Raw genomic sequence first — 72,089 nt, forward strand, 5'->3', positions numbered from 1 at the left:
TTTTTCTAAACTGAAATGTCTTATCCTCTCAAAAAGATTCCTTGGTCAACCACTTGCATATTCAATAATGAATTTTGATTGGTCTTCATTGTACAATCTATCCCTTTTAAGAGAGATTTCTTCTTCTCTTCTTCTTACTTCTGAAAAGGGATTAAGAGACTGAGAGTCTCTTATTGTAGAGGATTCTTGAACACAAGGGAAGGGTTGTCCCTGTGTGGTTCAGACTTTGTAAAAGGAGTTTTACAAAGAGAGTGGAAAATCTCAAGTGGGTTTCTTGAGGATTGGACGTAGGCGCGGGAAGTGGCCGAACCAGTATAAATCAAGTTTGCATTCCTCTCTTCCTTTAAACTTCTTTTATTGCTATTTATCTTTTGCTTTAAAGAAGTTTATTTTGATTTGTCTTTTGAGTAATTCATGTTAAGGGTGCATTGTTAATCCAAAAAGAAAGAGTGATAGTTCAATTGGGGAATAGTCTTTGCATCTTAATTCAACCCCCCTTTTTCTTAAGGTAACTGAGGCCATTTGTCCAACATCCTATTCTTGACAACTCGCTTCTCTAAGAAGACAAACTTTCTGGAATGATAAAATGAAGTCACATGAACGTCTATATTTTTACTTGAAAACACAGTCAATCAAATGCCTTTTTATTTTTTTTTATTTTGAAACTTATTTTTTTATTTTGAAACTTATTTGTTTTGAACTTTACTCGTTGTTTTACGGCACCCCCACCAACGTGCAAGACGAGTAATCTCTGATTGAACAGTCTTGGAAGTCAACACTCAGGAGCGCAGGTCGCTTGAGCAAATAGACCAATGGCTTGCACCCACATTCCGGTGAAAGTTGAATAAGCAAACATGCGTTTGTGAGAGGATGAGGGACAAGGATGTCCATTTTATCCATATCATTTAGCATTGTAACTGTGGTTTATAATAATGGCATAAACTTGAAAATCCTGATGAGTCATAACAACAGCTTCCAGAATTGCCCCATGTATGGTGTTGCTTGTCAATGTTATGATTCAACAAGCGATTCTCCTCAAATTTCAGCCAGCCCGTATCAATTAGACTTCACACTTTATGCTTCGGGGTCATACAATGCTCAATGGAATGCCCCAGGGCTCCTCCATGATAAGCACACGTTGCGTTCGAGTCGTATCCTCAGAAAAATGGAGGTTGAGGAACCTTGGTTGGGGTTATGGCTACCATTGAATTATTGAGTGGATATGGGATCAAGTTTAGCATATGACAACGGAATTTGGGGTGAACCCTACAGGCTTTTTGCTGCAAAATTCCTTTTTGTTGGTGTTTTTTTGGTTTGTGCTAAAGGTGGTCTTCGTCATTGGAAGTGCGGTAGACAGGCTTTGTGGTTGATTTAAGGATGGCCTTTGTGGATAACTGGGTGGTGGGTAAGGAGGAGGTTTGTTATTGACTGAGTAATGACATTGTTGGGTTTGGTGGGAAACTTGGCCGTATAGGAATGGCAGTCACAGCATGGGTTTCTCCCTCTTTCTCACCCTCTTCATTTGCCCCAGTTTTCTCAGTCGTCCTAGTAGGATGATCAAATTTGCCTCTTTTCGGACCCACATCGATCCTTTCACTGGCGAAGACCAAATCCGCAAAGCTTTGAGGGTGCGTAGCCCACCATCTTTTCATAGTAGAGTATCGATAATGTGTCTACCATCACGATCATCGTCTCCCTTTCCATCATTGGGGGTACCACCTGGGCCGCCAGATCCCTCCACCTTTTGGGCGTGTTCTTTGAAAGATCCGTCCCCCTTTTTGCAAATGTTCTGTAGTTGCATCCTATCCGGAACCATATCAAAATTGTACTAATACTGCCTAACAAAGGCAACCATTAGGTCCTTCCAAGAATGGACTCGGGAAGATTCCAAGTTAGTGTACCAGGTAACAGCTACCCCAGTAAGACTTTCTTGGAAGGAATGTATTAGCAATTCCTCATCTTTTGCGTATTCCCCCATCTTCTGAAAATACATCTTTAGATGGTTCTTGGGACAAGTAGTCCCCTTGTACTTGTCAAGGTCCAGCACCTTGAACTTGGGAGGGGTGATGATATTGGGTTCTAGGAACAACTCTTTTAGGTTAGCAAAGGCATAATCTTCACCTCCTTCAATGGCCCTGAGCCTTTCCTCTAGATGATCCAACTTTCCCATTTCTGCCATAGCATGAGGGTTTTTACTTGTCGTGGAATGCAAGAGGTGTAGTTGTGGGTGATACTAAGGGCCTTCCAAAGGGTTTTGTAGGGGTATACCACCAACTGCTTGCCCTTCCGTGGCATATCCGAGGCAAGGCTCGAAGTCGGCTAGATTGTGGTGGGGAATTTCATGTGTCCCCCCCACGGTTTAAGAGACATGTGCATGATCAGTTTGGGGTTGTTGGCTCTCAATGGGTATGGGAGTGGAGTTATTGACATTCTTATTGGGAGTGTACGCCACTTTGGGTGGCGTATAGTTGAGAGGCAAGCCATATGGCGGGAAGGCGTGCTCGTTTTGAATTTGTACATTATGGGGGCTGCCCGTACTTCCCAAATCTTTGCCTACCATATCTGAGGTTGGATGATTCATTTGGTTGATGCCGGATGGGGACATCAGGTTCACCTTAGCAACAACGCTGGTAGCGGCAATTGCAACCGCATTGGCTTCCATTATCTTCTTCACGCTCATCATGGCCTCCATCATTGTGGCCATTTTCTCTTTAATGGCCTCCATGTCGGCCTTCATCTTCTCTTGTATCTCCTCTACTTCACCCATTACTCTAGCTCTAGCACTAGTTCGGTGAGGACGCCGTAAAGCATGTTTTTTTTTTTTTGATAACAATGATTAAGTTCATTTTATTTTATTTTATTTTATTTTTCAAGGAAAGAATGCAATGAGCAATGCAACCAATGAAAAGCATGGATGTATGCGAATGATGTACAGTTAAAGATTGCGAATTTTTACGCAGGATATGGGGTTGAATCAATTTAGATTTTCAACATGGTCCATGACATCTTTGTCAAGGTGAAACTAGAAGTAACAAGGACATCAACAATCCTAAATATGTTTGGCAGTAGACGAAGCAGTGATGTGACTCGATTCATCTTTTGCCCCAATTTTGCAAGACGGTTACTTCCATATTTTGACTTGATGAACCTTTTTATAAAAGCATGAGCTTGGTTCAACCCTATAATCCAAGGAATGGCAATTCTGATCGCCAATACTTCAACAACATCTCATAGGGATGAATGACTCGGGCATACTTTAAGCTATGCATGGAAAATGTAATTATGAAATTGAGATGCCCGAAGAAACACCATTTCCTAGTTAACCATGCATTAGGTACCATGTTCAATTATTTTGTTTTGTTGTTGTGTGTTTTTTTTTTTTTTAGAAATGGGTTTATGATCCCAACATGGTTGGCTCATGGTGCCTAACACATGCAACTAAGAATGTAGTGTGAAGTTTCACGCTTCCCCTTTTTTGTTTTTGTAGAGGAAAACACAAGGATGAGCAAACATGAAAACAAATGGTATGCAATTTTGCAGATCAAAAAGTTTGTTGAACGCATATGCATGATGATGCCATGACTCATGCAAAATGTGAGGCTGGAATATGATAACGGACAAATGCAGGAATGATATGTTCATTATGATGTTATGAAGAGATGCTTATGCGATGCATGATATGAATGCATTTTACGGACACGAGAGCCCGGAAAATTATCTCTTCTTACTTGCGCATTTGGGGGCGTAGTGCCCCATGTGTACAATTAAGAAGCTGATATGGACCTTCCGGCTTCCCGTGACAAAGGACGAGACCAACATACAATGCATGCTAGAGATAAAATGTGGGAGTGACTTGATTTGCACTGATTTTTGGAGTAAAAACGTGGGATAAACTCATTTTTTTCAAAAAGTTATAACTAGTCAAGATCTGAGCGACAATACAAACTTCCTAGCGGTTTCTAATCATATGGTCCATTAAGTCTATCATATGCTGAAAATAGCTGAGAAGTCCGTGGATCTCCTCGGGGGCGGAGTAGGTGTCTGCCACTGCTTTGGCCTTGGCTAGCAATGGGGGAAGTTCTTGACTCCTGTTCAAAGTAAGAGCAAATCGGTCCGTCCACATTGTTGCCTCTTGGTGCAATGAATCAATTACCCTTTCCCTTGCTTCCCTTTCTGCTGATATCTTGGCGTACTCATCCTCTAGCCTTTGCTCGTGAGTCGCCGCTAGATTTAGCTTCTCTTTGCACTTATCGATGATGGCCCACATATTCCCTTCAGTCTCGCTTAACTGTTGGGACAAATTTCTTTTCGACCTAAGGCAAACCTTTAGCTCGTCCTTCAAGATCATGCCTTTGACCCGTGATGATTCCTTTCACCTCTTCGGAGCTTGAGCTCACTATTGCTGCCCTATAAAGCCCCTCAAAACTTTGCTTTGGTCGTGTTCTTCCTTTCGGGCCTTCTTGGTTTCTCGTTCCAAAGCTTCAGCTGTGGCCATATTGACGTCCCTTAGTTCATCATACTCTTTTCAGACTTTGATGGCTATGGACTTGAACTTCTCTTCGACTACCCGGGCTCTTTCAAGCTCTGCCTTTAGGGCTTGTACCTCATCACTTTCTTCCGAAGCTTTAACCTCATCGTCTCTCACAGTCTTTAGATTTGGGAGCCAATCCAATCCTTGTGTTTGGACTCTCAGCCACTTATGATAGCCGCCGATGATCCCATTACTGCTTCCCCTAAGCTCTCTGTCCTTTCTTCACGCCGCATCCCATGCCTTGCGAACTCCTTGGAGTACCCTCGCGTTTGTGGTCACTGAAACCCCATGCGATGAAAGGCGTGATGCTTTCGTCTGATGGCACTTATCTCATGGGGTAGCCAAGCTGTCTTATGGCGAGGACGGGATTATAATTAATACAACCCCTTGTTCCCATCAAGAGAACATTTGGACATCCTTCGCATGAAGATAGAATCCTGATTCTTCCTTCCTTCTAGCGAGGGAACCAATTAACAGACGCCCCTCCATGCTAGCCAAGAGTTGGTCCCAATTCGCCTTTCCTTTTTCGACGCACGAGCGGTGACCTTGTAGCGGATAGACGGGCCTACCTTCTTGGAGAAAAGGGTGTGAAACCAGCCACACATAGAGAGCCAGTGCACAACAAAAAATTCTTGCGTCGCTCTTTTCACATCCCCGGTCGAACGTGTCATACATGGCCAAAATGGCGACGACCGGGCTTTCCTTGCCATGATGAAAGGCGAGGAAAGCGTCAATCACTGCTAGGTCCACTAACCCTTCCATATTCGGAAAGAGGACAACTCCAAAGATCAAAAGCGCCAAGATGTCAATAAAAGAAAGCCCATTCGCCTTGATTTTCCAAGGCCTTTGCCCTTTCCTCCAAACACTTCCTTGATACTCCGACTACCCCATTCCTATTTTGCTTTACCTGGTTCAACTCTTGTGCTGAGATTTTCACTACCTTGGCAACTCTTGTCGTGGAGGGATAGAACCCAGAGAAAAGATATGGCTTCCTTCCTCCCAGTGGGCATCCCATGATTTCTTTAAACTCTTTCACAGTCGGCACTAGCTGGAAGTCCTCGAATGTGAAGCACCTTAGGGGCTGGTCATAATACTGGGAAAGGTATGCAATCGGTTCCATGGAGACTTCTACCCTAGCTAGGTCCCAAATCTTACCATAGGCTTTGCGGAAGGCTTGCTGTTGAAGTTGACCCATTAATTGCCCCAACTCTCGTAAACTAGTGACCTCTAAGCTCTTGATTTTGACTTGATAGAACCTCTTTTTAAGCGAAGGCTTTTGACTTGATCCCATGTTTTACTAAAGTGAAATAAAATCTAGTCCGAATCAAAACTCCGACATCTATCATGGGTGGAATGGATGAATGCATGAAAAAATGCATATGACACAGATGCAATTTACGAATACGGGAGCCCGAGAAATTGTTTCCTTCTTGGATACAACGTTTGGGCAGCATGGCACCCAACGTATGTTTTTTAAGAAGGCGACACGGACCCTCCGTCGGTTTGCTAAAGTGAGGGGATCAAAGACGAAACCCACGCATGATGCATATGCGAAAGGCACAACACGGGGATGTACATAGTACGACAATATTCACAAACAAATATAAGCAAAAGGGTATATGATACTTATGCATGGCAGTGTGAAAAATGGCACGCAGCGTGTTTGCTCCGTGCCCCTATTTAAGGGACCTATAAGGGAGAGAGCTAACTAGGCTTTTAGTGATAACCCCCAAGGTAGTCATATCTCTCTTGATGGTTTCTAGAGGTATCATCCCCTTCGAAGAACATACTGCAGCAGTAGGGACTACAAGCAACAATATGTTTTCAAAGAGAAAAACTCTAGATGAGGGTTCACTGTAATCAAGCAAGTCGGAGACCTAGCATGATCACGGATTCACCTCCACTCCTTATGTTCCCACGAACCCGGGTATAGGGCCCTTTTTCAACTCACCGTGTGTGCAAATAGTGTTAGTGTTTGTGTGCATCAAATGAATAAATATTTACCTCATGCATACAAAAAAAATGCACTAAAAGCATCAAAGAGTTATATATACAAGAACATAATAAGGGGAAGCCAACAAAGGAGTAAGTCATGGCAAAATTTGCACAAGATTAAATGGCCTAACTCTCTAAAAACAGTCCCCAGTGGAGTCGCCAACTGTCGCAACCTACCCTTCGGCGGGAGGGCGACGCGTGACTCGCGGGATGCGTGTTCCACGAAAGGAATACGCGCGGAGTCGCCACCAACTTTTATTTGAGGAAAACGTCGGAAAAACCGGAAAAGACGCGATCTACGAACTTTTAAGTGAAAGGTTCGGGAGTTGTATTTACGCGCGGGGAAGGTATTAGCACCCCACACGTCCGTCACAAGGGACGGCAGCCTTTAATCGAATGTGCAAACATGACTTTGATTTTTACGTTCCCTTTTATGTCCTTATATCCTTTATACCCTTTTTATATTTTTTTCTCTTTTTGTGGTCGACAAGGGTGTTTCCCTTTGCTCCTACGTATTCCTCAATTGGGATGAGAAAATCAGACCTACGTAGTTCTTTCGGAACAAAGTGTTTGGTTAAGTTGTTTTTGTCTTTTTTTGCAAAATATGTTTTTATTGAACAAAAGGTCATTTAAGGTGTTGGACCATTAAACGGTCTTTTGATTTTGAAAGGAGAGAAACGTTAAGGCGTTGGACCATTAACGATCTCTTGTTTTTGAAAGGAGAGAAACGTTAAGGCATTGGACCATTAACGACCTCTTGTTTTTGAAAGGAGAGAAACGTTAAGGCATTGGACCATTAACGATCTCTTGGGGTGGTCGATAAAAGCAGGGCTTTTGCTCCTACGTATCCTCAATTGCGATGAGGAAATCAGACCTACGTAGTTCTTGCAAAAGCGGTAAAGTCACATGTTGATTTTATGCTTTTGAACGGTCCATGTTAACCGATAAAAGCAAAGAGGACCGTTTAAGGCGCTGGACCTTAAAACGGTTTTTAGTGATTTTTCGGAAAAAAACTTGATTTGTGAGTTGATTTTAGTCTTAGTTTCACTTTGGTTTATTAATCAATTCATTCAAGGAAACTTCCAAAGAAAAACGTCCGATTGATTTTTTTTATTATTTTATTCAAAGATATTTTGATTATTTTATTATTATTTTTCAAGATATTTTGATTATTTTATTATTATTTTACTTTTTTTGGTTTAACCGAGGTTATAGCGTGAACGATCGGTTAGATTTCGTTTTAACAGTGATTAAACGAGATTACAACACAAATGATCGGTTGAAATTCATTTTATCATTTATTAGACGAGAAAACGGCATAAATAAATGGTTAAAGCACGTTAAAAACTGAAGAAAAGAAAACTGAAAGTAAACGAAATTAAAGTGAAAGTACACAAAACAAGAAATGAATTGAAAGTCTCGGATTCGAAAACTTACCCGTTGAAGAACGAAGAACGAACGAAGAACGGATGAAGAACGGTGAAGAACGACGAAGAATGATGAAGAATTTCCACAGAATCGCTTACGGAAGCATTACGGAAGTACTTCGACTTGATTTTTCTTCACGAAAACGTGTTTTTTGCCCAAAATAGCCGAAATGCATAGCCAAAGGGGTCTTGAACATTTTGAAACAGCTCCCCCCTCCCCTATTTATAGAAAAAAAGGGAGGTGCTTGCCGCCCAAAGACTTAATGAAGAAGATTTCTAAGCGCACCCGAATTACTAAGTTCACCCCCCTTTTCGTATTTTACGGAAAAGTTACGGAAGCCTTACGGAACTGTTTTCGAATTTGATTTTCATCTTTTTTCTCTTCCCTTTCACCAATGTTAAGTGGAATATGCTTACCCAAGGTTTTCGGAAATTTTACGGAAGTAATACGGAAGCCGCGGAAGCCCCGAAAACCATTTTTCAAAAATGTGGAGGAGCTTGCCGCCCAGTTGCTTCCTCCTTAAGCATCCCAACTTCCAAAATGTTCTGGAAGGGCCTAGATTTGAATTGCTATTTACACCCCTATCTTGATAAGTTCACCCCCTTACCTTTTTTGGTGATTCTTTTTTCGTAAAGTTACGGAAACTTACGAATCTCGTAGCGATACTTGTTTTCTTTCCGTAATGTTACGGAACCTTGCGGATTACATAATCATCCCCTTTTTGACTTACGGAATGTTACGGAATCTCACTTAATTATGCAACGATGCTTCCATTTGATTTCCGGTGTGTCACGGAAACTTACGGATTGTGCATCAATATTTTTTGGTTTTCCGGCATGTCCTGGAATTTCACAAATTGCCTAATGATGGGTGCCAAGCACCTCACAAGGACCAAAGAAAGGTCGCATGTCATCAAGCAAAGGTCCCCGGACGAAATTAGGGTATGACACTTCTCATGTACTCAATTGTAATAAAGAGATTGTTTGTCTCTTAGCTTGTGAGAATCTTGAACACAAGGGTGAGGGATCCCAAGGTGTGTGTTCAAAGACTGTAAAGGATTTACGGAGATAGTGGAAAATCTCAAGTGGATTACTTGAGGACTGGATGTAGGTGTTCAGCTTCTGGCAAATGCACCGGATCGCACAAGTAGTATAAAATGGTAAGAACCGAGTATCGAACACTCGGGGAACTTGTGTTATTTGGTAAGCTATTTCAACAAATAGGTGTCTGGTGTGTAAAGGTAAGTGTGAATATGAACAGGTGTATAAACTATCTGTGCAAAAAGAAAGAAAATCATACAAGAAAAATTATGTGTAAAAACAAGTAGAGAACACGTTGGCCTTCCTAATAGGTGTCTGATGCTAAAAAGATATTCTCTATCTAACAATGCCCATGTGTTCTTATGGTGTCTCCTGAAATACTAAACCCCGATTCCTCATGATAGTTTAGCCTAATCCTGATCAAGCATCGTTCGCAGATTCCTCTTGTAAGACTAAACTCAACCAGGACTGCATTAAGACACACATACACAACTAAATTATCGCACCCCGATTCCTCATGAAAGCACGACAACTCAACCCTGTACTATCAAGGACTTTAGAGTCAGACCATTTTCCACTGTTGAATGATCCTAACAAAGCATGCATCTACGTGATCAAGGTAAAGACATAATGGAATGAAAAACAGATAGCGCAGAGAACACACAAAACATCATTAAATAGATAGAAATATATTTACATCAGGTACCTACAGGGAAGATCCAACAAAGGATTTAGCTTTCCATACCAGGAAGTCTTCCTAACAACAAAGAGAAGAACAAGATGAAAGATTGCAAAAATACAAGTGGTGAGGATGTCGCCTTCACCTTTAGGATCTCACAATCACTCATAAACTCATCTCAAGCTCTCAAACTAGCTCCTACTTCAAGCTCTGGTCTCTGCAGTTCTTCACACAACAAAATCTCTCAAAACTCTCTGGAACTTGGACCTTTCTCTCTCTAGAAACCCTAGACATGCAAAGCTCTGAATCCCATTCCAAACTCCCTCTCTAAAATCTGATTTCAGGCTTAAATAGGTGGCCTTGTTCGTGCTCGTGCGCTTAGCACACTTATGGACCGCTTAGCACACATTAGTGATTTTTGGCTTAGTGCGCCTTTCTCACTTAGCGGATGAACTGAAGCGGTGCACTTAGTGAGATGAAGTAGATGCTGAGTAAATGAGTCTTTGTTGGCATCCTTTGTAGATGCAAGCATCATCAAAGTGGTACTTCCTAACTGGGCGTAACACTTGAATGATGTCGCGGTGCACAATTTTGTCACTTCCATCATAACTAGAGGTGTAGGCTTTCTGAGTGTTCGTCCATAAGATTTGATTCCAGAAAGTCATACATTGTAAGCATCAAGATCACGAACCAGCTTCTTCCTATTGAACAATGAACTCCAATTTCTAGGGTAGTTGACCAATTCCATCTTCATCTGCCTTGAAGAAGGCATCTCTTCATTGTAGTACAACTTAAAGCATCCCATATAGGTAGTCATGGACACCCCTTGTCAGCAACAATCTTAACATTAGTGGCCCTTGAGATGTGCAATCCAGGTGGGTAGGCAGTGACTTGATCTTTCACATACATTTATGCATGGAGGTTGCCAATAGAGGTGAGATCTTTTTGAGATAGGTGGAGATTTTTTGAATGCACTGGTAAAAGCTTTGTGAATGGTGTCCAGAGATGCAACTTTTTTTATATTCGCTCTTTGGAGGTTCCACTTCTTGTGACGGTTCCTTTTTGTGCTTTTCAAACAGATACCTAGGGATACTATTTTGTGTGCTCTTCTTGTCCTTGCATGAAAAATCTTTCATCATACTCATTCCAAATTCTGTTTGCATTAGCTTAGAAAAATCTTCACAAAAATTTCATTAGTAGAACCAAAAATGATGTCGTCCACATATACTTGTACTAATAAAAACTGAGAATCGTAGTTTTTGGTCAACCTTTCCTCGCTCAAAGCCATTTTTCAGGAGAAAAGAACTTAGCTTTTCATACCAAGCTTTAGGAGCTTGCTTAAGTCCATATAAGGCTTTGTTGAGTTTAAAAACATATTGAGCAAAAGTTTCACTTTCAAATCTAGGAGGTTGTTCAACATAAACTTCCTCATGGATTAAACCATTAAGGTATGCGTTTTTTTCATCCATTTGATATAGCCTCATATTGTTATAAGTTGCAAATGAAAGTAAAATGCGTATTGACTCTAGAGGAGCTACAAGTGCATAAGTTTCTTTGTAATCTATACCTTCTTGTATTGAGTAAACTTTAGCTACTAACCTTTTCTTGTTCCTTACAACCTTACCATTTTCATCCAATTTTTTGTGGAAAACCCATTTAGATCAAACAACTTTCTTTCCTTTTGGCAATTCAACTAACTTCCAAACATCATTCTTCTGAAACTGATCAAGTTCCTCTTGCATGGCCTTAATCTAGTAATCATCTTGTATTGCATCATCAATGTGTTTGGGTTCTATTTCATTGTGCCCTTGTGTTCTGAGTGATGCTCTTGCTTGAACACGATTTGTTGGGTCTCTAATGATTTGACTTTCTATATGATTTCTTCTCATGATGCATATAGTGGTTTCTCTTACCTCTTCTTGTTGAATGGACACTTTTATCTCTAGATTTTGTCTAGACGAGCTAGTTTCTATTGAGTCATCGTCCAGTCTTAGATCTACAAAAGACTCGTCTAGCTTTGATAAATCTTTCTCAGGCTTGTTTTCATCAAATATCACATGAATAGATTCTTTAACTACCAAGGTGATGTGCCATTATTTCCTCCTATTTCTTAACCCTTTTTGCACCATTTTAAGTACTGATTATTCTTAATTGTCAAATTAATTAGGCAGTTTTATTATTTAGGCTCATTCAGCTAATTTGATGTTTTTAATCTAATTTCAGGAATTAATGAAGCATTGGGCTTAAATCCATAATTGGGCTTGGACTTAAAGAGGGCAGACTATTTTATTCTACAAAATTAGATCTTATCTTATCTTATCTTATCTAGATATTATTTAGATTTGATCTAATCTAGATATTATTTCATCTAGATCTTATCTTATGTTATCTATATTTGATTTTATTTTATGGGCTTGGATTTAAAACAGATTTGTAAGCTTTGGGGCTGAAAAACTATATAACAACACCAAGGTTCTAGTTTAGGCTCTCTCTCTCTCTTCTCTCTCTCCTGTTTTCGCTTTTAGTTTTAGGCTTTTCTTTGAGACATTTTTTCGTTTTGCAATTCCAGTAGCAATAAAATTCCGTTCTTCAATTTATAAGTGTGTTCTCTATTGATTAATGGAAGGCTAAGTCTCCAGCGTTGTTTTCTCTTGAGGATCAAGCACAGTTCTCTTTGAGGTTCTATTATTACTATTAAATTCTGTTCAGTTTTTCCTCTTCACTAATTATTCTGTATTTGTTGCTATTAATCCATGCATGCTTAGTGCTTGATTAATTGTCTCTACGCTTAACTATGTTCATGCTTAATGATCGTTTATGATTAATTATGTATGTGTTGCTTAATCACATAATGAATGCCTTATGTTAAATTTCGCTTAGTAATTTAATTTAGGGTTGGATTAAGTGGTTGAACTAATAAAGGATAAACTCTCGTAACCTAGGATAAGAGACTTGCTTGTGAATCAAGGGGAAGCAATGTGTTTTAATTCTGATATTTTCTAAGTCAATTTTACTCGTTGTTTAATTTACAAAAACAAATAACCCCCCCCCCCCCCAATTCGTTACTATTTTCCTATTATCTGTTATGAACATTTGGTTTATCATTGCTCGTTGGGAAACGACCTAGGATCACTTCCTAGTTACTACATTTTAATGTTTATTTGATTCGGATACGGCCTCGATCACAAGGTTCTTGAGTTGTAAACTTTAAAGAAGTTTCAGAGTATCCAAGAAATGTTTCATTATCACTTCTCAAGTCAAACTTTCCCAAGTTATCTTTTATGTTGAGAATGAAGCATTTGCATCCAAATGGATGAAGCTATGATATGTTGGGTTTTCGTCCCTTGCATAATTCATAAGGAGAGTTTCTAAGGATAGGTCTTACGAAATTTTTGTTTTGAAGACAACATGTCGTATTCACTGCTTTAGCCCAAAAGTGCTTAGGGGTCAAATTATCATTGAGCATGGTCCTGGCCATCTTTTATAGAGATCTATTTTTTCTTTCAACTACCCTATTTTGTTTAGGTGTTCTTGGTGTTGAAAAAATGTGAAGGATTCCATTTTTTTCACAGAACAGTTGAAATTTGTCGTTTTCAAATTTTCCTCCATGATAACTTCTAATTGAAGTAATGCATACTCCTTTTTCATTTTGAACACGTTTACAGAATTTAAAAGAAGATATCAAAAGACTTATCCTTGTGGTGGAACATGACCCATGTCCATCTAGAGTAATCATCCACTATGGCAAGTCCATACCTCTTTCCACTAATGGACACAGTTATGGTTGGATCAAACAGATCAAGATGTAGCTGCAAGGGTCCAGAGGTGGAAACAATGTTTTTACTAGAAAAAAGAGTTTTTAATTTGTCTTCCCTTTTGACATGCCTCACAAAGTAAATCATCCTTATATAACATACTTGGAAGACCTCTTACAAGGTTGTTTTTCTATAGTTTGGATATTAACCTCTAATTTGCATGTCCAAGTTTTTTATTCTATAGCTAGTGGTTTTCTTTAACATATAGTAAGCATGACACCTTTTGATATGAGAGTTTTCCTAGTCTGATCTAGTAGATTTTTCCTTTTCTCTTGGCAGAGAATATGGGGGACCCATCTTTACATAGAACAACACACTCATCTTTGTTGAAAGAGACATCATATCCACTGCCACATGATTTACTTATACTTAGTACATTGGGCTTAAGACCTTCAACAAACAGAACATTATCAATAGAGGGATAGGGGTGAATACCTATCTTACATACTCAGGTTATTCTCCCTTTTTTATTCCCTTCGAAAGTAATTGTTGCCACCCTTGGCTATACAAGTATTTTTAATACCACATTTGGCACTATCTTATACTCCCCTTAAATCTAAGAAGTTCAAGTATTGCTTAACAGTAAGTCACTCTTAACTTTCACAAATAGTAGTTTAAATGAATACAAGTATTCAATAACACTCAATGAGTGAATAAACAATAAAGCTCAAATACAAGATAACTTAGCTTAGCAAAGGATAAATAAATGAAAGCCTTAAATCAGTCGTCCAAATGTTTCAAGAAAGTATTGCTTTAGAGATATTCTTATTTTCTCATTATCTTGATTCATCATTTCTTTTTTAGTAGAGATTTTTTTTATAGGCTTCGGAGAATGATCCGTTATGGGATCAATGTTGATTCCTTGAAAAACCATTGTCTCACACTAAGAGATAAAGCTATGTATCATGCTCTGATTTGCAAGGAAATGAGCGATAGCACAAACAACACCACCTGCTCCTTGTCCTCGACGAAAGCGAGCTTAGAGGAATATTCTATGAATACCTTCTATTCTCTTATATTTTTTCCTTGCCTTAATTTCAAATGTTAGCAATTCAAAATAACATGAGGCAACATAAATTTGCATAAGATAGAACATGTTTACTTCCCTTTTTTGGCTATCACAAACTTATTCGTTAATGTTGATCATTTCAAAAGAATGTGTTAGTCTCTTACTAGTTGGACACGAGAGTTAACAAAATGCAGTGTATAACTCTTATTACCATAATGTGTGGATGCTCTTTTGTTTTAGCACGTTAGATACTAGTTTAAACAATTAACAGAGCATTTTATCTTGGAGTGTGGATGATACATGTAAAATATAGTTAAATCCTTTAACATGTTGATCTTGTCCACTTGTCAAAAAGTCATTAGAACATCAATAATTTATACTTATTGTTATTCATCAAAATCCAAGATAAGTGACAAGAGTGGTCGTCCAAACCTAACATTATCAAATGCAATATCATCCTCATCGACTTCTTAGGTTTTTCTTTTCTTGGTCTTATTCTCATTGATGTTTTTCTTCATTTGAAAATGAATATCGGCTGACACTTTTGTGCATTGTTCAACTTGTCCTTTTTCTCCAGTCAAGTGAGCCTTTAATATATTAATTCCACCTCCTTTAATAACTTTATTACAATATAAAAACATATAAAAAATTGTCACTTTCTACAGCAAGTTGTTTGCAATGTGCCTAAGCCGGATCAGTTTCCCCCGATGCTTTGAACCTTGAGTTGATGCTTATTGTGATGATGGTTGTTCGAGTTCAAGATTCACTTGTAGAAATGAACTTGTTATGTTACTTACAATGTACAACTTTACTAACAAAAACACAGTAAGTAGAGCATAGATGATAGAACTTTCATTTTTGTTTTACACATTACTATTATACAAAAGTTTAGAACCACTAGCAATTTGAAATTGAAAAATTATCTTAAAATCAATTCATAAATTCAAACTATTCAATATCAACTATCAAGAAGAATAGAAACACTTCAACACCATGGATTCTAAAAGGGTAGTAACATACATAATTAATTACAATTCAAAGTGCACCAAACAGAAGTGTTCAACAAAGGAATTTGAACAGAGAACATAAGCATTCAACAAGGGGTTCGAGCAGAGCACCAAAGGGTTCAACATAAGGTGTGAACATAACCTATTTTTAGAGGCCAAGAAGGGTGCGAATCTGGAGGTTTAGTGTGTTTCCTATGATGAAGGTTTCTATGATGAGGTTCACTTGTTGCGGTAAGGGGTGATGATGCTACTGAGGTGTCGTGCGGCGAGGGCAGGGGCACTGCTAGGGCCGGGTACCACATGTGAGCTGCTAAGTAAGGTCAAGCCTCGCGAGAGACAACCTCAAATTAGGGAAATTTTAAAATTTCCCCCATTTACCAAACGATGTCGTTTAGGCATCTAGGAAAAAATGACTCACCTGGGTGGGTCACTGGTTTAAGATTGAGTTAGACCGGGTCATATTGGTTCACATGCAACAGTTAGGTGCCAGATTCCTAGGCTAACGAGTTAACCCTATCAATCTGAGCCGAGTTGAATAATTCGTAAACAACCCTAACTCCATGGGCATCACCCTCCCCTCTCTTGTATATCACTCTAATGCAATTGCTTTATCCACTCCTATATTTTACTTAAAATACTTCTCTTTTAAATATTCTTCTAAAAAACACCTAAGAAATCCACTCTTTTTTATCGAATATACTTCCTTTTAACAAAAAAATAGCATAATACCCTATGCCTTGCACAAGTGTTTAGTTTACAATTTATGATTTTCTTATATTATTATATTTTGTATAATATATTTATCAATTTTTTTTAAAACAATTATATAAGATAATTATGAAATTCACACACACACACATTCAAATAGTTTTACATTATAAGTGTCTTATTCTACAAAAAAAATGCATATGAGATTGTGCATAGGGATGACAATGGATGAGATGAGCACATGTAATAGCCACTAGTTATCCATCCCACTAGATAAATACTCGTCATGTGCCCGCTCATTATCCACATGGTACTCGTTAAGCGGATACCTATGGATTTTTTTAATATCCGGGGATATACATGGGTACCCATGGATATTTTTGCAAAAATAAAAAATAGTTTAAAAATATTTAGATTAACTAAGTTTTTAGTCCTTAAGCTTTTTAAAAATTGGTTTTAGACCCTTAACTTTTGTTTGGCTGATCAAGGTCCCTCTACTTTTTTCTGTTAAGGTTTTGAGTCCTTAAACTTTTGTTTGATTGGTCAAGGTCCCTCAATTTTTTTCCATTAAAGTTTTTAGTCATTAAACTTTTTGAAATTAGATTTTTAGTCCTTGAAATCTCATTAAATAAATAAAATAATGGATTCACATTTTGTTCGGGGACTAAAAACTAAAATTTCTAAAAGTTTAGGGACGTTGTTGGTCAAACAAAAGTTTGGGAGCTAAAAACCTTAATGAACAAAAGTTAAGGGACATTGACCAGTGAAAAAAAAAGTTTAGGGACTAAAAACCAAATTTTGAGAAAATTTAAGGACTAAAAACTTATATTTCAGTGGAGTACTTTGCTTTTATTTCCATTTAGTGTATTTTATAGTTTTACTAGTTCATTAAGTTTGTTCACTACTTTAGTGGATATTTATTATTACTTAGTGGATATTAATAACTACATAGTGCATCTTTTCTACAAAAGACACCATGTACTCAAATTCCAAATCAATTGAATGAAGTTTATTCATATTGCTTATTGAAATTGTTTATAATTCTTATATAAGTAAGGTTTTTTTTTTTTTTACTTAGTGGAGAATTATTTGAATTCTTATCACTCTCAATTTGTTCTTTTCTAGAGTGTGGGGAATTCAAATTGGTTACTTTAGGATATGGCATTTGTACGTATCAACCTAGAGTTGGTCAGATTCTACTCTTTTCCTAATTTCTATTTTTTGGGCACATCATAATTTTGGTATCAGAGCCTAGTTCATAGCCTGAGTGTAAACACTTGGAGAGAGACCTACCCTGGTGAGAGAGTGAAACCTCATTTTTCAAACACTAGTTAGAGAAATTCCTAAACCTTACTTTGAAACAAGCTCAAATTTTGGGGAATCAACGTAGCCATGAGGAGATTATAGAGAATGCCTTGATCGTTTGATTGCAACAATTGAAAGGCTTGTTGTTCAAAACCAAAATAGTGGTAATAGAAGAGATATTGATGCTGAAGAAGAGGAGAGGCCACCAAATCATAGGAGACAACAAAATTCAACAAGTAACATTAAGATGAGGATTCCAAAATTCAAAGGCACTAGTTCACTAAAGGAGTATTTGGAGTGGGTGCAGCGTTTTGAGAAAGTATTTGAATGTAATGAGTATTCTGAAGAAAAAAAATGTCAACTTGTTGTTCTTAAGTTCACTAATTATGCAAACTTATGGTGGGAGAATTTGAAAGCACAATGTTGAAGGGAGGGAGGAAAAGAAATAAGAAGTTGGAGAATAAGAAGAAGACAAAAGGGAGGCAATATCCATTGGTTTGCACAAAGGGATAGAGAAAGTAGTTGATTCCAATCCACCTAAGAGAAGTAGGGATATCAAATGCTTCAAATGTCTTGTTTATGGACACATTGCATCAGAATGTCAAAATCAGAGATTAATGATTATAAAGGTGGCACAAGGTGAGGTATAGAGTGAAGATAAGGCATTTGAAGAAGAAGAAGAAGATGAGCATATAGAAGAATAGAATGTGGAGTATGTTGATGAAGGGGAAATGCTCATAATTAGACATGTATTGAACTTACAAGCAAAAATGGAGGTTGAATAGAGGGAGAATATATTCCACACTAGGTGCACAATTAGGAATAAGTTGTGTGGTGTGATTATTGATGGGAGGAGTTGTACTATTGTAGCTTCCACTACTTTAGTGGAAAAACTAAACTTGCCCACAACTAAACATCCCCATCCATACAAAATACAATGGCTGAATGATGTAAGAGAAGTAAAAGTTACTAAACAGGTGATGGTTCCATATTCCATTGGAAAAATCCTACAAGGATGAAGTTCTATATGATGTAGTCCTAATGAATGTAAGCCATATGCTATTGTGAAAGTCGTTGCAGTATGATAGGAAAGTTGCATATGCTTTTGAGAAATATGGCTAAAATATTACCTTAGCACCTCTTAGTCCTCAACAAGTGCAAAAGGATAAATTGTTGGCCAAAAAAGAGAAGTCTAGCTTACTTGCAACTAGGGGAGAAGTTACAAAAGCAATATTTAGTTCATATCTTGTCTTGTTGTTGTTGATAAAGAAAATGGAGCCTAATATAGTGGGATCACTACCCCACAAATTTAGTCACTTTTGAGGGAGTATGAAGATGTTTGTTTGGAAGAATTTCCAAAGGGGTTACCACCAATTAGAGGGAGTGAGCACCAAACTAATCCTATCCTAGGGGTTGCTTTACCAAACAAACTAGCTTATAGAATGAATCCGGAGGAAGCAAAGGAGATAAAGAGACAAGTAAATAAATTACTTGAAAGGGGCCATGAGCAGGAGTCTATTAGTCCTTATTCTATACCAGCCTTGTTGGTGCCAAAGAATGATGGATCCATGCACATGTGTGTGGACAGTAGGGCTATCAACAAGATCACAATCAAATACCAATATCCAATTCCAAGATAATGACATGCTGGATGAATTGTATGGTTCTAAGGTGTTTTCAAAATTTTGTTTAAGAAATGGTTATAATCAAATTAGAATGAAAGAAAGAGATGAGTGGAAGACAACTTTCAATACCAAGCATGGCTTATATGAATGGCTTGTCATGCCATTTGGGCTATCTAATGCTCCAAGCACTTTCAAGAGGCTAATGAATCATGTGTTGTGCAAGTATCTTAGTGAGTTTGTTTTATTTTGATGATATCTTAATTTACAACAAGAGCCATAATGAGCATGTAGATCATTTGAGTAAGGTTTTTCAAGTGATGCAAGAAGAAAACTATTTGTGTGTGTGTGTATATATATATATATATATATATATATCAAGAAATGTCAATTCTATCAAGATCGAGTTGTCTTTCTTGGTTTTGTTATTTCATAGCAAGGAGTTGATCCTCCGTAGGGGGTAGCAACACTCATAAGGCAATTCAAAAACATTAAAGGCTATTCGACAAGCAATAGCAAGTTTATCCTAACACTCAAAACATTTAACAATTTAAAAAAGTAGGAAAGATTATATTCTTCACATAATCATAATTGAAACTTCCTCTAGTATCAGAAGTCATTCCTCTACTTCAATCATTGTGAGTTGCCATGAAAAGTTGACAAATTGTTCCTACGAAATTTGAGTAACTTCGCATATTAGGGATTTGGGGGTGGTACCCCTCTAGCGACAACTCCCTCAATTTCCCATATGACAGATAATCTCCATTTGCTTTTGCATAACTTTGACCACTCAGTCCAAAACTATAGCAAGCACCTCACTCATCATTGCCCTCCTCTTATTAGCTTTAATGAATTTGCACACCACTTCTCGGATATTGGGTTGATCAAGTCCAATACCTAAGAGATTAGTATGCACACCACCCCTCAAATATTAGTTTGATCAGTCCCAATATCGAAGAGATTAGTATTTTACATTCATAGTTCTAACAATCAGGTCTATGCACCCATATTTGTTTTTTTTTAAAAAAAAAAAAACAAACCCACTACCACAGTTTTATTTAGGATCAACTAGGCTCTAATACCATAAATGTATTATCCTTCGTTAAAATAACAACCTGTAATAAAAATAAACTTTAAAACATTCATATATAAGATTTTAGAAATTTCAATGGTTCAAAATACTTCAAATATAGTAAATAAATGAGTGCTTACATAAATAAAAAAATTATCCTCAAATATGGATTCTACGAAGTTTAACTAATAATGAACTAAGTCTTCAATTCTCCTTTGTCTCAAAAACTTCTTCGTCTCAAAAACTTCTTCTTCGAACTTTGAAAACAACACTTTTAATGAAATAATAGTCCCAATGAATAAAACAAGTTCTAAAAGAGTTTTCAAATAGTATTGTTCTTAGCTGGCATAATAATAGGAAAAATCCAACCATGGTATCTTCAAACTTAAATTAAAAATAATATATACATACTTATGAAAAAACCACAAATTATTCACACAACAAAATAACACTCTAGTAAATAAACACCAATTGTTTGCATATGACTAGAATCACTAGACTCAACACTTTGGTTCCCAGAATTGGTGTGGATCTCAGATTTTTCAAAAGGGTTTATGAGCTCATATCCATGCAATGGTGTCCCACTGCCTCCCTCATCATAGATGGAGGTTTCTATAATTCTCTTCCCCATCCCAGATGGAGGTATTTATCATATATTTCTTTCTCATCCCAGATGGAAGTATCTATCATCTTATTCTCATAATAGGAAGTACATCATTATCCATTTTTAGAAGGTAATAATCAACTCACACATAATTGTAAAATATAATTCCATATGACTACCAAATAATTCATTAATTACATGCACTCAATAATAATTCACAAACTCATACCTCAACATTATAACATCATGAAAATCAATTAGTAATTATCAATATAAAGTAAAGAACACCTATAGACACACATAATCCACAATCAAGTTATAAAATAGAAAATCTACAAAACAAAAGAAAACCCACAAACAAAAACTCCTTATCCTCAATGTGATTCAATTCACATGCTTATATAAAAGGCTATTTGATTACATTCATGCATCCCTTTATATAATAATAATAATAAGAATAATAATAATAATAGTAGTAGTAGTAGTAATATTAATAATATACATGGAAGTTTATTATCACCAAATCACGAATCACCCCATGTTATTTATTTTGCACACAAGATTACAAGCAATATCACCAAAATTTGGGGACAATCACAACAGCACTAAATACTATATTTAACATGATAACTCAATTGTTCAAAAATTATATGACCAACATACATGAACATTCAAATGTAATTCAATCTTAATATTTATAATATCTTTGATCTAATAATTTCCTATCAAGAACCCAAAAGTCATACTTTTCAATAAATATAACATGGATGGTTTGAAAAGATAAATGTTTTACTCACCTCTGAAAGCATAGTTGTTAGAGATAAGGGGAGCAACATGAGCAACATGAAGACTAAAGCTTGAAGCTTGGAAGAAAGCTTGAAAATGTTTTGTCTTTTACATGCCTAACTCCTTTGAGTGGCATTTGTATTGGTTGTTATATTGAATGTTGTATCTTAGTCCATATCATGTCTCTTGTGCATCATGCATCATCATGAGTAAGTGAAAATAAAAATTTCTAAGTTAGAAAAGTTTCTTCAGAAGGAAAAACTCTCTGTTTTAATCGATTACAACTGTATCGTAATCGATTACACAAGTTGTGTTAAGCTTGCAGAGTTATGTCTCGTATCAATTTGATTGATTATAGCCTTATCATAATCGATTACACAATTGTTTTTGAGACAATAACTGATTCATTCAGGAATCTCTACTTTAATCAATTACCATGTGATATAATCGATTACTTCTTTTCCTGTAAGTGTTTCAAAAGTGAACAAGAACACTTTAATCGATTACTTTGAGTATCTAATTGATTGCATTGTTCTTGAGCTATTTCCAGGTTTTGGGAAGAACACTTTAATCGATTAAAAAGATAATTTAATCGATTACTTCATTGAATTAATCTATTACATTGTAGATTTAATCGATTATAGGCGGTTATAACTATTTTCTCTATAAATAGCCACCTTGTGTTCTCTCTTATAACAATTTTTTATGAGTTGGAAAAACAACGAAATAAGCTTCTAAATGAGCTAAGATCACGTGTTGTCATTAGTTAAAGAAAGAAGAGAATAAAAGTACTTAGAAAAGTAACTCACACCTTCAATTTTTTTTATTGTGAAGATCTTTTGTGATAAGTGAGTTTTGTCACTTTCTTGAGTTCAAGAAGAACACCTCTTCAGTCAAGCAAGGTTTTGTGAAAAGGATTGATCAACTTGTGTCTATCTTTACTCTTGGTTTTCGTGTATGGTTTTACACATCTTTTTGTTTGTGCATGAATCACTAAAGGCATGCTAGAATATGTGTTTCTAGTTTGAGCTAAGGGTAGGTTTCTCTTAGGTTCTTATTCATAGAGGACCCTAGTGTTAGGTGCCTAAGTCTCTTTTTTTGGATGGGAACTGTAAATTTGTAAGGATTCTATATGCATAGTGGAAATCTAGTTCGAGTTTTGAATAGATAATTAGATTAGTTTCTCTAGTGATAGAGAGTGAATCAGTATAAAAAGATTGTGTACTTCTTCTCTTGATCTGATCTTTATCTCTCATTCTAGTCTTAATTAGTTTTGTAAAAGGTTTAAGAATATATCTTTGTGAAAGAAAGAACATTAATGAAGGATCTTGTGTAAATGGTGGATTGATTCAGTATGGATTGAGTTCTATGAAAGTTTTGTAATACGATTCGTACAAAAGAAGTTTTAACTCTAGTTCCTCTTGGTTTGTGAGTACCATACATGAACATTCAAATGCAATTTAATCTTAATATTTAGAATGTCTTCGATCTAATAATTTCCTATCAAGAACCCAAAAGTCATACTTTTCAAGAAATATAAAATGGAAGGTTTGAAAAAATAAATGTTTTACTCACCTCTAAAAGCATAGTAGTTTGCGTTCTTCACTTATTTCTTTCTCTTCCTTTTTCTCAATCCTACATGTTCTACTAATTTCTATTTTTTTTATTTCCTGATAGAGACTATCTATACAATTATAAGAGAAGAGAATTGTTTATCCTTATATAATTACAAGAGATATACTTAATAGATTTGGCTAATCAAATCTTTCTTTATCTTTTTCTAATCTATTATCTAGATTTATCTAATTCTTAACATTATCTAATATTTTATTTTCTTTCAAGATATATTAGGATAAAACATGATAAAATTTAAATAGTTCTTAAGGATCACCAATTCAAATATAACAAACATTTTATCCAAATTAGATATATAATATTATATTATTATTATAATAATTATTTTCACAATAATAATCTTTTAATCCTTTCAGTATTATATAGAATTGTCACATTTTCTTTTATAATATAATTCCATCAGTCCTACTTATAAGATCTTTTTTAGAAATTTGTTTGTTTTTTATTATAAGACTCTTTTTTAATTTCTAGATGTATCAATATTTTTCCCCTTATATGTTCTTACTTAATTACTCTCTCTCAAAATATTAATAAGAAACAATTAGGTGGATAGAGATATAAGAAAAGAGAAATTTTGGAATGATAATAATTAATTGACAGATTTAACATGATTAACTAAATTAATTACTTTTGTTAATAAGCGCGAATGAGTTGAAAGAATCTTATAATTGAATACATAGAAAGTAAATAATCTCAACAATTATATATCAACCACCTAATGTTTTTTAGAATAAAATAATTATTTAACTCAATCAATTTAAATAAAGTATTTAAAACAATCATATAATTTTTACACACACATATATATATATATATATATCATAATCATTTTAATTCAAATAAATTTTTATACCAAATCTAATAACAATAATTATATTAGAAATTTATGATGTTACATAAACACGTTTCTATATAAAAAAAATTGATACAGAAAATGCTATCACCGTTATATATTATTATAGATTTTTTTTGGTACATTAGACTTCTTTAAAATGAATTATAAATTATGGAATTAAATAAAAAAATGAATATGAATTTTTTTTGTTATTGTTATAAAAAAAGCTATCGTGGTTATTATTATTTTCATATTAATGTCATAAAAATAATAAATGGAAAAAGACTTCTTTAGAATGAATTATAAAATATGGAATTAAATAATAAATATCAAATATGAAAAATATATATAGAAATAATTTAATTTCAAATGAAAATAATCATAGTGCAATTAAATATGAAATTAAAATAATTTGAATTATTATTTGTCATTCTCCATAGGTTAAACATAAATTTATGTATGATGAGACAGCAAGATATAATCATATTGCATTTATTTTTTATCAATAAAAAACTATATTGCATTTATTTTTTATCAATAAAAAACTGCATTGTTATTGTTATTGTTACTATTATTTGCCATATAATTTGTAAGAAATATTCAATTTAATCAATACGCTAATCATAGTAATTAATGCTAAAAATATAATCTTTTATTACTTAAAGTAATATACAAAGTTGTAACAAAAATTTCTAATCAAGTAATTTGACACATGTAATTAATGTGTTGAAGTTAATGTTGAACCCTTAGAGTAATATAATAGTTGATAAAAGAAATTTTTGACCTCTTTTTTTTCTGATGAATAGAAGAGTTAAGATAAAAAAATCTTAAACAAAATATTTTAATAATATTTTATTTTGAATAATAATCCTTATTTTAATATGCTAATAAGATATGGAAGATTAAAATTAAAATGCTTTAATTAAAAAAATAGAAGGACTAAAATTAATATTTTATTTTTTAAATTGAGAGACAAAATGTCACAAATAAAAAATGAGATAACTAAAATTTCTTATTTGAAAATATATATGGGAAAAAAAATTAAGGTGATATAATATTTCTTTCCTAAAATGTTGATGTGATAATGGTAAATATCTATATCTTAGAATGATCTATCTTTTTTGAGATTAAAATTTTATCCATACTTTTATATAAATCTAGTTTTCATTTTATTTTTTATATTAATTATTTTTGGTGTATATTTTAGTTGGATGATTTAACAAATTTTAGTATATTTTATAATTATTTATAAATAATTCTACAAAAATCCTTCCTTTTATTTTAAGGGAAAAATTAAGAGAAAAAATATTAATAGATTAAGTATATTTTATTATATTATTTAAATAGAATTTAAAGGATATTATAATGGTATAACAATAAATAATAAGCTGAGTTATCATAGTATTTTTAATGAATGTTATATAATTTATGAAATTACTTTTTAAAATATGATTTTAATTTTTGTGGTGTTTTATGATTATGATTGTGTTTTATAAAAGGCCTTTGAAGGAGTTTCAATTTAATTATCATAATATTTTTAATCAATACCATTTATTTATCAAATTTTTTGTATTAATTAAAGTGGTGGTAAAAGGTACAAGTATGAGCATTTACATACACACGAGAAATAATATGGGTATTAAAGTTACTACCGAATAGGTATATTGGTCTAGATACAGGAAAATTTAAGATTGTGGAATATATATTATAAAATTTTATCCAGACCTTATTTATTGTTATTCTTATTGGGATATATATCATGCTCGACAAGCATTACTTGGATTTAAGTTTTAATTTAAAAATATTAGTTAAAAATGTCATTTCACAATAATTGTTTTTTATTATAACTAGCAACTCTTACTTTAAATTAATTAAAATATTATTTCACAATAATGATTTAAATTATTATGTTACTTAACATATTGTATTTTAAAAATCATAATCTAACATTTATATAATCAACTGTATATTTATAATGCACAAAAATAGTTAATAATTAAAATTTATATTTTAATTATAAATAATTACTAATATAAATTTAGAAAATATTTTATAAAAAAATCATAAATAATATTTACCGGTGCCCTGGGTAGAAATGTAAAATCCAAATTAAGGTGAACTGGTGGTCCAGAACTCAAACTGGACCACTGGACCACCCTATAAAAACCCCGCGTGACGAGGATTACACGAGAAAACACTAAAACGGTACACCCACAACCTCGTTTCATTCTTCAACAACACAATACAATACAACACAGAAGATCGTTCCCTCTTCGTAGTTACTCCGATTTCTTCAATTTCTTACTTAACTCTAAACAATCGACAAAACGTGACACGGTGAAAAGATCGTAGTTTTGCACCCTCCACTGTTTCACTGTAAGTTACGCCATGTTTGTTTTTTGTTTTTGTTTTTTCCCAGCACAGGTTTTTTTTTTTTTTTTTTTGAAGAACGCAAATAAGTACTTATTCAGATCTTTGCCTTGCACTTTCTGCACTTTACCAACCACCGTCTCTCTGTGGGGAAGCCTTTGTTTATATTCGTGTGTGTGTTTGAGAGAGAGAGAGAGAGAGTTTTATTCAAGTTTTCTTATTACTTAGTCAATGATTTTTCTCACGGTCTCTTGAGATTTTGGAATTGGGATTTGAAAAAAATTGTCTTTTCTCTCTAATTTTATGTTTTTAAAGGACACGAGATTGTTTATGTCTTTTAGTAGAGGCAGAGTGTGAGTGCATCTTAGAAGATGATGAGAAATGAGTTTGGGGAGCTATAGATGTTAAGGTCCATATTTGAACATAATGACTATGGAGTTTGTGGATTGGTAATTGGTGGTAATACAAGCCTAAAAGGTGAAATGTGGCAGATTTTGAAGAACGTGTTGTTGGATAGTTTCTGATAGAGCCAATCCAAGAAATTTAATTATTAAGTTGGGCTTGGTTATTGTATGAAGTTGAAGTTTAGGGTTTTGATAATTTCCTATTCTAGTGGAATTTTATCGTAGATATGCAGAGGGATAAAATGATAAGAGTTAAGATAGTTCTAGGGGAAGAAGATTAACCGAAGAACTAGGATGAACAGGAAACCTTGAAAGAGAAAAGGTTTCGAGAAGTTTTATTGAATTAGATCAAAGATACAGAGAAGAATGTTTACAAGTAATGGAATGAATGCATCAGGAGAACGAATTGACTATATAAAGTTGTTACTAACAACCAATCCTAACAGCTTTTTCTCAACAGAAAATGGTACTAACTAACTAATCCAAGGCTCCCTCAGTGACAGACACGTGTCCTTCAGCAACTGCATGACACGTGGATCATTCAGTTTTGCTCCATATCATAGAACAGCTTTGCTCCATTGATGTTTTCTCTTTTTCTTTAATTTTTAACTCTTTCTCTGTTATGGAAGATCCCTTATCATTCAATTTCCTTGTATGCTATCTTTGTTTTAATGAATTTATTTATTCTTTTTATAAAAATGTATACAGGACTGTAACTATGGACTGCATGAATACTTTTATAGACACTGTTTTCCAAACTTCTTTTAACTAAGTGATGATCTACAAGTGGTTTTTCCGGGATAATCATGTCATATGTTTTTTAAAAGGAAAGAGTATTGACATTATCCACTTGGCACAAATATACTTCGACGATTTCTAAGTTTATCCACCTTACCTTTACCTGTATCATTTCAATGTCAACTCCATGAATGTGCAAACACAGACAGAGTGATCTCTGCCCTTTTCATTTACTTTTAAGCAATAGTAAGATACTGAATCAAACATTTTGAATTGGATAAATCCACATGCATGAAAAGTATTAAATTAGATCTACCTGTTTGATCCCCATAATTAGGCTGCTACAAATCTACAAAAGTGAGTAATATAGGTATATGGTTATAAGGCTTGCAGAATATGTTGCTATTTTGCTGGACATATGAATCCAGAATCAATTATGGCTTCAAGTGTTTCAAATAATAGTGTCCTTTTTGTAGCATTAGCTCAAAAAGAATCATAACCTAAGTAGGTTGAAATAGAAGAAATGAGTCATTCCCTTCCAGTTCATAGATGTTAATCATGAATGACTGAGCTGGCAAATACAGGGTTTCTAATCTATAGATTCTTAGGTAGAAAATTAATATAACAGTTGCATGATCTAGTCTAACCTTGATGTGAGCCCATGACTACACATTAGTAACCCTGCTTCAACTGGACAAGTAGGATGCCAACCCAGGGCTTAGCTGACAGCGTTTATGTTGGAATAATTTGCTCACTGACTAGTTAATAACACAATCAACTCCTGGTTTTTCAAAGTTGAGGCAGGATTATGAATAGAATTAAAAGCTTGTAAGCTGAAACATATCAAGAAAGTTTTCCCCAAAACTTTGAAGAGAGAGAAAATAAAAAACACAAAACATTAATATAGCATTGCTTCTTCTTAGATAACATAAACCAATGAAAACAACTTGCTTTGCTGTCCTTTTGACGGTGTGGTTCTTTGGATTAAAAAGCTTAATTTTATTTGTTTCTTTCTTACTTTTGATATATCGTAGAAACCTTGTTTACCTGCATGCATTGGCAGTTCATGTTAATCTTTTATTTGCTTGTAAAAAATTCTGTGGTCTTTTTGTCATCCCCATAGGGAAATGGAGTGATGGATGGGCTGTGATAAGAGTTGATATTGGATAAACTATTTGTATACAGTAGTTTCAGCTATTTAATCTTGCCGTCATGCTGTGGCACAATTGTTATCTAGTGCTTGTTTGGATGACTTATTTTATAGAAATAGTCATTTTTTTAATCATTTCCATCTTCTTGAGAGAGTTTTTGAGAAACAGAGTGATTATTTTCCCAAAATAATCCAAATTCCTAGCCAACTCATATTATGTATGAATTTGACTCAATTTCCTTAAAATGCAATTCATTTCACTGTTCCCCGCTTCCCTTTCTAATTTGCATTGGTCCTTCAAAGCAAGCTATCACTCAGATTCTGTTTCCTGTGGTCTAGCTGAAAGTAAATTTCTCAAAAGCCTGGAGAAACTTCAGTTGTATGTTTCTAAACTTGATAAAATAAACATGAAATATATCTACAGTGAGGCTTATTCTCTATTTTCTCTGAACATGTTGACACACTTTTGGGGAATTGATAATGCATCTGCTAATTCAAAAGCACTGAATATTTATATATCAAATACCATGAATTTTTGAATTTGTTTATCTTAATGACTCAAGGGCAGACTTTTATGGATTCTGTGGTAGTGGATTCAGACAAGGGAAATGAAGCAGAACATAGCTGTCTAGAAGAAAGTATAAGTATATTTGGCGGAGTTGAAGTTCAAGAGCCATATGTGGGCATGGAATTTGGTTCTGAAGAAGATGCTAGGAAGTTTTATGTTGATTATGCCAGACGGGTAGGATTTGTTGTACGCATAATGCAAAGGCGACGCTCTGGAATCGATGGGAGGACTCTTGCTCGCCGACTTGGATGTAACAAACAAGGATTCTCACCAAATAACAAGGGAATATTAGGACCAGAGAAAAAGCCAAGACCTAGCGCCCGAGAAGGTTGCAAGGCAACAATTTTGGTGAAGTTTGAAAAATCAGGAAAGTGGATTGTCACAAGATTTGTAAAGGATCACAACCATCCTCTAATTGCTACAGCTAATGGGTTCAGCACAGCGGTGAGTTTTCTTCTTGTTTAAATAATGCTGCATAGTTCATTGTGCATTATGTATAAACTTATTTCATACAAGTTGTAAGTGATAATAGTCGTTTCTTTTTTACTTTTTGGGATCTGCTTTGCTGGCAAGTCTGTGAATTGTGCATATAAGACCTGTGGTTTTATCTGCTGATAACATTAATTACAGAATATAAACATTAATATATATATTTGTTAATATCTGTCATAACCCAAGACATCACTGATTTGTTAGATTCTGTTTATTTGGAATTTGCATAACTAGAGTCTCAGCAAATGTTTTGCAGAATTGCTAAATTCTATAAATATTGTTTTGTAGTAGAAATTACTAAATGAAAGTATGAGACAAAGAAGAATAACATTTATTGGAGGTATTTTTTTCCTAATAACTTTTGTTCATAAGCGCCGCTGATTTTATATTACGTAATAAGCATGGAGTATTTTGAAATTCTTATTAATAGTCAGATTTAGGGAATATTTAGTCAATTTTTTCTTATAATGCATTAGAAAGAGCAGGTAGTATCTATTGTAGTAAAAATGGTAGAATGTTGCCTTAAGTGGTTTGGGCATGTGTAAGACTTGTAAAAACACTAATAAGGAGAGTAGAGAAGATGCTAGATAGAGGGTAGTCCTATCACTGGAGGTAGAGGGAGATTGTCAAAAACTATTGGTGAAAGTGAAACCGTAAAGAAGGATTTAGAGGTTAATGGTCTAGTTGTCTACAAACATGATTTACTATAGAACATTATGGGTCATTTGATCCATAAGCATACAGCTAATGCCTGACCCCACCCAATGGGAAAAGGCTTGGTTTTTGTAATCAAATTAGGGAGTGATATTATTCTAGTTTTCTGTTCTTCCAAAATCTAAAGTAATTTACACGCTGCTTGAAAAGGAAATTAGGTTTGAATAACAATTGTTGTTTTAGTGACCAAATCTTTTAATTAATAATTTAAGATGCGATGTTTAAGTCTGAGGCTTGAAATCATGATTGAGTTGGCAGTGGAAGAATCAGAGATTAACCCGTCCAAATTTTGGGGTAGCAACGGTGCTGGCCCTTCCTAATTTATGATTAAATTTCTTATTTCAATGGAGACATAAAATTTAGAAGAAAAAAGAGAAAAGTACATTTTGTGCCTGCCCTAACTGAAGCCCTGTAGTGTGGCCCCACAAGGATTTTCCCCAAAGATCAGCAGTGGAAATCTTACCAATGTTGTGCTTCCACCTAGCAAATTAAGCTTTTGTGTTGAATCAGTTCTTGATATGGTTATAGCCTTCTTGTCCAAGTAATTAGACATTTGGACGTTTAATTTAGGTTGCATTGGTTCTTGACTGTTACCAATTGATTCCTAGGAAACCTACAAAAGCAATAGGTTGTTGTTCTTGAACTTTAGTGCTGTCTTACCTTTCCGCTCTTCTATAACATTTTTCTTTTTCCTTCTCCAGATCATATATTTGAGTGTTGTTCCTTTTCTCTCTTAAAATTCCGTATGTTAAGTGTAAGGGATGCACTAGTGAGAAGAGTAGATTGTATGGTTTTTAGCCCGGTGAAGAAGAGAGGGAGGCCAAGAAGGATATTGGAGAAACTGATCAAGATGGATCTCATGGTAAATAAAATTTCTAAATCTCTAGTCTTTAACCAAGCGAATGACATTGGCAACATGTGATCCCCCATGTAGACAACCTCACCTAGATAACAGATTTTTCTTCAATCCTTTCTTGAGTTCTTACTTCTTACCCTAACTTGAGTTGGGTCTTACCGATGACTTTGCCTATAAGTTAGTTGTGAGTAAGAAAACTGTTGTTCTCAGTTGAAGCTAGGCTGCCAGTAGCATGTGAGCTAAGATAATTTTAGAAAGGTCTCGTTCCTTTCTATGTTGTCAATAGCGGCCGTAGCGGCGGAGTGGAGCAGAGCGGCACCCATCCGCGACGGACACGTGTGTAGCGGTGCGGTTTCGGGTCGCGGCCGCTATCGCGGCGGAGCGGTTTTTCGTGCCGCTACTCGAAGCAGTGGAAATTCCAAAAATACCCTCACTTAATGAGGGTAAGTGAGGGTATTTTTGGTTTTTGGTTTGTCTTCTAAAACCTGTTGTTTCTCGATTTATCGGGGCTCCATTGTTGCGCTGGAAAACATTGCGAAAACCCTAGCACTGCCGTTGCTGCTCTGCGTTCCGTCCACCGTCCGTTCCGGCGCCGTTGCTGCGTTCCGGCCACCGTCCGTTCCGGCGCCGTTGCTGCTCTGCGTTCCGGCCACCGTACGTTCCTAGTGTTGTCGTTGCTGCTCTGCTCCATTGTTCTGCACTTTTGCTTACTCCTGCACCTGCGACACCTATTCTGTTCCGTTCCTCCATTCTGTTTTGACTTCGGTTCTGCTTCCGTTCCTCCGTTCTGTTCTGACTTCGGTTCTGCACTTCTGCTTACTCCTGCACCATGGCATCCTCTGATCAACAAAAGAATATCAATTTAGAGGGGTCTTCAACTGGAATGTTCAAGCCTATGGGTGATAAGGTAGATGTCTTTTGGAAATGGAACAGCTTAAAGGATAAAAATAACAGGAAGAGTGTGACGTGATTTTTGTCACAAAACGTCTACTGGAGGAATTTCTAGAGCAAGAAGACATCAACTTCAAATAAAAGGAGATGTGGGTTCTTGTAAGAAAGTACTGGAGGATGTTAAATTAGAAATGATTTTTGTTTATGAGAAGAAAATAGCTGAAACTGCAGCATACATGGAGGCAACGCAAGAAGAAGACGACGAAGAGGAAGATGGGATCCAAGAGATTGCAAGACTTAAAAGTGGAAAAAGGCCTCCAGCAACATCAAATGAAGCCTCCTCAACTGCTTCCAAGAAGAGGACCACAAATAAAAAAGGCCCTCTTGATTTTTTGTTCTCCAAAGAACCTGAAGAAAGTATCAAATTTGGAAAAACCATGAGACAAACAAGTGTAAATGAATCTTATAACAAGGCATCAAGAGACAGGGCAGTTCAGTACATTGCTCGTTTCTTTTTTAGGAATGGAATAGCATTCAATGTTGCTAAATCAAAAAGTTTCAAGTTGATGATTCAGGCAATTGGAATCTATGGTCCTCATTTAAAGCCTCCAAGCTATCATGAATTGAGAGTTCCACTCCTTAAAAAAGAGTTGGAATACATGAAGGGCTTATTGAGGGGTCATGAGGAGAAGGGAATCAAATATGGATGTTCAATTATGTAAGATGGTTGGACAGATAGGAAGAATAGAACTTTGATTAACTTTTTGGTAAATTGTTCATTGGGAACGCAGTTTGTGAGGAGTGTGGATGCTTCTGAATACATGAAGACTGGTCAGAAGATCTTTGATCTTTTGGATAGCTTTGTTGAGGAGATTGGAGAAAAGAATGTTATTCAAGTGGTGACGGACAATCGAAGTAATTATGTGTTGGCGGCAGTGTTATCAAATGGCGGCAATGGCGGCGCTATGGCGGTTTTGCATGGTGAAAGTTTGAAAAAACGCCACCGAATAGCGGTGGCGTGGCGGGTTTACAATGGCGGCCGCCATAGCCATGGTGGTCATGGTGGTATAGCGGAAATAGCGGGTTTTTTTGTTTTTTTTTTTTTTGCGCGGTAGGAGTTGGGCTGACCCGACCCAACCTTACTCGTTATGTTATTCAAAAGTGCAACGGGGAAACGCAGCACAGAACGCAGCACGCGACCAGGAGCGACATCCCGCACCCAGCAGTCACCGTGCACTCAGCAGCGACGACCCCGTGGCCCGCACGCACGACCCAGCAGCGACGAGCACCGGCAGATGACCCCGTGAAGGCGACGCCGCACCGACCCCGCACCTCGCACCCTCACGAAGGTGAATGTCGCGGCGCAACTTCAGTGTGGTGCGCTTCTTTATATTTATTTATTTTTGTTGTTTGACACCCGTTTTTGATGTCTACAACTTTTTTTTTTGTTTTTCTATTTGACACCCTCTTTTTATTTTTGACCGTCCCATTTTTATTTTTTTTTCTATTTGACACCATTTTTTTTTTCTGTTCAGTCCTCTTTTAAATGGCTGAACCATCCGCCATGACATCTGCTATTTTCCGCTATGCCATCTGTCATATTTTTATGGCGGATTTTTGGCTTTCGGCCATGAACCACCATCTGCCATTAACAACATTGGTTGGCGGGTGAGAATTCAATCATGCTTAATGAAGTTTTTTATTTTATAATTATAACTTTTAATTGTTACACTACTCATACAATTTTATTGATTTTGGTCTTTTTAGGTAAAATTTTACAAGTCACGAGACCAAAAATATTTTGGACTCCATGTGCTGCACATTGTCTTGACTTGATGCTAGAAGATATTGGAAAGATCCCAAAAGTAAAAAGGGTTATACAAAGAGGCATCAAGCTTGTAGGCTACATTTACAACCATACATTCGCTTTGAACACCATGAGGAAATTCACACAAAAAACTGAATTGGTGAGACACGGAGTTACAAGATTTGCTACCACTTTCTTAACTTTGCAAAGATTGCATAAGCCAAAGGCCAATCTTTGAAGGACTTCGGATGAATGGTTGAAGTCTAAGGCAGCTAAAGAGCCCAAGGGGAAGAAAGCAGCTGATGTTGTTCTTATGCCATCATTTTGGAATGATGCTGTCTACACTTTAAAGGCTATGGGGCCTCTTGTAAGTGTGTTGAGGTTGGTGGATAATGAAAAAAAGAAAAACTGCAATGGGTTTCATTTATGAAGCAATGGATAGGGCCAAAGAGGCAATTCAAAGAGCTTTCAATAACAATGAAGGGAAGTATAAGGATATCCTTGCAATCATTGATAAAAGATGGGATTGTCAACTTCACCACCCTTTGCATGCAACGGGTTATTATCTAAATCCGAAGTTTTTTTACACCAATCCAAACATTGACAATGATAATGAAGTGGTGGATGACCTCTACAAATGTATTGATAGGCTTAGTGAAGATGATGATTTTGTAGTTGAAGTTCACAAACAATTACTACTGGAGAGAGGTTTGGTATGACTGTAGCAATGAAATCAATGACTGAAAGTTCTAAGTTTGACTTGTAGTTCATCGGGATGTGAGCGTAATTGGAGTACTTTTGAGCATGTAAGTAATTAACATTCATATTTTTTAAATTATGAAACATTAGAAGCTGAAATTGAAACTAAGTAACTAGCATTTATGTTTTTTAAATTATTATAGATTCACTCAAAGAAGAGAAGTAGGCTTGAGCACCAAAAGCTTCAAGACTTGGTTTATGTTAAGTATAACCAAGCTCTTCTAGATCGCTTTGAGTGTCATGATGATATTGATCCTATTGCTTTAAATGATATTGATAATAGCAATGAGTGGTTATTGGGAGAATTGGAAGGAGAAGAAGCTGGTAATGATTTGGTTTTTGATGATGATGATGATTTGAATTGGTTAGATGTTGCTGAGGCAACTGGGACTGGTGAACCTTTACAAAACACAAGGAGTCAAACACAGATAAACAAGGCAGCAGCTGCACCTGCACCTACAAATGAAAAAGGAAAATAAGTGGTGGAAGTGGAAGAAGAGAATGGAGATGAGGGGGAAGAAGAGTACAATTCTAATGCTAGTGAGAGTGATGGATTTCAAGAACATAATGACTTGGATCTTGAAGAGGATGAAGATTCTGATTAGTAATTTAGTATTAAGAAACTTGCATTTGTCTATTTGAATTTTAATGTCTACTTGTCTATTATTATAGTTACTTTAGGCTTTAGCTTAGAAGGATTAAGGCTTTAAGCCTTTTATTTGCTTGACTTTCTACTTTATGTTTTGTAACTTTTGTTTAAGTAATTATGTTTTCAGTTATTTTTTTATTTTTTGAACTTATATATATATATATACATATTATTAATTATTTAACATATATAAAAAAACATTAGAATAGTAGTCATCCCGCTATCCGCTATCCGCTATCCCACTATCCCACTTTTGGGGTCGGCCGCTCCGCTCCGCTACGCCTGTATTGACAACTATGGTTCCTTTTGTTTTTATTGAGTTGAAAGATCATGTTTTTGTATGTGCAAATAATGCTTATATTTGTTCTTGGTGTTACATGTGCAAAGAGGCAGAGATTTCTTGTCTTTCTAGTGAACAGAAAATAATAATAATAATGAAAGGTAAATAGTCAAATATGAAAGTTCACAAATCCAAACTGTAGCTCTACTCCAAATTTCCCTATATAAAATGCCGAGGATTGAATAATTCAATTGGGAAGTGACGGATGTAATTATGAAGTTATAGGTAGCTTTTGATGCTTTATTACATTACATAGTACATACAGTTCTCTATGTATTTGGGTAAAAAAGACATGAGCATATGAACTCAACTTTTTGTTCTCTCTGTAATTAATTCTTGTGAAGAGGAAACTTTTGTGACTTTTTGTTTCTCTGTGGGTTTCTCTTTTAGTATTATTTTCTATGTTCTGTTCCAATTCTACTATGTCTTTGTATCATTACCGTTTCAAAGTATATTTTTTTTCCTCTGCTTGTAGGGTGATAAAGATAAGAAAATTGTAGAACTTACTATGGAGTTAGAGCGCCAAGATCAATTGTGTGCTGCATATCGAGAAAAACTGCTCAGCTTCATAAGCAATGTTGAGGAAGAAACAGAGGAACTGTCCACAAAAATTCAACTCATTATTGAAAATGTAAGGAGAGCTGAGTCAGACATGAAAAAATGTTCACAGAACAGAAAGCCTTGGTGCTTAACCTGAGTGAATAAATGAAATGAGTATAGTAAATAATTTCACTACATATAGTGCTCCTTTACACAGTGAAATCTGTTCTTTGCATCTCCATTTTCCTAAAAGTACCATACTACTGTTAGTTATGCAAGGATTATTGAGGGAAGGAGACCGTAAGTCCCCAAACTTTTGCAGAGGAAATGGAGTACTAGCTACCTACTTATCACTGGATCCTTAAAAAGGTTCAAAACTTTCCTACCCTAGTGTAGTTACTGTATTATCACTGATATCCTTAAAAAAGGGTTCAAAACTTTCCAACCATGGTTAGTGACTGTATATTTTGCTAGACAACAATCTCTTTCCTTGGAGGTTTCTCCGGAATCAAAAGATTCAGTTCCAAGTCGTTTTTGGGTCTTGTCGGATTTACTACTCAAATTACAATAAACTTTGCTACCTTTACTATCAAGCCTATAATTTTTAAGCCTATAATGTTTTCGGTTTAATTATGTTTTTAGTTTCTTGAATTAAATAATATTTTTTTACTCCAAATAAAAATTTGTATTTAGTCTCTCAAATTGAAAAAAATGTTGTTTTTAATCCCTTTTCTCAAATTGGACTAAATAAAATATTTTTGAATTTAAGGGACTAAAATAATTTTTTTTTATTTGGGGACTAAAAATACTCTTAGAGCATCTACAATGAGAGTTGTTTAATGTGTTATTTAAAATTGGAGAGTTACTTATATAAGTAATTATTAGTCATGAGTTGCTTAATTTTTTATTAAATACATGAGAGATGTAACCACCTTAGATGTCACAAAGACTTTGACACAAAAAGATTCACATTTACTCCTTATAAAATTTTTGAATTAGTTTAATTATTAAAAATACATATAAATTTTTTCTGAGCACAAGCATGTGATATAAACATTATTCATAAAAGGTCCTCAAGACATAAAACATAAAAGTATTGTGTCCCAAGGCACTACATCATCAAAACATCATAAACATCACAAATTTAATATCATATCTAAATCCTAAGTTGGTCCCCATTAAGACAAAACATAAGTGACTGAGGGTCATCGGATCTCGTCCCTAAGCCCACCACCTAATCCACCTTAACCCTGAGTGACATGATCCTCAGAAGTTACATCATAATTTGCTCTCATATTAAATGACACAATCATCACAGTTCAACGAAAAAAAAATGCAAGAATAAGTTCATTTTAAAAGAGATATCATATAATTGAAAACAAGACAAGATCACCATCTCAAAAGATGCATATACAAAATTCTTCACATTTGTGATAACAATGTAGTTATACAACTCATCAAGTATAAGTTCACTTTTATGAAGTTTTAAAAAATGTCAATGGAGGAAAATGAAAATGAACTCAAAGAGAGGAAGAGGGGGAGATTACCTCACCTAGGGATAGTCAACAAACATTAAAAGGAAGAGAAATGAGCCTCCTTTTTTGCACAACACCAAAGCTCAAGGTTTCCCCAATGGTGGGTTTCTTGGAGAGGAAGAAGAAAGTGAAATGAGAATGTCGATGCTTTGTTTCAGCTTTGAAATACAAATAGTTGAGTCTATGACTCTTCTACTTCTTTCTATTTGCACCCTACTACTTCCTAAACTCACTCATCATGTTCCTACCACTCAAGGCCCATTCATCTCAACCCAAACACTTTAGAACTTGCTATTCGCACCTAAAATAAGGTTTTTGCATTTGTAAATATAAACATACATACATACAAGCATCACACACCATCATCTCATAATAATTAGTTATTTATAAACACTTAAATTAAATTTAGTTCCTTTTGTAATTTAATTAAATCACTTGTAAAAACAAATACGAAAACATAATGTTACAATACTCCCTAACAAGAAAATTTTTGTCCTAAAAAATTCACTTAACAGGGAATAGATTTGGATATTGCTCACACATCTTATCCTTAAGCTCCCACATCGTACTTCCCATAGTGTCTCTCCACACCACATTGACCAAATTGATGGTCTTGCCTCTAAGCTTTTTTATCCTGTTGCAACCTACCCTACGATGGGAGTGCAAGGCAAAAAGCCAAATAGATAGGCCAAAGCCTTCGTCTCCAAGGGAGAAAATGAGTGGAGTCGCCACCAACGTTTATTTGAGAAAAACGTTAGAAAAACCAAAAAAAGGTATGCAGATATTGAAAATAAGGGTTTAGGAGTTGTTTACGCATGGGGAAGGTATTAGCACCCCACGCGCCCGTCACAAGGGACGACAACCTTTAATCGAGTGTGCAAAACATGATTTCAAAATTGTGTATTTCCCCTTTTTATATTTGTTATTTTTTTTGGGGTCGACAAGGATTTTGCCCTTGCTCCTACATATCCTTAGGTGCGATGAGGAATTCAGACCTACGTAGTTCTTTAAGTTTGAATGCTTGTGTGTTAAATTGATTTTTTATGTTTTTGAAAGATTCATTTTAATTGCGAACAAAAAGTCGTTTAAGGTATTGGACCTTGAAACGATGTTTTAAACTTTGAAAAGCGGAGAGAATCATTTAGACATTGAACCTTGAAATGATCTTTTAAATTTGAAAAGCGGAGAGAGTCATTAAGGCGTTGGACCTTGAAACGATCTCAAGTGATATTTGATAAAAAGAAGAAGTTATGAGTTGGTTTTATCTTGGTTTTGTTTATTAACTTTCAATCTCATTTAAAGATAATTTTACAAGACTAGTGATCGATTAAGATTGAATTTTACAAAGAAAGGTGAGATCGCTGATGATAGATGGAGAAGATGAATGTGCACATAATAACAAAGAGGGACCCCTAAGGGCACATAGATCACATTCAAACCCAAAAATAAAACTAACCGACGGTCGCATGAAGAACACAAAACAAGAAACTAAGTAAGGAATGATTGCGGTCGCGATTTGGTAGCGCCTCGGCCTTGTTTCCTCTTCTTTCTCTCTTCTCTCAATCCTCTTCACTTCTGAACCTTGGAACCTCTCCTCAGCCTCCCAAGCACGCATATTTATGGGAAAATGGGCACTTGGGACCATGGCAGCTCGCCCAGGCGAGCCAAGACTTACACCTGAAGTAATTGGCTCGCCCAGGCGAGCTGGTTCCTTCAGGCTGAAGTCTTTTGAGGGCTCAGGTGAGCCAGAGGCTAGCCTGGGCGAGCTAGGATCCAGAAAACTTAGAAAAAAGATCCTTTTGCCCCTCCTTTTGGTATTTTTTGCATTCCTGATCGAAACACTGAATGGTTCCTTGCTTTGCATTGTAATTACCGTTCAACACCGTAAGTCAACTAGCAAGGATCAAAAGATCAACGAACGATAGTCCTCGAATGAAATTAAGGTATGACAGATTCTTTGATCCTCTATCCTTGCAAGAGTCTCTTAGGTCGTATCTCCATGCACTTGCATCGTGTCTGGTTCTAAGACATGTGTAGGGTCAGAAATATACTTCTTCAACTATGAAACATGAAACACATTGTGTAGGTTGGCTAAGAAAGGTGACAAAGCCATTTTATAGGCCACAATAACTACACGCCTGAGAATCTAATGAGGTCCAAGGAACTTAGGGTAAGCTTCTTAGACTTGATCACCCTTCCTACACCCGTTGTAGGTGTAACCTCCAAGAACACATGATCACCCATTTCTAACTCTAGCGGTCTCCATCGCTTATCCATATAAGACTTCTACCTACTTTGTCATGCTTGCATCCTTTCTTGAATTAGCTTGATCTTCTCTATAGTTTGTTGTAAGGACTCTAGCCCCACAACCATGTTCACACCATCTTGATACCAACAAAGAGATGTCCTACACCTCCTATCTAGCATGATTGTTGTAGGTGAATTCCACAACAGGTAGAACCTCTTCCCCACTCCCAAGGTGATCAAAGACACAAGCCCTCAACAAATCCTCTAATGATTGGATCTTCCTCTTGGACTGCACATCCGTTGATCGAGGCCGTACCCGAATCAAATAAAAATTAAAAATGTAGTATCTAGGAAGTGATCCTAGGTCGTCTCCCAACGAGCAATGGTCAATCAAACATTCATAACAAATAGTAATAAAATAGTAACGAATTGGGGGGAGTAGTTTGTTTTTTGTAAATTAAATAGCAAGTAAATTTGAATTAGAAAATAACAGAATTAATACATGTTGTTTCCCCTTGATTCACAAGCAAGTCTCTTATCCTAAGTTACGAGAATTTATCCTTAATCAGTTCAACCACTTAATCCAACCCTAAATTAAATTACTAAGAGAAAATTAACATAAGACTGTCATTATGTGATTAAGCAACACATACACCAATTAATCATGAATGAAACTGATCATTAAGCATGAACGTTGATCGAGGCCGTACCCGAATCAAATAAACATGAAACACGAAAGGATTAAACACACACTAACACAATACTAACAATTTAAACATAAAACACGAAAGGATTAAACACACAACACTAGCTAGCTATTATGAACCTTTGGACACTGCTCCCTGGCAACGGCGCCAAATTTGATCGAGGCTGTACCCGAATCAAATAAACATGAAAATGCAGTAACTAGGAAGTGATCCTAGGTCGTTTCCCAACGAGCAGTGACAAACCAAATGTTCATAATCTACTTGCAGTAACAGTAACGATTGGGGGGGGGGGGGCGGTTTGGTTGTTTGGTAATTAAAAAGCAGAACAAGTAAACTGGAATACGAAACTACTAATATTAAAAACGGGTTGTTTCCTCTGATTCAGAAGCCATTCTCTTATCCTGGGTTATGGAGAATTCGTCCTTAACAGTCAACCACTTAATCCAACCCTATTTCAATTTACTAAGCAAAAATCAACTTAGGGTTTTCAATACGTGATTAGGCACCACGTACACCAGTTAGCCCTTCGTCCATTAAGCATGAACGCAAGTTAGGCTCAGAGGCAATTAATCGAACACGAAGCGTGCACTGATTAATATTCACAAAATTGGGATAACTGGTGAAGGGAAATTGCCAGGAAACCACATTACAAGCGAAACCTCAAAGAGAGTTGGGCTTCGTCCTCAAAAGGAAACAACACCAGAAAATCTAGCCTTCCATGGATTCAAACAGAAAACGCAAATGAAACATGAAACAGAAACATAAATGAACAGAAACGTAAATGAACAGAAACGTAAATGAAAGTAGAAGAAGAAGCACAAATGAACTCGTAATTAGAAGTAGAAAACGGAAATTTGCATTAAGAACGAAAATTGTAACAAGGGAACAGAAAAATGTGAAAACCTAAAACCAAAGCTCTGAATAATGAAAATAGCATAAAAGAATGCCCTACACGAATCCCAAGGTAGCTATTTAAAAAGAGTCACTCAAAGTCACTGGGCCCTATTACAATACTCTGGCCCAAAACGAAATAAACACTGAACAACATAAAATAAAATTGCGAAATTTCCTAATTAGAAATTAACTAAGGTAAGCGCTGCTTTATTTGCCCTCTTCAAGTCCATAACCAAAATCCGGATTAAGCCCAATGTTTCATTAATTCCTGAAATTAGATTAAAAACATCAAATTAGCTAAATGAGCCCAAATAGTAAAACTGCCTGATTAATTGACAATTAAGACCAATCAGTAATTAAAATGGTGCAAAAAGGGTTTAGAAAATAGAAGAAAATGATGGCACATCAAAACCCCCCATACTTAGCCTTTTGCACTCCTGGGCAAAATGAAACAAAGAACAAAATCCAAGGATATCAAAGGGAGACAAACAAAAACATTCACATATTTCTCAATGAACATCAAGGAATGAAAGGAATGGGTAACATCTAACATAAGGAGATCCAAAAAGTCAAGACATTCATGAAAATCATCCAAGCAACCCAATCATGGCAAAATAGTTAATCAGCTCAAGAATGAAAAGTGATAAAGCCTCACAAGATATACACTCTATCTCTCAAGTGTCTAGGCTACTATTTACCCTCAAAGCACCCATGAAAGCAAACACCACATAAACTTGGCAAGATTCTAAAATTGACAATCAACCCATAAACACAAGCACATGAGGATCAAAAGGTCTTTTAAGGTTGTAATGGGGCCAAGGACAAGGTATGGAAAAATATGGAATAAGTGGCTAAATCCCAAAGGGATAGAGGAGCAATGGGGAATAAGTGCATATTAAGAAAAAATAAGAAAATAAAAAGAAGTAAAGATAAAATTTAAACATGAAGAGTAGAACCAAGAGTTTCATCATTCTTGTGCCATTTAAGATCTTATTCACTCAACTTTATTGCTTTTTTTTTTTTTTTTCCTCTATAGCCTTTGAGAAACAACATTTCATTCAGCATGTCCAACATTTAACCAATATACAATGTACATCAAGTATGGCCCAAAATACATCATGAAGCATAGCCAACAAAACAAATTGTCCAATGAAACAAAAACCCCCCACACTTATTCCCAAAACAATTCCAAAGCTCCAAAATTCCTTAAGGATATGGTGATATCATGGTTTTCACTTAAGGCTTGTAGTGAGCTTCAAAACAAGGAAAGGGAAACAAGGCTCAAAAGGGCTATCAAAGGAATTAATTCAAGGTAAGTCCATTTGGCTAGAAGCTTATAAGAACAAAATTGCCTCAATCATTTCCAAATATGCATGTGAATTAGGACGCATCAACAAGAATCAAGCCAAGGCTATTGTGCAAGCAATCAATGGGGCAAAACACACCAAATGATTATGATGATGGATGGCTCAAATTCTCACAAAGGTAAAATCATCACTTTCAAATTGAGCTTTCAAAACTATCATGACATGTAGAGAAGAATCAAGGATTTCAAGTCACAAAATGTCAAGAACTTTTATTTTCAAAACAATTACCCATTTCTTGAACATATCCTATAATTCAAAGAAAAACATGCAAAGTCGTACGTGTACACAAAATTGACCCAAAATATTAAACTAAAAATCCGACGAAACTAACAACATTAACAAATTAACACAACTAACAAATTAACAAAACCAAAGAGTAGGGTGGAGTAAGGAAGTCTCTTCCACCACTACGTCCACTAAAGAAGGGTTCGTGAGGAATGGCTTAAGTCGATGTCCGTTGACCTTGAAGCTCTTGTTTGTGGAGTCGCTTTTGGTCTCAACTGTACCATAAGGAAAAACATTAGTAACAACAAAAGGACCAATCCACTTAGACCTCAACTTACCACTCATGAGTCCAAGCCTAGAATTATACAATAACACTTTTTGCCCAACCACGAAGTCTTTTTTAACTATCATGCTATCATGGAACTTCTTGGTCTTTTCTTTGTAGAACTTGGCGTTCTCGTAGGCTTCTAGGCGGATTTCATCTAACTCACTCAGTTGCAACTTTCTTTCCTCACCAGCTTGATCCATAGAGAAGTTGCAAGTCTTCACTGCCCAGTAAGCTTTGTGCTCAATTTCCACTGGAAGATGACATGCCTTTCCAAAGACAACCCGATAAGGAGACATTCCTATGGGTGCTTTGTAGGCAGTCCGATGTGCCCAGAGAGCATCATCAAGCCTGGTACTCCAATCTTTCCTGCTTGGCTGCATAATCTTCTCTAAAATTCGCTTGATTTCTCGGTTAGAAATTTCTGCCTGTCCATTGGTCTGGGGGTGGTATGGTGTGGATACCCTGTGTACCACCCCGTACTTTTTAAGCAGGGCATGCATTGTCCTGTTGCAAAAATGGGTTCCTTGATCACTAACAATTGCTTTAGGTACTCCAAACCTGCAAAACAGATTAGACCTGACAAAGTCTGCGACAACTTTAGCATCATTAGTTCTAGTGGGCTTGGCTTCCACCCATTTTGAAACATAGTCAACTGCAAGGAAAATGTAAACATAACCAAAAGAGACAGGAAAAGGACCCATGAAATCTATACCCCAGACATCAAACACCTCATAGAATAGCATAGGTTGCTGAGGCATTTGTTGTCGCCATGTAAGTGTATTTCCTGCTCTCTGACACTGCTCACAAGTGCTGCAGATCTTCCACGCATCTTTAAAGATGGTGGGCCAATAAAAACCACAATCAAGCACTTTGCGAGCTGTCCTTTGAACACCCAGATGACCTCCCGGTGCGGAAGAATGACAGAACTGCAGGACTGAGTCAGTCTCATGATCTGGAATGCACCGTCTAATGACCTGATCACTGCACAATTTCCACAAGTAGGGGTCATCCCAAATAAAATGCTTAGCATCACTTTTAATTTTATCTTTTTGGGCCTTAGATGCTAAGGGAGGAAAAACAGAGGCAACTAAATAATTGACAATGTTAGCAAACCAGGGAGTAGAAAGAGAGTCAGAAATACTATACAATATATACAAATGATCATCCGGGAAATCATCCCGAATAGGTGAATCTGCATCAGAGACACGTTCGATCCGACTCAAATGATCAGCAACTAGATTTTGTGCTCCGCTCCTATCACGGATCTCCAAGTCAAACTCTTGGAGCCAGAGCATCCATCGGATCAACCTAGGCTTAGAATCAGCCTTCTTCAACAAGTACTTTAGAGCTGCATGGTCAGTATAAACAATAATGCGAGTACCAAGCAAATAAGATCGAAATTTTTCAAGAGCAAAAACTATGGCTAGAAGCTCTTTCTCAGTAGTAGTATAATTTGCTTGGGCAGCATCTAAAGTCCTAGAAGCATAATATATCACCCTGGGCAATTTATCAATTTTCTGAGCAAGGACAGCCCCCAATGCATAATTTGATGCATCACACATAAGCTCAAAAGAGGCTGTCCAATCGGGTGCCTGGATGATGGGGGTGGTAGTCAACGCTCTTTTGAGGCAATCAAAAGCCTCTTTGCATCTTTCATTAAAGTCAAACTCCACCTCCTTTTGCAACAAGTTGGACAGTGGAAGGGCTACTTTGCTAAAATCCCTTATAAAGCGCCTGTAGAATCCTGCATGACCAAGAAAAGATCGCACCTCTCGCACACAAGAGGGGTAAGGCAATTGTGAAATAACAGAAATTTTTGCAGGATCTACTTCAATACCCTTATTGGAAATAATGTGGCCTAAAACTATACCTTGCTCAACCATAAAATGACATTTTTCAAAATTTAGAACAAGGTTAGTTTCAATGCATCTATTCAAAACTTTTTCCAAACTATTCAAACAACCATCAAAAGAGGATCCATATACAGTGAAATCATCCATAAACACCTCTATGCAGTTTTCTAAAAAATCACTGAAAATACTAATCATGCACCGCTGGAAGGTACCAGGGGCATTGCACAGGCCGAAAGGCATCCTCCTGTAGGCAAAAGTGCCAAAGGGGCAGGTGAATGTGGTCTTTTCCTGATCCTCAGGAGCAATAGTAATTTGCATATAACCAGAAAAACCATCAAGGAAACAGTAGTGGGATTTACCTGCCAGGCGTTCAAGCATCTGGTCAATGAATGGCAGGGGAAAATGGTCCTTTTTGGTAACCTGGTTCAGCCTCCTATAGTCAATGCAGACTCTCCAACTGTTCTGCACCCGAGTAGGAATCAGCTCCTCCTTCTCATTTCTGATCACTGTGAGGCCAGTCTTTTTCGGGACTACCTGGACGGGACTCACCCATTGGCTGTCGGAGATAGGATAAATGATTCCAGCTTGCAAAAGCTTGGTTATCTCCTTCTTCACTACATCAAGAATCACCGGGTTGAGTCTTCTCTGTGGCTGTCTTACTGGTTTAGCTCCATCCTCTAAATTTATTCGATGCATACATGTGGATGGGCTAATACCAGGAATGTCCGCCAGGGTCCAGCCTATAGCCTTCTTATGCTTCTTGAGAACTGACAACAACTTCTCCTCTTGCTCATCAGCAAGGAAGGCAGATATAATCACTCGAAAACTCTTGCTATCATCCAAGTAAGCGTATTTTAAATTTGATGGCAGAGGCTTCAATTCTGGTGTGGTCGGCTGGACAGTGGTAGAAGGAGATGGTTTCTCAGCCTTTACCTCATAAAGAAAGTCAGAGGTATGTGTACTTCCTGAAACATGGTTAGTCCTATCTGACTCTATAAAATCAATCTCGAGAGGTAAAACACCACCACCAGACATGCAATCAATATCACTCTCAGATTCACTCTCAGCATCAAATTCAGACATATGATCAAGTACAATTTCAGACTCAATGCATGAAGAGTGAGAAGCATGCAGATTAGAATAAAGATCAGTCATGTATTCATCAACAACATGGTCAATTATTTCAGCACGAAATACAGAAAGATCTTCAGATGGGTATTTCATAGCATCCAGAATATTAAAATGAACAGTTATATCACCAAATTCCATGGATAGTGTGCCTGCATATACATCTATCTTAGTTCTAGAAGTTTTCATAAACGGTCTGCCTAGAATGATGGGAACTGATCCTTGAGAAAATCCATCTTCCATATTCTAGATATAAAAATCAACAGGGAAAATCAGTTCACCAACTCTAACTAAGACATCTTCTATGAAACCAACAGGATAGACAACACTTCTATTAGCTAAATGAATTACCACATCAGTTGACTGCAAGGGACCTAGAGATAGAGAATTAAAAATCGACAGAGGCATAACACTAACAGAGGCTCCTAAATCTAGCATGGCATTGTCAAACTTACTATTCCCTATAATACAAGGTATGCTGAATGTACCTGGATCTTTGCATTTTTCAGGAATTTGAGGAACAGATTTACCAATCAATGCGGAGACATTTCTGCCCATGCTAATTCGTTCACTTCCTTTAAGCTTCCGCTTATTAGTGCACAGCTCCTTCAAGAATTTGGCATATCTTGGAATTTGCTTTATTGCATCCAACAGAGGTATGTTTACCTCTACTTTTCTAAACGTTTCCAAGATCTCTTTCTCTGCCTCTTCCATTTTTTTGTTGGAAACTGCTCTTGGAGGGAATGGAAGAGGGGGAATGTGCTGCTTCTGCAAATCAGAATTACCTATGGAAGAAGATTCACCTGCACAGAAATTGTTAGGTAAATTTTTGTCATCACCTTTTTCTGGAGTAGAGTGAAGTTTGGCAGGTTCATTTGCAAATGAGGAAGGTGCTACGGGTTGAGGTCCTTGACACTGCTTTCCCGACCTCAATGAAATGGCATTGACATTTTTGGGATTTTGGACAGCTTGAGAAGGCAGCTTGTCAGAATTCTGGGACTGTTGTTGATTCAATTGGGTAGCCAATTGTCCCATCTGATTGGTTAAGCTCTGAATGGAGGCTCTGGTCTCTTGCTGAAACTGCATGTTCTGCATAGTCATTTGCCTCACATGTTCTTCGAGGGAAGGTTGTGGAGGGGCCTCAACTGTTGGCTGTTTCTGGGGTTGTTGCTGTTGTTGGATTGGTGGAGGAATGTATGGTCTGCTTGGGCCAGCAACATTTTGGAAGGAAGGAGCAGGCTGCTGTTGTTTTTGCTGAGGGCTGGACCATCTGAGGTTAGGGTGATTCCTCCATCCAGGGTTGTATCTGTTGCTAGAGAGGTCATAATTGCTTTGCTGTGGTTGATTTTGCTGCTGAGGTTGAGGAGGTCTATTGTAAATATTTGCAGCATAAGCTTCAGGCTGCTCAATTGCTCCAGGTTGCTGCATGGAAGGGCAAAGGTCTGTATGGTGGTCAGCAGAGGAGCACAAACCACAAACCCTTGCGACAGGTACATATTTCTGATTCAAGGCCAGCTGGGTTACCAAGTTGACCAATGCATCCAGTTTGCCTTCAAGCTTCTTAGTTTCAGATGATGCAGATGGGTTTGTAGCTACCTCATGCACTCCTCTAATGACTATGGCATCATTTATGGCGCTAAACTGCTGGGAGTTGGAGGCCATCTTCTCAATTAAATTTCTGGCTTCAGCAGGAGTCATGTCTCGAAGGGCTCCACCACTGGCAGCATCTATCATACTTCTCTCCATATTACTGAGTCCTTCATAAAAATATTGGAGAAGAAGCTGTTTTGAAATCTGATGGTGGGGGCAACTGGCACATAGTTTCTTAAATCTGTCCCAGTACTCATACATGCTCTCTCCACTGAGTTGTCTAATACCTGAGATATCCTTCCTGATGGCTGTGGTCCTGGAAGCAGGGAAATTTTTTTCTAAGAATACTCTCTTAAGGTCATCCCAGCTCGTGATGGACCTTGGAGCAAGGTAATACAGCCAGTCCTTTGCCACTCCCTCTAATGAATGAGGAAAAGCCTTTAGAAATATGTGATCCTCTTGGACATCTGGGGGTTTCATGGTGGAGCAGACAATGTGAAATTCTTTCAAATATTTGTGCGGGTCTTCACCTGCAAGGCCATGAAACTTTGGAAGCAAATGAATCAGTCCAGTTTTAAGAACATATGGGACATCCTCATTAGGGTATTGGATGCACAAGCTTTCATAGGTGAAATCAGGTGCAGCCATTTCCCTTAGAGTCCTCTCACGAGGTGGAGGTTGTGCCATGTTCTCAGAATGTGCAAAATCAGAATGCTCAGAATCAGAATGCTCAAAATTATAATGCTCAAGATCAGGATGTTCAAAATCACCAATAACAGAATGCACAGATTCACCAGTTATGGAATGCTCAGAATGATCAAAAGGTATAAAATGATGCCTAATTAATCTATGAAATGTCCTATCTATCTCAGGATCAAAGGGTTGTAAGTCAGATGGATTGCCTCTAGTCATACACTACATTCAGCATGCACACAACTAGTTGCCTTGTCATGTAAATAAAGGTGTAGGTTTGAACTACAGCTACCCTCAAATGATATCCAAATGACTTGAAATTTTGTGAGCAACCTTATAAAATGATGAGAAGATAGCACAAAAAATTTCAGAGAAAAATTCAAAGTCTAACTATGAAAGCTAAAATTGGTAGGTTAAGAAAAATAAGTGAATAAAACTTGAAAAATAAAAAACTTTTGACAGAATCGCTTTTTTTGGACGATGGAGACCTCAGCCAGCCTACAGCGGGATTCCACGGCGTAGGAAAATTTTTTCTACCCCAAATGCATATATAATAATTGCGATTCTGATAACCGGAGCAAAAGTTATGGCCGTTTGAAGTTTTGACAAACACAAAATTTGCTAGTTTTTTGGAACTTTCAAATTTGACCAAACTAAAGGCTCTAGCTATTTTTCTCACAAAATATGGATTAAAAGAAGTTACCACAAAAACATTCAGCCAAAAATAACAACCTTAGCTACTAAAACAAAAAATTTCAAATAATTCAGCATGGGTGGTCGCTAAAATCCGTCTCTAATTGATTTCTACTACTACTCTGTTTTTGCCGCAAGCACAATCTTCACAGCGAAACACCCAAGACAGAAACAGGGGAAACGCTTAATGGGAAAACTGAAACAGAACACACATTAAACAAAATACCAGGACACTAAACAACACTAACACACACACTAACACAATACTAACAATTTAAACATAAAACACGAAAGGATTAAACACACAACACTAGCTAGCTATTATGAACCTTTGGACACTGCTCCCCGGCAACGACGCCAAATTTGATCGAGGCTGTACCCGAATCAAATAAACATGAAAATGCAGTAACTAGGAAGTGATCCTAGGTCGTTTCCCAACGAGCAGTGACAAACCAAATGTTAATAATATACTTGCAGTAACAGTAACGATTGGGGGGGGGGGGTTTGGTTGTTTGGTAATTAAAAAGCAGAACAAGTAAACTGGAATACGAAACTACTAATATTAAAAACGGGTTGTTTCCTCTGATTCAGAAGTCATTCTCTTATCCTGGGTTATGGAGAATTCGTCCCTAACAGTCAACCACTTAATCCAACCCTATTTCAATTTACTAAGCGAAAATCAACTTAGGGTTTTCAATACGTGATTAGGCACCACGTACACCAGTTAGCCCTTCGTCCATTAAGCATGAACGCAAGTTAGGCTCAGAGGCAATTAATCGAACACGAAGCATGCACTGATTAATATTCACGAAATTGGGATAACTGGTGAAGGGAAATTGCCAGGAAACCACATTACAAGCGAAACCTCAAAGAGAGTTGGGCTTCGTCCTCAAAAGGAAACAACACCAGAAAATCTAGCCTTCCATGGATTCAAACAGAAAACGCAAATGAAACATGAAACAGAAACATAAATGAACAGAAACGTAAATGAACAGAAACGTAAATGAAAGTAGAAGAAGAAGCACGAATGAACTCGTAATTAGAAGCAGAAAACGAAAATTTGCATTAAGAACGAAAATTGTAACAAGGGAACAGAAAAATGTGAAAACCTAAAACCAAAGCTCTGAATAATGAAAATAGCATAACAGAATGCCCTGCACGAATCCCAAGGCAGCTATTTAAAAAGAGTCACTCAAAGTCACTGGGCCCTATTACAATACTCTGGCCCAAAACGAAATAAACACTGAACAACATAAAATAAAATTGCAAAATTTCCTAATTAGAAATTAACTAAGGTAAGCGCTGCTTTATTTGCCCTCTTCAAGTCCATAACCAAAATCCGGATTAAGCCCAATGTTTCATTAATTCCTGAAATTAGATTAAAAACATCAAATTAGCTAAATGAGCCCAAATAATAAAACTGCCTGATTAATTGACAATTAAGACCAATCAGTAATTAAAATGGTGCAAAAAGGGTTTAGAAAATAGAAGAAAATGATGGCACATCAAAACCCCCCATACTTAGCCTTTTGCACTCCTGGGCAAAATGAAACAAAGAACAAAATCCAAGGATATCAAAGGGAGACAAACAAAAACATTCACATATTTCTCAATGAACATCAAGGAATGAAAGGAATGGGTAACATCTAACATAAGGAGATCCAAAAAGTCAAGACATTCATGAAAATCATCCAAGCAACCCAATCATGGCAAAATAGTTAATCAGCTCAAGAATGAAAAGTGATAAAGCCTCACAAGATATACACTCTATCTCTCAAGTGTCTAGGCTACTATTTACCCTCAAAGCACCCATGAAAGCAAACACCACATAAACTTGGCAAGATTCTAAAATTGACAATCAACCCATAAACACAAGCACATGAGGATCAAAAGGTCTTTTAAGGTTGTAATGAGGCCAAGGACAAGGTATGGAAAAATATGGAATAAGTGGCTAAATCCCAAAGGGATAGAGGAGCAATGGAAAAATCCCTAAACTAAAACCTTGGTGCTGTTATATAGGTCCTCAGCCCCAAAGCTTACAAATCTATTTTAAGTCCAAGCCCATAAACGAAATAAAATAAAATCTGGACAAGATAAGATAAGATTGGATGAAATAAAATCGGGATAAAATAAAATCTAGATGAAATAAAATCTGGATAAGATAAGATTTGATAAAATAAAATTGTCTGCTCTCTTCAAGTCCAAGCCCAATTTCGGATTCAAGCCCAATTGCTTATAATTCTCCTGAAATTAAATTAAAAACACAAAATTAGTCAAGTAGGCCCAAATGATAAAACTGCATAATTAATTTGACAATTAAGCCTAATCAGTAATTAAAATGGTGACAAAAAGGGTTAATAAATAGGAGAAAATAATGACACATCATCCATCAGTGGGTAATAAGCCAAACTAAGTCTCAACTTAGTTCCCAAAGCCTTTTGCAAACTTTGTTAAAACCTTGAGGTAAACCTCGTATCTCGGTCAAAAAATAATGCCAGAAGGCACTCCATGAAACTATACTATCTCCTTGATTTACAACTGAGTCATCTTCTCCAATCAATAACTCATGTTAATAGATAAGAAGTGAGAACACTTTGTTAACCTATTTACAATCAGCCATATAGCATCACAACCTCTAGTAGATCTTGGCAAGTGTGTGTGACAAAGTCCATAATGATAGTTTCCCACTTCCACTCAGGGATCTCTATGGTTTGCAACAAACCACCAGGACTATGATTCTCTACCTTAGCTTTTTGACAAGCCAAGCAAGCCGCCATATAGTCTGTAACATCTTTCTTCATGCCAAACCACCAAAACATCTTCTTCAAATCTTGATACATCTTCGTCGTGCCTTGAAGCAAACTAAGTTTTCTCTTGTGACCTTCATCTAAGATAAGCCCCTTCAACTCAGGAGCTTGCGGTATACAAACTCTGCTTTTGAATCTCAAGATGCAATCATCACCCATGTTGAAATTCACAACCTTTTTTGTACCCAACATCTCTATCATTTTCCATAAACTAGGATCCAACAATTACTTATCTTTAACCACCTCAATAAAATCATTAGTGATGGTCATCATACCACAACTAATGTGATCATGGGCTAACTCAACACATAAGTTCAAATCCCTAAATTTCTCCACCAACTCTAACTCCTTGATCATCAAAGCTGACACCTGAATCGTCTTTCTACTAAGAGCATCCACTACAACATTCGCCTTATCTGGATGGTACATCAACTTAAAGTCATATTCTTTCAAAAAATCTATCCATCTTCGTTGCCTCATGTTGAGATCTTTCTAATCAGACAAGTACTTTAAGCTCTTGTGATCACTGAGCACATCAAACTTGGCTCCATAAATATAATGTCTCCATATCTTTAGAACAAAAACCACTACAAAGCTAATACCAAATCATGAGTAGGGTAGTTATTCTCATGAACCTTTAACTGACTCGAGGCATAAGCCACAATCTTCTTACTTTGCATCAACATGTTGGATCAAGTGGCCTCGGAATAATTAAGAAGGGGGGTTGAATTAATTATTAATGTACCTTGACTAATTAAAAATCTATCCTTCTTAATGTTACTAGATTTAATTAGGCTTTTACTATAATGTTTAGAAAGTAAATAACAGAAATAGAAACTTAACCAAAAGTAAAAGCGATAATTAAAGTGCACAGCGGAAATTAAAGAGTGTAGGGAAGAAGAAGACAAACACAAGAATTTTATACTGGTTCGGCAACAACCCGTGCCTACATCTAGTCCCCAAGCGACCTGTAGTCCTTGAGATTTCTTTCAACCTTGTAAAATCCTTTACAAGCAAAGATCCACAAGGGATGTACCCTCCCTTGTTCTCTTTGAACAACCAAGTGGATGTACCCTCCACTTGAACTGATCCATAAGAGATGTACCCTCTCTTGTTCTCAGTTACAACAACCCAAGTAGATGTACCCTCTACTTGTATCACAAAGGATGTACCCTCCAATGTGTTAAGACAAAGTTCTCAGGCGGTTAGTCCTTTGAAACTTTGTGAAGGGGAAACAAAAGATATCTCAGGCGATTAGTCCTTTGAAATTTTTTGTTTAAGGGAAAGGGAAGAATCAAAAGAATTCTCAGATTATGTCATTTTGAATTCTTTGAAAAGGGAGAAGGGAGACACAAAAGAATTTAGGCGGTTAGTCCTTGGCGAATTCTTTTTGGCAAAGGGAGAAGAGAATGAAAAAGATGAATAGCACAAGTTTTTGAACAAAGAACTTTTCTTGGAAGAGAAAGTTTTGAACAAAATCTTTTAGAAGGATGAAGAGAAATGAAACCAGAAAGTTCTGTTAAAAGAAATGAAAGAAGATGTTGAAATATAGATTGAAAGATAGAATGATTGAAAGAAATGATGGATCATTCTCAAATTCATGCCATGGTCACATATTTATAATCTTTTGATGACTCAAGTCAAAGTTTGTGACTCTTGGAAATTTCTTTTAAAACTAGTCACTTAGAAAAGTTGTGACTTTTGAAAGAATCTTCAGAAACAAGTCACTTGAAGAATTGTGACTTTTGGAAATGAATTTTTCGAAAACAGTTACTGGTAATCGATTACCATTAAGGTGTAATCGATTACACATCAACAAATGTGACTCTTCATTTTGAATTTTGAAAATCTTAACATTTTAAACACTGGTAATCGATTACATGATTATGGTAATCGATTACTGTGGCGTCCCCAAAATAATGACTGGTTTAATAGTAATAAATTAAACAACAAAGGCCATGGAAATTTTATTTTATTTTCACAATAATTAAGTTCAGAGGGAAAATCATCACTATAGAGTCCTGAATGGCCAGTTCACAACTCTATTCGGAGTCATTTCTTTCTGATCACTCATAACCTCTAAATATTTAGCTTTTTCAAAAGGAAAGGTATGCCAGCCATTACTTTAGGTCATCACGTGAAAATAATAAAGTAAAATACGGTCGATAAACTCTTTTGCAAATAAAGTTTGCTAATGCTTTCTTTTCAAATAACAAGATTAAACATAACTACATTCATCATTTAAAGCTGTCCAGAATATGGGAGTTTTGCAAAATACATAGTGTCATCCAGGGCAAAGGTGTCCAAGGTGGTGGCTTCAGCCACATGTATACATTCATCAAATTCCTATACAATAGGTCTACCCATACAAAACAAAAGAGTAAACCTAACAGTCAGCACTAGATACACCCACCCTCAAAAAGTATATAAACCTAGTCTAATGAGCTGTCTACTATGATGAATAGCTTCCACTAGTCGCCATCTCTCCAGGGCCACTCTCCTCCGTAGAGTCAGCCTCAGATACCGACATGACGTCCTTGGGAGAATCCACTGCAGGGAGTGGGTCCTCATCATCCTCTAGGAAGTCAAGAGCATCCACAGCAGGCTCAGGAGGTAGCTCCTCTGGGTCTTCCTTCCTCAAGGTCTTCCTCAGATGACGTCACCTCGATCACTTGGACTGGCTCCACTAGACGATATGGTGTAGGCGTGGGTAATATCCACTCCACAGTGCGCTGAAGCATGCGCGCGGGTTCCTCTGGATGCACCAATGAAGTAGCCGTGAATCGAATCGTGCCCCGAAATCGGCACCTCGCATTGACTTCAAGGGTCTCCCAAGCTCCCTCTAGGCACTCCATCTCCACTCGATCATGGATTACTTGCGCCGCCATCACGATCTACAAGAAATAAAAGAAAGGGGTAGACTCTTTCACGAGAGATCTAACTACGGTAGCAACACAATGCGTCCATAACCACTACATACAAGTAAAAGGGGTATCTCAAGGCTTTTCATCTCTGGTAATCGATTACCAATGAGGTGTAATCGATTACCAGAGGCCAAACTCAAATTACATAGCTGCAGGACATGAAAACCTACAAAATGCACTGTGTAATCGATTACACATAACTGGTAATCGATTACCAGTGGCTTGTTACTCTGTGTAATCGATTACACAGTATTGGTAATCGATTACCAGAGTCCTCCACAACATGCTGCCTTCATTTCTAAGCCTGGTAATCGATTACACCCCTTGGTAATCGATTACCAGAAGCCCTCTTAACTTCCTGATCTCGTTTTTAAGCTCAGTAATCGATTACACTCCCTTGGTAATCGATTACCAGAGGCCATCTTAGCTTCCTGTCTTCACTTTTAAGCCTTGTAATCGATTACCCACCCTTGGTAATCGATTACCAGAGACCATATCCCATATATCACTCAAGATTCATAGCTGGCCAGCCACCACACAAGCCTCCTTGCTTTGTGGTCTTTGTTCTTTTATCGGTTGACTGCCAGGAGCTCGCCTGTTTAGGTACATCACAGGTTCTCACTGACTGACTATGCCCGGGTTGGGTCGGGATTGGTCAAGCTTGGTTTTGGGCAATAGCACCCCACCTGACGTCCCCAAGGTCTCTTGACCCCCGCGACATATCTCTAGGTACCACTCTATGGTCAACGAATAAAAGTAGGAAGTCTCACCCTTCCCCACTTCCTCATTTCAAGCTTGTAGGATTATGGGGTACCCATCACATGTGGTACTAGGTGGCGGTCGGGCGATGGTGAAAGTCAACTCTCCACATCCACAATTCACACATAAACCCACCATCCCCAGTTGCCCACCTTCACTGAGCTCTCGTACTCCCACGTAGCCCTTATCCTCGTTCCTCTCAACGCCGGGTCCCCATCAATCCTCTCAAGCTTCCACAACATCTAAGTAATTCAACATCCAAGCATCATAAACTAACATAGCCAAGAAAATAGAGCAGAGGCAGAAAACTCTGCCCAAAACACAAACCAATATCACAGCTTTTCACACTCAAATACCCCAGTAACATTCTCTTCGTTCCAATTCGTTAACAGTTTGATCGACTCGAAAATTTTACTGGAAGTCTCTATTACATAAGTCTACATTTTGACCGTTGGGATCTGCTAGCAAATCTCCAGAACCCCATATGTACTACCCTTTCCACCACCAGCCATACACAAGCATTTTTCTGCACATATACAAAATTCTGCTGCACATATTTGACAGCAAAATTCTGCATAAAATGCAGACTTTCGAAACCACTCTTGCCTTCATCCAATTTTGCCCAAATTGAATCCTACAAGTCCTAAATCATGTCTAAACCAAGTACAAGCTTCAGATCAAAGCAACTCAAAATCTAGGTATCTAAAACCCTTCAATTTAGTGGATTTTCAAGGTTTGAGAAGTGAAAATGAGAATAGGGTAAATTTGGAGCAAACTCTCACCTCACACAAGTCTATAACCTTAATCTAAACTTGCTCAAACTGGTTTTACGCCTAAAATTCCACCGAATCAAAATTTGACTCCTCAACACCCAAATTTTACCATAGAAATGGCTCTTGTTTTCACTTTGGTCACTCATATTCCTCATTTGCACAGTCTAAGCTTTCTCTTAAGTCCTAAATGACATTTCAAACTAGGATTAACTCACTTTAACCCCCAATTACCACTGAATCCAGATTTAGCCTTCCAACTCTCAAAGCCTCACTCTTTTTCCACTCATGACACCACATTCTCACTTTCTAACCCTAGGTTAACTCTACCCTTCATCTCTAGCAGTTTTCCATAAGCAATTTCAGCACACAAACATCACAAGCATCATCATAAAAACCCTAAAACAGAATGGGTAAGCTTGACTCACACCAAACATGACAAGTTTAACATGCTTTCATCAAATCTCTTCACAAATAACTATCATAAAGCATAAACCTAGTAAAACTACCCATCATATCTCCCAAAGCCCCATACCCACGAAAATCATGTGAGAAAGAAGTCTACCCAAACCTGAAATTTCAAAGTCCCACACGTAGAGATGCGCTTCACGACTCCGAAAATGCCTTCCTTTCACAATTTGGAGCATAAATGGTGACCAAAGGTTGGAGCTTTGTTGGGCAACAATGGTGGGTGAGAAAGGAAGAAGAAAGCTACGTGAGAGAGAGGGAGAAAGCTTCTGAATTTTCTGAGTGAGGAGAGAGAACATAGCTTTTGGGTTTTTTTTTTAAAAAAGGCTTTTCTCTTTTCCTATTATTTTATTTTCTAAAGCACTTGCCACTTGTCCCATTTTGAGTGGAACAAAAAGGGCCCACCTTTTTCTCTTGATGTGACTCATGCACAGCCACAAGAAGAAGAGAAAAATCTGACCTTTGAAATGCTAAAATCCTGCCTCGGTTTGCGTGCCATTTCTTTGGTTTTAGTCCCTCGCGTTTCTCTGCACCCGTCGGGGCCAGTTTTCGAAAGTAAGCAATATATATCAAAACGCTCAGAATGAAACCCCGAGCGTGGTTCAGAGGTTGGTTTTGTTAAATTTTAAGTTGCACGCAAAATGATGATTTTTAGACTAATTAATTGAGAATTAACCTATACCCATCCAGTTATGGATTTCTCTTCATTAATTAGCCTAACCCGCGTATCTTTCCCCCAAAATACCTACTTCTACCAAGAATATATATACGTATATACATACACTGAATAACACTCCTATATATATATAACCATTCAAAATGCACCGTTTACAAAAATTTCGGGTAGAAATTTCCAGGATGTCACAATTACAGCTTTGTAAATCAGTTTGAAAAACAATGCTGGCTACTGGTAATCGATTACTACCTTCTGGTAATCGATTATCAGAGAGTAAAACTCTTTGGTAAAAGATTTTGTGAAAACTTCATGTGCTATTCAATGTTTTGAAAAACTTTTTAATACTTATCTTGATTTAGTCTTTTCGTGATTCTTGAATCTTGAGTCTTGAATCTTGATTTTGATTATTCTTGATTCCTGAAACTTGATTCTTGAATCTTGAATCTTGAAACTTGAAACTTGATTCTTGAATCTTTGCTTGAAACTTTGCTTAACTCTTGATTCTTTGGCATCATCAAAATAACCTTTGAAGGCATTGCTTCCACACAACACACACCCTAATACTTGATGAGATGCAACACACACCCTAGTTTTCACAACAACTTGGCAATTCTTTGAGATGTGCCTGGGCTTTTGGCACTTACACTAGATGACTTCCTTCTAAGTGCACTGATAAAAATGGTGCGGTCTACCACAAGTGTATCACCTGACACCCTTGTTCCCTGTACGAGACACAATTGGACCTCCATGATGTTGTTGTGGTCTATTGTATGGCTTCTTCTGATGGTTTCCCTTCTTAGGTCTAGATGATCCATCTCCATGAGTCTTCAACACCCGATTATTGCACTCTAAGTGCTCCATTATAACATCCCTAATTGTTGACTGCTTAGTGGCTCACACTCTATGGTACTTCACACTATGACACTTCACTCAACATCCTTGTTGGTTAGAACTTAGAACCCTCCATTGGTTAGAACACTCCATAGGTAGCCCTTTTTGAGACCTCAAAAATAAGCTCTGCCTACTTACAGGATCAATGAATGACCCCACAAACCAACACAAGATTTTTTAGCGTGCTTTGTCCTCACTCACATGCTTTTTGGGAAACTTCCCAGATGGTCACCCATCCCACAACTACTCCAAGCCAAGCATACTTAACTATGAAGTTCTTAAGTGATGGACTACCGAAAAGTAAAAATAGATGTATCTTGTTGGTATAGGTAATACCAATTAACTCCTTTTAAGTCATCCTCAATTGCACAATTCCATACTTGTACAACCTCTGGATCCCTCTCATTCTGGTGTGATTCGATTGGGGTGTTACATCGACAATCTTCATCTTCTCAACCATGGCAAGAAACTCTATGATAGCCATCAGAAAAATTGTCCTCTGCACCTTAAACCTTAAACCCTCTGCAAACTTCTTACATCTCCAAGCCTTAGTAGTAACTTGAGAGTAATAATGAGCCAAGCACTCAAACTTAGTTGCATCCTCATGCACAAATAGGTTTCCTCGCTGAAGCATCATGAACTCATCTTCTATATGATCTTAAGCACTCTCTAGAAAGTACTTGCCCAAAAATCGTTCCTTGAAGGCTTCCCCATGAGCTTCTATCATTGATTGGGTTCCATGCCACCAAAACTCTGCTTTAGTAGCTAACATGAACACCACATAAGACACTTTCTTGTCCTCAGGACAAGCCATAACATGAAAGATCATCTATAGCTCTCTAATCCAATGATCAATTACATTTGGATCAAAGTCCCCCTTGAACTAAGGAGGATCATTCCACCTAAACTTAGTAAGACCTTGAAACACTTGAGGAACAACAATTCAATTTGCCTTAGCGGCCAATCAGGTCGCCTCAAGCTAAGCCAAAGCTGCCTGATGTTGTGGAGCTATGGTGGTACTTTTCTTATGCAGTGTAGTTGCCATTATCTCAAAAGCACGAGCAATCTGAGCACTGTTAAATGGAGGTTGAGGTGTAAGAAGAGTCCTAGGAAGTTTCACAATCCTACTCACCAAGCCAAAAACGTCAAAAGAAAGTAAATGAAGATCAAGATCCTCAATCAACAAGCAAAGTTCACACATCAATACATGAACATCACACAATAGAAACATAATAGACTTACTCCCCATAGGTTTGTTCCCAAACGACACGACCAGCTCTGATACCATGAATTTAACAACCTTGTATGTCATTACATGGAAACACAATAGACTTTGACGCGAAAAGATTTACTTTTACTCCTTATAAAAATTGTGAGTACAAACATGTCATATAAACATCACCCATAAAAGATCCTCAAAACATAAAACATAAAAGTACGTGTGTCCCAAGGCACTACATCATCAAAACATCATAAACAAATCTCAAGTTCCAACATTTTATCCATAAAAGGGAGAGGAAAATGATCTTTCCTCCAACATTTGTGGTAATCAATGCACATCCTCCATTCCATCCCGATTCTTAAGGGAATGAACTCATTTTTCATTTTTGATGACCATCATAACCCCTTTCTTTGGCACCACTTGCAAAGAGCTAACCTATGCACTATTGAAGATGGGGTATATCATGTTGGCTTAAGCACCTATTTCCTTACTACTTCTTTCATAATAGGATTAAGTCTTCTTTGAGGTTGACCAATTGGTTTAATTTTTTCCTCAAGCATAATCTTATGTATGCAAAATGATGGGCTATTACCTTTTAGATAGAAAATATTCCAGCCAATTTTTGTTATCCTTTTAGACTTTCACTAGTTTTTCTTCCTCCAACCCAAAAAGAGAACTACTAATAATGATTGGTTTTCCCTCATCCTCTTCTAGAAAAATATATTTCAAATGAGATGGAAGCATTTTCAGCTTTAGCTTGGTATTTTCTTCTTTCTTTTCACTTTTCACCTTTAATTCTTCAAATACTCCTTAATTAGGTTGAATTTCTTTGGAATTATCTAGTTGCAACAAGCTAACATTTAATTCCCTTGCATCCTCCTCATCCAAATTATCACAAGAATCTATTAAAGCCTATTGAAGAGGATTGTAAACTTACATTTGATCCCACTTGTAGTCAATCATTTCATCTACCATATCCGCCTTAAAAACAATTCAAATCATAATTTGGATAAGTCATGGCATCAAATATATTGAAGATAATTTCATCATCCCTTGCTTTGATAGTGAGCTTGCTTTCCCCCATATCAACTATAGTTTAGATGGTCAACATGAACGACCTTCCTAAAATGAGGGGGACTTTTGAATCCTCTTTGATATCCATCACTACAAAGTCCATCAGAAACACAAACTTATCTTCTTTCATAAGAACATCTTCAACAACACCATAAGGATATTTAATTGAACAATCCGCTAATTGTAAGGACATTCTTGTAGGCTTGATTTCTGAATCCCCAATTTGTGCGACCATGGAAAAATGTATCAAATTAATGTTAGCTCCTAAGTCCAATAAAATTTTTCCAATGGTACATGGAATAGTGGCACTTCCCAGATCCTTGGTCTTCGGAGGTAAAGTTCTTTGAATTATAGCACTACACCCCTCTTTGAGTGTGATTGTACCTCTATCAAAGTATATTTCTTCTTCTTGGTGAATAACTCTGATGTAAGCTCCATTGGAGCTTGTAGGCCTAGGATCTTCTTCATCAATGGATTCCTTTGCTCCTTGGAAAATGAATGGCAGCGGAATGGAGAAGGAAGAGAGAGAGAGGAGACGCCACTTCAAGGAGAAGATGAGTCTAGAAGAAGCTCACCACCATAGGAGGCCATGGATAAGAGATTGGGGGAAGAAGGAGATGAATGAAGGGAGAGGAAGAGAAGAGCACGGAATTTTGTGCTCTAACAGAGCTCTGAACTTTGAAGTTTAATTTTCAAATGATCAAAGTTGAAAAAAAATGCACACACATGACCTCTATTTATAGCCTAAGTGTCACACAAAATTGGAGGGAAATTCAAATTTCACTTGAATTTGAAATTGAATTTGTGGAGCCAAACTTTGGAGCCAAAATTTCACTAATTATGATTAGTGAATTTTAGTTATGGTTCAGCCCACTAATCCAAGATCAATTCCAAGATTCTCCACTAAGTGTGCTTAGGTGTCATGAGGCATGAAAATCATGAAGGACATGCACAAAGTGTGACTATATGATGTGGCAATGGGGTGTTGTAAGCAAATGCTCACCTCCCCCTCTAAAATTTAATTGGATTGGGATTCTACCAATTCAATTAAATTTATTTCCAACCACACACATCGAATATCCACTTAGTGCATGTGAAATTACAAAACTACCCCTAATACAAAAACTAGTCTAGGTGCCCTAGGGCTGAAAAATCCTATATTTCTAGGGTACTCTACCTACATTATGGAGCCCTAAATACAAGGCCCAAAAATAATGAAACCTTAATCTAATATTTACAAAGATAAGTGGGCTCGTACTTAGCCCATGGGCCCGAAATCTACCCTAAGGCTCATAAGAACCCTAGGGCCTTCTCTTGCATCTCTGGCCCAATCTACTTGGAGTTTTTCTATCCAATGCCCTTGCAGGGTAGGATTGCATCATTCCCTCCCCCTTGAAAAGGATTTGACCTCAAATCTCGAGGTTCTTGAAACTCTGGGCTTTTTTCCTCAGCACCTTTTTCTGTATTTTCATGTTGATTATTCCTACTGTCATACCCTAATTTTGTCCGGGGACCTTTGCTTGATGACATGCGACCTTTCTTTGGTCCTTGTGAGGTGCTTGGCACCCATCATTAGGCAATTTGTGAAATTCCAGGACATGCCGGAAAACCAAAAAATATTGATGCACAATCCGTAAGTTTCCGTGACACACCAGAAATCAAATGAAAGCATCGTTGCATAATTAAGTGAGATTCCGTAACATTCCGTAAGTCAAAAAGGGGATGATTATGTAATCCGCAAGGTTCCGTAACATTACGGAAAGAAAACAAGTATCGTTACGAGATTCGTAAGTTTCCGTAACTTTACGAAAAAAAGAATCACCAAAAAAGGTAAGGGGGGTGAACTTATCAAGATAAGGGTGTAAACAGCAATTCAAATCTAGGCCCTTCCAGAACATTTTGGAAGTTGGGTTGCTTAAGGAGGAAGCAACTGGGCGGCAGGCTCCTCCACGTTTTTGAAAAATGGTTTTCGGGGCTTCCGCTGCTTCCGTAATACTTCCGTAAAATTTCCGAAAACCTTGGGTAAGCATATTCCACTTAACATTGGTGAAAGGGAAGAGAAAAAAGATGAAAATCAAATTCGAAAACAGTTCTGTAAGGCTTCCGTAACTTTTCCATAAAATACGAAAAGGGGGGTGAACTTAGTAATTTGGTGCGCTTAGAAATCTTCTTCATTAAGTCTTTGGGCGGCAAGCACCTCCCTTTTTTTCTATAAATAGGGGAGGGGGGAGCTGTTTCAAAATGTTCAAGACCCCTTTGGCTATGCATTTCGGCTATTTTGGGCAAAAAACACGTTTTCGTGAAGAAAAATCGAGTCGAAGTGCTTCCGTAACGCTTCCGTAAGCGGTTCTGTGGAAATTCTTCATCGTTCTTCACCGTTCTTCATCCGTTCTTCGTTCGTTCTTCATTCTTCAACGGGTAAGTTTTCGAATCCGAGACTTTCAATTCATTTCTTGTTTTTTTAAACTTTCATCTTTATTTCGTTCATTTTCGATTTCTTTTCTTCTGTCTTTAACGCGCTTTTACCGTTTATTTAAGCCGTTTTCTCACCTAATAAATGATAAAATGAATTTCAACCGATCATTTGTGTTGTAATCTCATTTAATCACTTTTAAAACGAAATCTAACCGATCGTTCACGCTATAACCTCGGTTAAACCAAAAAAAGTAAAATAATCAAAATATCTTGAAAAATAATAATAAAATAATCAAAATATCTTCGAATAAAATAATCAAAAAAATCAATCGGACATTTTTCTTTGGAAGTTTCCTTGAATGAATTGATTAATAACTAAAGTTAAACTAAGACTAAAATCAACTCACAAATCAAGTTTTGTCCGAAAAATCACTAAAAACCGTTTTAAGGTCCAACGCCTTAAGCGGTCCTCTTTGCTTTTATCGGTTAACATGGACCGTTCAAAAGCATAAAATCAACATGTAAGTTTACCGCTTTTGCAAGAACTACGTAGGTCTGATTTCCTCATCGCAATTGAGGATACGTAGGAGCAAAAGCCCCGCTTTTGTCGACCACCCCGAGAGATCGTTAATGGTCCAACACCTTAACGTTTCTCTCCTTTCAAAATCAAAAGATCATTTAATGGTCCAACACCTCAAATGACCTTTTTGTTCAATCAAAATATATCTTGCAAAAAGATAAAAAACAACTTAACCAAACACTTTGTTCCGAAAGAACTACGTAGGTCTGATTTTCTCATCCCAATTGAGGAATACGTAGGAGCAAAGGGAAACACCCTTGTCGACCACAAAAAGAGAAAAAATATAAAAAGGGTATAAAGGATATAAGGACATAAAAGGGAACGTAAAAATCAAAGTCATGTTTGCATATTCGATTAAAGGCTGCCGTCCCTTGTGACGGACGTATGGGGTGCTAATACCTTCCCCGCGCGTAAATACAACTCCCGAGCCTTTCACTTAAAAGTTCGTAGATCGCGTCTTTTCCGGTTTTTCCGACGTTTTCCTCAAATAAACGTTGGTGGCGACTCCGCGCGTATTCCTTTCGTGGAACACGCATCCCGCGAGTCACGCGTCGCCCTCCCGCCGAAGGGTAGGTTGCGACAGTTGGCGACTCCACTGGGGATTGTTTTTTAGAGAGTTAGGCCATTTAATCTTGTGCAATGTTTTACCGTGACTTACCCCTTTGTTGGTTTCCTTTCATTATGTTCTTGTGTATATAAACTCTTTGTTGCTTTTAGTGCGTTTTAAATGTATGCATGAAGTAAATATTTATTCATTTGATGCACACAAACACCAACACTATTTGCACACACTGTGAGTGAAAAAGGGCCCTATACCCGGGTTCATGGGAGCATAAGGAGTGGAGGTGAATCTGTGATCATGCTAGGTCTCCGACTTGCTTGATTACAGTGAACCCTCATCTAGAGCTTTTCTCTTTGAAAACTTATTGTTGCTAGTAGTCCCTACTGCTGCAGTATGTTCTTCGAAGGGGATGATACCTCTAGAAACCATCAAGAGAGATATGACTACCTTGGGGGTTATCACTAAAAGCCTAGTTAGCTCTCTCCCTTATAGGTCCCTTAAATAGGGGCACGGAGCAAACACGCTGCGTGCCATTTTTCACACTGCCATGCATAAGTATCATATACCCTTTTGCTTATATTTGTTTGTGAATATTGTCGTACTATGTACATCCCCGTGTTGTGCCTTTCGCATATGCATCATGCGTGGGTTTCGTCTTTGATCCCCTCACTTTAGCAAACCGACGGAGGGTCCGTGTCGCCTTCTTAAAAAACATACGTTGGGTGCCATGTTGCCCAAACGTTGTATCCAAGAAGGAAACAATTTCTCGGGCTCCCGTATTCGTAAATTGCATCTGTGTCATATGCATTTCTTCATGCATTCATCCATTCCACCCATGATAGATGTAGGAGTTTTGTTTCGCACTAGATTTTATTTCACTTTAGTAAAACATGGGATCAAGTCAAAAGCCTTCGCTTAAAAAGAGGTTCTATCAAGTCAAAATCAAGAGCTTAGAGGTCACCAGTTTACGAAAGTTGGGGCAATTAATGGGTCAACTTCAACGGCAAGCCTTCCGCAAAGCCTATGGTAAGATTTGGGACCTAGCTAGGGTAGAAGTCTCCATGGAACCGATTGCATCCCTTTCCCAGTATTATGACCAGCCCCTAAGGTGCTTCACATTTGAGGACTTCCAGCTAGTGCCGACTGTGAAAGAGTTTGAAGAAATCCTGGGATGCCCACTAGGAGGAAGGAAGCCATATCTTTTCTATGGGTTCTATCCCTCCACGACAAGAGTTGCCAAGGTGGTGAAAATCTCAGCACAAGAGTTGGACCGTGTAAAGCAAAACAGGAATGGGGTAGTCGGAGTACCAAGGAAGTGTTTGGAGGAAAGGGCAAAGGCCTTGGCAAATCAAGGCGAATGGGCTTTCTTTTATTGACATCTTGGTGCTTTTGATCTTTGGAGTTGTCCTCTTTCCGAATATGGAAGGGTTAGTGGACCTAGCAGCGATTGACGCTTTCCTCGCCTTTCATCATGGCAAGGAAAGCCCGGTCGTCGCCATTTTGGCCGTGTATGACACGTTCGACCGGGGATGTGAAAAGAGCGGCGCAAGAATTGTTTGTTGTGCACCAACTCTTGGCTAGCATGGAGGGGCGTCTGTTAAATGGTTCCCTCGCTAGAAGGAAGGAAGAATCAGGATTCTATCTTCATGCGAAGGATGTCCCATGAGAGGAGTGCCATCAGACAAAAGCATCACGCCTTTCATCGCACGAGGTTTCAGTGACCACAACGCGAGGGTACTCCAAGGAGTTCGCAAGGCATGGGATGCGGCGTGAAGAAAGGACAGAGAGCTTAGGGGAAGCAGTAATGGGATCATCGGCGGCTATCATAAGTGGCTGAGAGTCCGAACACAAGGACTGGATTGGCTCCCAAATCTAAAGACTGTGAGAGACGATGAGGTTAAAGCTTCGGAAGAAAGTGATGAGGTACAAGCCCTAAAGGCAGAGCTTGAAAGAGCCTGGGTAGTCGAAGAGAAGTTCAAGTCCATAGCCATCAAAGTCTGAAAAGAGTATGATGAACTAAGGGATGTCAATATGGCCACCGATGAAGCCTTGGAATGAGAAACCAAGAAGGCCCGAAAGGAAGAACACGACCAAAGCAAAGTTTTGAGGGGCTTTATAGGGCAGCAATAGTGAGCTCAAGCTCCGAAGAGGTGAAAGGAATCATCACGGGTCAAAGGCATGATCTTGAAGGACGAGCTAAAGGTTTGCCTTAGGTCGAAAAGAAATTTGTCCCAACAGTTAAGCGAGACTGAAGGGAATATGTGGGCCATCATCGATAAGTGCAAAGAGAAGCTAAATCTAGCGGCGACTCACGAGCAAAGGCTAGAGGATGAGTACGCCAAGATATCAGCAGAAAGGGAAGCAAGGGAAAGGGTAATTGATTCATTGCACCAAGAGGCAACAATGTGGACGGACCGATTTGCTCTTACTTTGAACAGGAGTCAAGAACTTCCCCCATTACTAGCCAAGGCCAAAGCAGTGGCGGACACCTACTCCGCCCCCGAGGAGATCCACGGACTTCTCAGCTATTGTCAGCATATGATAGACTTAATGGACCATATGATTAGAAACCGCTAGGAAGTTTGTATTGTCGCTCAGATCTTGACTAGTTATAACTTTTTGAAAAAAATGAGTTTATCCCACGTTTTTACTCCAAAAATCCGTGCGAATCAAGTCACTCCCACATTTTATCTCTAGCATGCATTGTATGTTGGTCTCGTCCTTTGTCACGGGAAGCCGGAAGGTTCATATCACCTTCTTAATTGTACACATGGGGCACTGCGCCCCCAAATGCGCAAGTAAGAAGAGATAATTTTCCGGGCTCTCGTGTCCGTAAAATGCATTCATATCATGCATCGCATAAGCATCTCTTCATAACATCATAATGAACATATCGTTCCTGCATTTGTCCGTTATCATATTCCAGCCTCACATTTTGCATGAGTCATGGCATCATCATGCATATGCGTTCAACAAACTTTTTGATCTGCAAAATTGCATACCATTTGTTTTCATGTTTGCTCATCCTTGTGTTTTCCTCTACAAAAACAAAAAAGGGGAAGCGTGAAACTTCACTCTACATTCTTAGTTGCATGTGTTAGGCACCATGAGCCAACCATGTTGGGATCATAAACCCATTTCTAAAAAAAAAAAAAAACACACAACAACAAAACAAAATAATTGAACATGGTACCTAATGCATGGTTAACTAGGAAATGGTGTTTCTTCGGGCATCTCAATTTCATAATTACATTTTCCGTGCATAAGCTTAAAGTATGCCCGAGTCATTCATCCCTATGAGATGTTGTTGAAGTATTGGCGATCAGAATTGCCATTCCTTGGATTATAGGGTTGAACCAAGCTCATGCTTTTACAAAAAGGTTCATCAAGTCAAGTTGAAATATGGAAGTAACCGTCTTGCAAAATTGGGGCAAAAGATGAATCGAGTCACATCACTGCTTCATCTACTGCCAAACATATTTAGGATTATTGATGTCCTTGTTACTTCCAGTTTCACCTTGACAAAGATGTCATGGACCATGTTGAAAATCTAAATTGATTCAACCCCATATCCTGCGTAAAAATTCGCAATACTTCAACTGTACATCATTCGCATACATCCATGCTTTTCATTGGTTGCATTGCTCATTGCATTCTTTCCTTGAAAAATAAAATAAAATGAACTTAATCATTGTTATCAAAAAAAAAAAAAACATGCTTTACGGCGTCCTCACCGAACTTGTGACGGAGCTAGAGTAATGGGTGAAGTAGAGGAGATACAAGAGAAGATGAAGGCCGACATGGAGGCCATTAAAGAGAAAATGGCCACAATGATGAGCGTGAAGAAGATAATGGAAGCCAATGCAGTTGCAATTGCCGCTACCAGCGTTGTTGCTAAGGTGAACCTGATGTCCCCATCCGGCATCAACCAAATGAATCATCCAACCTCAGATATGGTAGGCAAAGATTTGGGAAGTACGGGCAGCCCCCATAATGTACAAATTCAAAACGAGCACGCCTTCCCGCCATATGGCTTGCCTCTCAACTATACGCCACCCAAAGTGGCGTACACTCCCAATAAGAATGTCAATAACTCCACTCCTATACCCATTGAGAGCCAACAACCCCAAACTGATCATGCACATGTCTCTTAAACCGTGGGGGGGACACATGAAATTCCCCACCACAATCTAGCCGACTTCGAGCCTTGCCTCGGATATGCCACGGAAGGGCAAGCAGTTGGTGGTATACCCCTACAAAACCCTTTGGAAGGCCCTCAGTATCACCCACAACTACACCTCTTGCATTCCACGACAAGTAAAAACCCTCACGCTATGGCAGAAATGGGAAGGTTGGATCATCTAGAGGAAAGGCTCAGGGCCATTGAAGGAGGTGAAGATTATGCCTTTGCTAACCTAAAAGAGTTGTTCCTAGAACCCAATATCATCACCCCTCCCAAGTTCAAGGTGCTGGACCTTGACAAGTACAAGGGGACTACTTGTCCCAAGAACCATCTAAAGATGTATTTTCAGAAGATGGGGGAATATGCAAAAGATGAGGAATTGCTAATACATTCCTTCCAAGAAAGTCTTACTGGGGTAGCTGTTACCTGGTACACTAACTTGGAATCTTCCCGAGTCCATTCTTGGAAGGACCTAATGGTTGCCTTTGTTAGGCAGTATCAGTACAATTTTGATATGGTTCCGGATAGGATGCAACTACAGAACATTTGCAAAAAGGGGGACGGATCTTTCAAAGAACACGCCCAAAAGGTGGAGGGATCTGGCGGCCCAGGTGGTACCCCCAATGATGGAAAGGGAGACGATGATCGTGATGGTAGACACATTATCGATACTCTACTATGAAAAGATGGTGGGCTACGCACCCTCAAAGCTTTGCGGATTTGGTCTTCGCCAGTGAAAGGATCGATGTGGGTCCGAAAAGAGGCAAATTTGATCATCCTACTAGGACGACTGAGAAAACTGGGGCAAATGAAGAGGGTGAGAAAGAGGGAGAAACCCATGCTGTGACTGCCATTCCTATACGGCCAAGTTTCCCACCAAACCCAACAATGTCATTACTCAGTCAATAACAAACCTCCTCCTTACCCACGACCCAGTTATCCACAAAGGCCATCCCTAAATCAACCACAAAGCCTGTCTACCGCACTTCCAATGACGAAGACCACCTTTAGCACAAACCAAAAAAAAAAAAAAACACCAACAAAAAGGAATTTTGCAGCAAAAAGCTTGTAGGGTTCACCCCAAATTCCGTTGTCATATGCTAAACTTGATCCCATATCCACTCGATAATTCAATGGTAGCCATAACCCCAACCAAGGTTCCTCAACCTCCATTTTTCTAAGGATACGACTCGAACGCAACGTGTGCTTGTCGCAGAGAAGCCCCGGGGCATTCCATTGAGCATTGTATGACCCCGAAGCATAAAGTGTGAAGTCTAATTGATACGGGCTGGCTGAAATTTGAGGAGAATCGCTTGTTGAATCCTAACATTGACAAGCAACACCATACATGGGGCAATTCTGGAAGCTGTTGTTATGACTCATCAGGATTTTCAAGTTTATGCCATAAACCACAGTTACAATGCTAAATGATATGGATAAAATGGACATCCTCTCACGAACACATCTTTGCTTATTCAACTTCCACCGGAATGTGAGTGTAAGCCATTGGTCTGTTTGCTCAAGCAACCTGCGCTCCTGAGTGTTGACTTCCAAGACCGTTCAATCAGAGATTACTCATCTTGCACGTTGGGGGGGTGTCGTAAAATGACGAGTAAAGTAAAAGTAAAAAAAAAAAAACAAAAAAACAAAAAAAGAAGAGAGGGCATTTGATTGACTGTGTTTTCAAGTAAAAATATAGACGTTCATGTGACCTCATTTTATCATTCTGGAAAGTTTGTCTTCTTAGAGAAGCGAGTTGTCAAGAATAGGATGTTGGACAAATGGCCTCAGTTATCTTAAGAAAGGGGGGGTTGAATTAAGATGCAAAGACTATTCCCCAATTGAACTATCACTCTTTCTTTTTGGATTAACAATGCACCCTTAACATGAATTACTCAAAAGACAAATCAAAATAAACTTCTTTAAAGCAAAAGATAAATAGCAATAAAAGAAGTTTAAAGGAAGAGAGGAATGCAAACTTGATTTATACTGGTTCGGCCACTTCCCGCGCCTACGTCCAGTCCTCAAGAAACCCACTTGAGATTTTCCACTCTCTTTGTAAAACTCCTTTTACAAAGTCTGAACCACACAGGGACAACCCTTCCCTTGTGTTCAAGAATCCTCTACAATAAGAGACTCTCAGTCTCTTAATCCCTTTTCAGAAGTAAGAAGAAGAGAAGAAGAAATCTCTCTTAAAAGGGATAGATTGTACAATGAAGACCAATCAAAATTCCTTATTGAATATGCAAGTGGTTGACCAAGGAATCTTTTTGAGAGGATAAGACAGTTCAGTTCAGAAAAACTCTTAATCTTTTGAGAGGATAAACTTTGTGGGCAATGAAAACTCTCTTTAAATTCGTGTTTCCAAGTCACCTTTGATGGCCATTCATAAACCATTTGAATAGATGTGACTCTTGGAAATTATTTTCTGAAAATCTCCTCTGGTAATCGATTACAAGACTTGTGTAATAGATCACAGGCTTTAAAATTTGAATAAATTGCTGGTAATCAATTACCATCCATGTGTAATCGATTACACATTATAAATTTTGAATTCAAATTTCTAGTGACTGTTATAAACATTTTCAGCTGCTGGTAATCGATTACCGGAGAGCAAATCTCAATTTGAAATGATAGAATTCTTTGGTCAAACCTTTTGTTTTTTCAATTTGGAAACTTCTTCCAAAAGATTCTAGAAATCAACTTGATCATATATCTTGACTTTCTTGGATTCTTGTCTTGAATAAAACTTAGAAGCACTTGATCCTTTAGCATCATCAAGACATCAAAACATCTTGCTTCTACATAGGAGTCATTTGACTTAATCCATCAGCTGAAAAATCCTTCAACTATTTCTCGTCCTTGGAAAATTCTTTTTGCAAGAATCAATTGCGTCTTTCATTCTTCCTCACTACGAGGTTGTGAAAACAAGACAACAATTGGTACCTCTAAGCCCTACATTGGGGCAATGAAAGGCCCCATGCATAAACCTCAAACGAACCTAGGGGCAGATTAGAAGTTCTCACTCAATAGGTTCCCAACTACAAGGTCATGACGAAAGACAACGATTGGTACCTCAAAGCCTTACACTGGGGCAATGAGGGGCACCGTGCATGAGCCTCAAGTGAACATAGGGGCCGATCAAAAGT

At 37.4% G+C, this 72,089-nt stretch overlaps 1 long non-coding RNA gene, 1 other non-coding gene and 1 pseudogene across 2 annotated transcripts; all 3 read left to right on the forward strand.

Annotated features, from left to right (window-relative positions):
* The first annotated feature begins 26,253 nt into the window (after positions 1-26,253).
* On the forward strand, positions 26,254-36,546 carry LOC100800941 (protein FAR1-RELATED SEQUENCE 7-like; annotated as a pseudogene).
* On the forward strand, positions 30,143-36,278 carry LOC106797178 (uncharacterized). Its single transcript, XR_005889666.1, has 3 exons — positions 30,143-33,631; positions 33,790-33,922; positions 34,022-36,278. It is a non-coding gene; the product is annotated as an uncharacterized lncRNA (long non-coding RNA).
* An 11,879-nt stretch (positions 36,547-48,425) lies between the features above and the next one.
* Positions 48,426-48,532, forward strand: LOC113000267 (small nucleolar RNA R71). The gene has a single exon (XR_003265558.1). It is a non-coding gene; the product is annotated as a small nucleolar RNA R71 (small nucleolar RNA).
* Positions 48,533-72,089: the final 23,557 nt, after the last annotated feature.

Source organism: Glycine max, chromosome 18 (assembly GCF_000004515.6).
Source record: "Glycine max cultivar Williams 82 chromosome 18, Glycine_max_v4.0, whole genome shotgun sequence".
NCBI lineage: Eukaryota > Viridiplantae > Streptophyta > Magnoliopsida > Fabales > Fabaceae > Glycine > Glycine max.